Source organism: Cyprinus carpio, chromosome B10 (assembly GCF_018340385.1).
Source record: "Cyprinus carpio isolate SPL01 chromosome B10, ASM1834038v1, whole genome shotgun sequence".
Classification (NCBI taxonomy): domain Eukaryota; kingdom Metazoa; phylum Chordata; class Actinopteri; order Cypriniformes; family Cyprinidae; genus Cyprinus; species Cyprinus carpio.
In genome coordinates, this window is record NC_056606.1 from 18,009,274 (window position 1) to 18,081,362 (window position 72,089).

Below are 72,089 nucleotides of genomic sequence, written 5' to 3' on the forward strand. Positions count from 1 at the left end.
TTTTTCACTTTACTTCTTAAAAGAAAAACTTTTCAAATTTGAATAAATAAATAAATAAATAAATAAATTGTAAAAAGAAAATGAGAAAAAATTATGATAAATTTAGTTTTTATTGATATGGTCTTGGTTTTATATAGATGATTATATCATAAAAATAATTTTAGAATATGTAACAATATTTAATATATTACAAGATATACAGTGTGTAATATTATATTTAGTTTGGGGTCTAAAATGTTATACTTTTTATTTAGCAAGGACACAATAAATTGATCAAAAGGAACAGTAAAAAAAATTATATTTCAAATAAATGCTGCTTTTGAATTTTCTATTTATATATTATTTGTTTATATGTATATGTAAATATTATTATGTTTAAATTAATTGATTTTTTTAATGATTAATAATAACAAATGTTTCTGGAGCATCAAATCAGCATAATAGAATGATTTATAAAGGATCATGTGACACTGAAGACTGGAGTAATGATGCCGAAAATTCAGCTTTGCCATCACAGAAATATATTAGATTTTAAAATATATTAAACAGAAAACAGGTATTGTAAATTGTAATAATATTTCACAATATTACTGTTTGTACTGTATTTAAAATTCAGCCTAGGTGAGCATTAGAGGCTTCTTTCAAAAATATCAAAAATCTCACTGACCCCTTTTTTAAATTAATTGATGATAGATTAATTCTTAATTTATTGATGATATTTATTTTTTCTATTGATGATATTTATTATTTCTGAATATGATTAGTTCTGTAAATTACATCAGAATAGCCTCATGATGATAAGGATGCATTCTTTTCTCTTGAAGACTCACTTTAAAGTCACTGATTAGAGATGTCAGAGTAGACTCTAACACACATCCTGTGTGCGGTTGAGGAAGTGTGTTTAGAGTAGACTGCATGTGTGAGCTGCTTCGGGCCAGTGCGGGTGTCTTCAATAAGAGCTGAGCGGCTTTCTGTCAGGAGAAATTAAGAGAAAATCATTTGACATTGTTGGCAGAATGCTTCAAAGAAAACCATCCAATGTCTCTGACAAATCAAGGAACAAACCCAAGGTAAAAATTATTCTTTTATTCCCAAGAAGAAAAAACAAACAAACACTTTTTGTCCATCTGTTGTGGTGAAATGTTATATTACGCAAGTACTTTGAGTGCTCAGCTAACAGTTATTCTGTTTTAGACTTTTTCTGTTTGCAAACAAGCTATATGAAACCGTCAGTTTTAGTGACCAATTATGTCCAGTCACTTCTGTGACAGCTAAACTATGGTGTGAAACCCAAGATGCAATCAAGACGGTTCACAGCTGAAGACCACATTAACCTATTTTATCTCTTCATTTTGTTTCAGCGATCCACCAGTTTTGGAATTTTTGACAGACAGCAGCCCACCCAGGTCAAGGCAGAAGAGAAGGTAGAAAGTTTGGTGAGTTTAGTTTCTTTTGTCAATAAAGCTCTTATTAAAAAACTGGACTCTAGAATCTCTCATACTGAACTCCATATGTGTCTGTGTAGCCCGTGGAAGCAGCTGAGGTGGATCCCAGTAAATCAGGAGGTCTCGGGAAGAAGATGAAGAACATCTCACTGACCATGCGTAAAAAGATGGGCCGGAAATACACTAAAGCCCTGTCAGAGGAAATGGTGAGTGCTTGTTTGACAGTTCAGCAACTTTAACCTTTAAAACATCAAAAGTTGAAACTCTTGAAAACAAAGGTTCTTTAGGTTTAGCAAGCAACGCTCTTCTTATAAAATAATGATGTTACAGATCAGGTTGTTTAGATCAGCGTGTATTGGCTTCTGGGTTCTAGTCCACCCAAAAAATGAAAATTGTGTTGTCATTTATTCACGCACAAGTTGTTCCAAACCTGTATTCATTTCTTTCTTCTGTGGAACATAAAAGAAGATATTTTCAAGAATGTTGTGACAAGACAGTTTCAGTTCCCATTGACTTCCATTGTATTTTTTGTCCATACAATGGAATTCAATAGGAACTGAAATGAAAATTCTTTCATTATTTACTCACCCTCATGTTATTCCAAACCTTTATTAGTTTCTTTTTTCTGTGGAACACAATTTTTTTTTTTTTTTTACAATGTTGGTAACCAAATATTTAGACTCTCATGGTACTTTTTGTCCACACAATGGAAGTCAGTGGGACCAGAAACAGTTTGGTTACCAACATTCTTCTCAAAATATCTTCCTTTGTGTTGAACAGAAGTCATACAGGTTTGGAACAAAGTGAGGGGGAGTAAATGACACAATTTTAATTTTTGGGTGAACTGTCTCTTTAAAGGGTCCATTTTAAAATCCCAAAATTAATAGTTTATAGTTTTTATAAAGGGGTGATGAGGTCCAAAGGTTGATGATGTCCAAGTAAAGTTAAAGGATTGTTTGAATTGTAAGCTATACTCCAAGTGTTCAGAGTCATACAATAGATTTTGGATGAAGAAAAGACCAACATTTAAGTCTTTGTTCTCTGAAATTCTTCCTCAGCAAGAAGACATTATAGTGAATGTGAGGTGCAAACTATTTTATGGTGCTTTTTGGTCATTTATGGAGCCTTTTGTATTTTTTTTAAAACACCAATAATAAAAAAAGAAAGTAAAAGACAGTAAAAGGAACTAGAAAGGTCTATCATGTTTATCCTGAGTAAACAGTGTGAGATATTAAAGCAAGAAAGCACAACGTCTCTGTAGTTTTCAAGCTTATTTACTGTACAAAGCAGTGAACCTTTATTTTGCCTCTGTACTATAAAGAGCTTGTGTGGGTGGATTACATGCAGCTCCCATGTCTGAGGTAAAAAAGGCAGTGCAGCTCTCGTGGATTAAAGTCTTTGCTCCCTCAAGCGACGCGCGGCCTGGCACGACCCGATTTGCTACCTGAAGACCTGTCACGTATCAGCTTTTGTTTGGGACTCTTGCCTGAGACTTTCTCTGCTCATGAACGCAGCTGATGTTTTTCACAGGGCGAGGATCATGAAACTGTGGCGAACGAAGCTGCGGTGGGTAAGTTGGTGGATGGCTGGTTGGACTAAGGTTGCTACGTATAGAGTTTGTTCGTATTGAGTTTGTTCAGGTTTTAATGTAGTAAGCTGAACTAAATATCCTCTAGAACTAGTAGACCATTTATTATTGGATCACAAGTCTAATCTGCATTTTGGCATAGATGTGCTTTTGACATTTCAGCCATGTGTTTTGTGTGTTTTTTCATTTCCTGTTGTTTTAGGTGGTGTGACCAGCGGCTCTGAGGGTTGTAGTAACAGGGACAGCCTTCGTTTAGAAGATGTGCCCTATACGGGCCAGTTCTGTGGAAGAGCCAAGGTCCACACGGACTTTGTCCCCAGTCCATATGACACAGAGTCTCTCAAACTCAAGGTAAAAAGCAACCTGAGATGTTCAGTTACGTGTAAGTTCTGTTTATGAGGTATGGTGAGTGCGTGGTTGGTTTTCAGAGTTATTAATATGTGTTCTTTTTCATTTGTAGTGGGAGATGTGATTGATATCATCAGCAAACCTGCAATGGGAATCTGGACTGGGATGTTGAATGGTAAAGTGGGCAACTTTAAGTTCATCTACGTTGATATTCTGGTGGAAGAAAGTGTGCCGGAACCGAGGATTCGCTCTCACCGGAGGAGCAGAAGCCTCGACCCAAAACTCTTCAGGAACTTCTGGAAAGACTCAATCTGGAGGTGCTTAAAATGTCCGATTAAATACCATAGCTGATGATCAAGCTTGTTATACCCACAGATTCACATTCAAACATCTCAATAACAGGATGTAAGGTATTATCTGATGTAGTCGGCGCACCTTAAAAGGAAAAAATGTTTCCACAGGAGCACATTTCATCTTTGCTGTTGAATGGGTATCAGACGGTGGAAGATCTGCGGGATTTGAAGGAGCAGCACCTCGTGGAGCTCAATGTGACCGACCCTGAACACCGACACCGGCTGCTATTGGCGGCAGAATACCTGCAGGACCCTGAATGTAAGTGGTTGAACATCAGAAGTCATCAAAATATTAATAGATTCCAGGAAATGACACATTGATGGTGCTGTCTTGGTTTACGAGACCCTTTTTGGCATTTTAGCTTTTATATAAAAGTTTTCACAGTTTAAGCGCTGATGTATTTGATTTTTGTTTTTATTGTAAAGTGTTTTAGAGTTTATGTAGGATGCTCAAAAACAAACATCATCTAAGTGCTGTGGTGTTAATGTGTTTTTTGAGATAAATACTTTTCACACGTTTTCTCTCAGATAAAAATCTAGTTCCTTTCCACTCCAGTGTCTGATTTGAAAACAAAACAAAGATGATATAAAATACATTTAAATGTTGTTTTAAATAAAGTAAAAATACATAAAATAAATTTTATACATTTGAAATAATGTAAAATGTTTAAATAAAATTATTAAACATTTGAACAAAATGTCATGACATAAATGGAACACAAAACAAGGATTGAATTAAAAGGATTAGTAAGATATATTTTTAATTATACAATTAATTTGTGTGAATATGAATAAAAATGGTTGTCATGAAATTTAATAAAACAAAGATGAGATAAAATACATTTTAAATACTGTATATCGTTTTAAATTAGATGTTAAAATTAGATGTTTTATGTACAGCGGGTAAAATAAGTATTGAACACGTCTCCATTTTTCTCAGTAAATATATTTCTAAAGGTCCTGTTGACGTTAAATGTTCACCAGATGTCGGTAACAATCAAAGTAATCCATACATACAAAGAAAAAAAATCAAATAAGTTCAGAAAGTTCTGTGTAATAAAGTAGAATGACACAGGCAAAAAGTACTGAACACATGAAGAAAGACCTGGAATTAGCAGGTACAATTGTTTCAAAGAAAACAATAAGTAATGCACTCAACCGCCGTGGCCTGTATACACGCTCACCATGCAAGGCCCTATTGCTGAAGAAAAAGCATGTTGAAGCTCGTTTAAAGTTTGCTGCACCATGTTTAGACAAGCCTGTGAAATACTGAGAGAATATAGTCTGGTCAGATGAGACAAAAAAAAAAAAAGATCTTTGGATGCCATAATACACACCATGTTTGGAGGTCAAATGGCACTGCACATCACCCCAAAACATCATGGTTTAGCAATGGCAAAATTCATATAATTGAAAGAAGGATGAATGGAAAAATGTATCGAGACATTCTTGATAAAAATCTGCTGCCATCTACCAGGATGATGAAGATGAAGGGAGAGTGGACATTCCAGCGAGACAATGATCCCAAACACAGCCAAGGAAACTCTCATTTGGTTTCAGAGAAAGAAAGTGCAGCTGCTAGAATGGCCCAGCCAACCTCCTGACTTGAAACCAATAGAAAATCAATGGAAAGAACATCAGAGTTCATAGAAGAGGCCCACAGAAACTTCAAGATTTTTTTAGAATGTTTGTGTAGAAGAATGGGCCAAATTCACACCTGAGCAATGTATGCGACTAGTTTCTCCATACAGGAGGCGTCTTGAAGCTGTCATTACCAACAAAGGCTTTTGTACAAAGTTTCAGCAAGCGTGTTCAATACTTTTTCCATGTGTCATTCTATTTTATGACAGAACTTTATTTCTGAACTTATTTGTTTTGTTTACTTGGATTGTTACCAACATCTGGTGAAAATTTCATGTCAACAGCACCATTAGAAATATATTTACTGAGAAAAATGGTGATGTGTTCAATACTTATTTTACCTGTTGTGTGTGTGTAAATATATATATATATATATATATATATATATATATATATATATAATTATTCATATATATATATATACACATACATACATACATACACACACACCACACACACACACACACACACACACACACACACACACACACACACACACATTTAAATGAATTATTATATAAAATCATTTTAGAATTTGAATAGCTTTATGTAAAAAAAACAAAAAAGCAAAACAAACAAACAAAAAACAACAACAACAATGCTAGTGGAAAAAGTGATTGTCATTGAGGACAGTTTTTTGCATATGAAAAACGCCTGCATGTGGTGTGATTGAGCAGTGGGTTTTTTTTTGTGTAGTTGTTTTGTGTTTTGGTAGTTTATTATAATTTCAGAAAGGGCATCAAATGCTGCAATACACAGAAATATACTGCATGTTATGAAAACATACTTCCAAGTACTGCATGAATATTCATACACAATCATCTGATGACATTATCATAATGTCTGTGTCTGTCTTCTTATTTTTTAATACAGATAATAATCAGAGCCACGGAGAGAAAGATGAAGAGCCCAAATCTCCCTCTGAACAAGTCAAAGCCGAACTGAACGACTGTCCCAGAGACTCGGGCTGTTACATCGGATCTGACTGTTCAGACAACAGTAAAGAGGACACAGAGACCCAGCTGGCCCCTCTCAGCCCACCTGCAACCCAAGAATAACCACAGCCCTGCATAATGCTGTTCATCTCGGCCTTGCCTGCCTCTGGTTGGTGCAAAGACTGTTACCTGCCGGCCACAACCTACTGTATATTTGTTCTTCAGTATTTGACTGTAAAGCAGCCTTTGTGTTTCAGAGCTGTTGCATTAAGGTGTCTCTGACGACACTGGATTATCTCACATCATGGACACTGTGAGAAGTAGTTATAGATATTAAAGATGACATGTAAATATACTGTAAATATGGTGAGATTGGTGAAGCTTTGCTCTTGTAAACGGTTTAAACTTTGCCTTGCAGATGCTAGAGAAAACAACAAACTATTGAGATTACAAATGCATTATTTTCATGCAATAAAAAAGATATCTTTATATCGTACTAATTTCATTTGTTACATATCTCAGTCATATTAATATAGAGATATTTACTGGTACAGATGGGGATTATGTCAGTGGTGAGATCGGTAACACTCAGTAATAACGTGCTGCCATCTAGTGAGAGCACTTACTAACTACAGCCATAAACAATAAGCAAACTCCATCTTTTACATGAGTGATGCACATGTAACTCAAAATTGTTGAAAAACGTTTGGCAAAATATAATCTCACAGCTTTTGCTGAAGTCTGTCTTAAAAATGACAGGTAACACTTTATAATAACATTAACAAATATAACAATGGTTTATTAATCATTAGTTAATGCACATTCAAATAGTAAGAATTACTTAAACTTTGATTAATTGATTTGATTTTTGAATATGCATGAACTACGGTCTTTTTAATGATTATACACCACCTTTCAAAGTTTTGGGGTCAGTAGGATTTCTAATGTTCACCAAAGTCACATTTTTTTTTTTTTTTTGTCAAATATTACTGCAATATCTATTTTCTTTTTATATATTGGTATATTATATTTTGTCCATACTATATATATGAAAACGTAACTGTGGTGATAAAAATCTAGTTCCTTTCCACTCAAGTGTCTAATCATTTTAGTGACATTAAAATTGAAAACAAAATTTCAATTAAAATAAAAAATTGAATAGAAAATAGAAATCATAACATTCTAAATGTCTTTTATGTCAAGTTTGATCAATTTAAAGCATCCTTGCTGAATAGAAGTATATATTTCTTTTATTCTTATTTTTTGTATTTATTTTATTGATGAGTGATTTATTTAAAATGTTTTGTTCTTGTTGTTGATTATTGTGGATGTTTTATGTTATAATATAATATACAATATAAAACTGTGCGGTTTTAAATTATCATAAGTATCATTCTGAGAGACTAAAGAGTAGGCCTGTCTACTGCAGCACAGGATGAACTGGACCAGTTTGTGCACAAAAGTGGCTCAATCTACCTGACTTCACCTGATATACTGATTCATTTCCAGTAATAATTACCCATTTGAACGCCTCATAAAAAAGACTCTCAATGCAATTCAGAGATTTCATTATGAAATAAATCACTTAAAAAGACAATTGATACAGCAAGGTAGAAGAAATGTGATCTTAAGCTAGTGCAATGAGATATGAATCACCAGCAAGCAAATCATATGTTACAAAAATAAAATAAATAAAAAATAAATAATCATATCAGCCTACAGTCAAGCTTTACAAGGGCTAGTTTGAGGGCTCAAAAACCATCTCTGAATCTTTGATTTCTGCATGCTTTAACATTAAATCCATTAATCTTCAGTCTGTTCTTCAAAAACATTATTAATAGGACACTTTTATTACCTGCTTTCATCAGATTGGACTCTAAACTTTACAGTGCACAATAAGTCAGCTCCATTTTAAATACAGCTCGATACAGAAAAAATACATCATAATTTATATAAGGATAGATGCAGAAAAAATACATCAATTTTAAATACAGCTCGAAACCAACGAAAACCATTCAAAATAAAGACCCTTTGGAGGTGCGGACTCATTGGAATACAGTGGTATAGTTTATTTGTTTTGATCTTGAGTTGTTTGTTCGGTTTCATTGAGGGCTTCATTAAAGTTTCGTAGCTTGACGTGCGGGTGTCATGATGTCATCGCAGGAGTACGTGTCCAGTCCGTTTCCTGTGAACACGGAGAACTCATCTGTGCTCCCAACACCGTTGTTGATCTCTGAGGGATGAAACAAGCACAAAACTCATTATACAGAGTTTCACATGGCAGATTTCTCCACTAGGGGGCGATGTCGGGGGGAAGGGATACTCCATCCCAAAATGAAAATTTTCATTAATCACTTACCCCCATGTCGTTCCAAACCCAAAAAGCTTAGTTCGTCTTCGGAACACAATTTAAGATATTTTGGATATCTTTGGGCCTGTGACTGTCCCATAGACTGCCAAGTAAATAACAGTGTCAAGGTCCATAAAAGGTATGAAAGTCGTCGTCTGACAGACTAATGAGACAAAGAGAATTGTGTAAATAAAGTCTGTGATTTTTTTTTTTCTTAGCTTCACTAAACAGTGTTCCCGTCGCTTACAACCAGATTGCAATATTCTGATGGCAGATGGAGAATTCTGACGACGACTTTCATATACCTTTTATGGACCTTGACACTGCTATTTACTTGGCAGTCTAAGCCTCCTGGTTTTCATCCATTTTATTTTAAATTTTTTTTTGATTGTGTTCTGAAGACGAACGAAGCTTTTACAGGTTTGGGGTTAGGTGGTTTATGGTGATATTTTCATTTTGGGGTGGAGTATCCCTTTAAATGGATGAACTTTCACAGAGCCCACAAGAACATTTTTGTTTTCGTTTTGGTGTTGAGTATGCATTTATTTGGATGATGTTTGTGATGGCCTATTAAGATTGGACTCAAATGACTGTTGGCCACTGATTTTGTAAGTATACAGACTTTTTGTTGGAGACTGATTTTGTATGAATCAGCTGATTGAGATGATTTCTTAAGGATCATGTGACACTTTATACTGGAGTTTGGTTGTTGGAATTCAGGGTTTGCATGAAGAAATATTTATATATATATATAGGATATAAATATATATATATATATATATATATATGATATATATATTGCAATTAGTGCTGTTTTTGATAGCGATCAATCGGATCCAAAATAAAAAGTGTGTACTGTGTCTTACAATTATACATATATATTTTCAACTGATCCCCCCATGTAACATGCACATAATAATTTATATTACATATATATATATATATCATGATTAATCATTTGACAGCACTAATAAATATATATATACAGTCAAGCCAAAATTTATTCAGACACCTTCAACATTTCACACATTATTACAGTTTAGTCGCAATAGTTTAGAAAATGGCAATAAAATATGGCAAGAACTCAGAGTAAAACTGTGTGAGAACAAATTCATCTTGATAATGTCAGATAACACTTAATCAAAACATGGTCAGGTCAAATTGTCTAAATAATTTTTGGTCCCAAATTTTTTATCAATTTTACTGTTAGTCCATTGTACAAAGAATTTGTATTGTATTTCCTTTATTTTGCTATCCTCACTTACATATATTAACTATAGTGTCCTGCATCCACTAGTAAAAAAAATATAAAAAATTATATCTGGTGTCTGAATCATTTTTTCTTTGACATATATACGGTATATAAAGCATATTATAAAATATATTATAAATTCCATAAAAATGGTTTCTTATTTGTCCATGATACCTCATACATTAACTAATGTTTAACCTTGTTGTAAAGTGTTATCATATGCAGATATGAATACAGATACTGAAGATGCATTATGACTGCCACCAGGGGGTGATGTGCCACAGCCATATGCAGAGGTCACAGAGAGTTAGTTTGCTCTGTGGCTTTATTAACCACACAGCTGTGTGCTCATGAGTCTCACCTGAGAAGATCAGTTTCTCCTTCATGAGGTTGACGTCACGACTCGGCCGACGTACTACAGCGCTGAGCATGACCTGCTCTGGGTTGTAGCTGCGCATGCCACTCATCTTCCACCTGAGGAAAAAGATCAAAACACACCGTCGCCAAAACACACTTCTGAGGGTCTGAAAGTGCCATAAAGGTCTGGTCATTATAGTCGGTCTTGACCGAATCACATCTTGACACTGAAGTAATGGTCATTATAGTGAATCTGAGTATCACATCTTGAGATATTTGATGAGATAAAGATGAAGAAACAGAACAAATAAAGACCAAAACAGTCAAAGAATTCTGTCCCTAATTTAATTGTGCTGAGGAGGACAGGCACATGCAAAGAGCAGAGGACAGAGAGATAATGGAGGGAAAGTAGAGAGTGCCAAGAAGAAAAGAGCAGAGCCATCAGTTGAAAAGCACCTGGCTGCCCAGCAGAGATATAGCAAGCATGCTAACTACAAAACAACCTAACATTAACGCCAAGGACTGCTCTTAAAATCAAATATAACATTAACGCCAAGGACTGCTCTTAAATTAGATTAGGGTTTTTAGCGAATGTGTGAAATTGATTCAATTATTGAAAAGTATTGAGATTACTGTTTTAATGAGTTTTTAAAAGAGATCACTTACTTCTGAAATATGAAGATGCCAATGACAATCGCCACAGAGATTAAATCTGAAGTGATCCATATCAGGCCATATTCATCTGCACTCTACAAACAGGTTAAAGCAGCATTTAGCCATTAGATAGCCATATAAATAGATAAAAAAGCTAATGAGGGGAAAAACAATTTAGGCAGAATCCCAATCAAAGATATTTGATAGAGATATTGAGGGGAAAAACAATTTAGGCAGAATCCCAATCAAATAAAATTGAAATATGTATAGCATGAAACTAATTTTGTCCACAAACTCCTGCACTACAGATTTTTCTGATGCAAATGTATGCAACCATTTGCAACATTATCTCTCAATACTGATCTTGCATCATATATAAAGCAAGACAATTTAAAATCTACAGTATTCTGTGGAATGGATGTTTAGGTGTGTTGAACTGAAATGTGTTTAACTGGGTCATGATTGGATGATTACTCATTGGTAGTTGAATTAGTAATTAAATTAGCATTTGGATGATATGTAGGACTTCATGAATGACAAGCGTTCCAAATCTGTGGAAAACTGGCCTGTGTACTTGAATGTGGCCAGCAGAGTATGTACTTTTCGTACGTAATAGGAGTGTGTGAACTGGGATTCAGCCAGAGAGAGCTCAGTACCATGATCCAGACAGGATTAGGCACTTTCTTCAGGATGTGTGGGGCATCAGAAGAGACGGACTGAACCCCGCTGCACCACATGAGTGAATAGAGCCACGGCTCGTTCACCGGATACACGTTTACACTCACATTACTGCCAGAGAACTGCCTGCTCACAACACACACACATACAGAGAGGATGTTTGCTTGGTAGAAGTATTGCAGAACAAAACCTCATGCCTACTTTCATATAAATGAAACAGTATGTATGCAAACATATGTATGTATGCATGCATGTATAAATTTAAACTTCACACATTAAAATATATATTACATATCATTCTTAATGCATTGTAATATATCACAGTAATAAAAATAACAATAAAATGAGTTCTTAAAACATTACACAGACCCATGAATGATCTAAATACATCTATTAAAATAGATAAAATATTTTAATTTTACATATAAAAATTTGTTCTTTTAATATTTCAAATAACTTTATATTTTTATATTTATATATTATAATTTTTTCGTTATATGTATTGCTTTTTGGTTACTCCATATTAACATTTTAATACACTACTTTCAGTATGATATTTAATACAGACTTGAGAAAGGCAGATGTCTGCTGACGTTCTGAATGTGTGTGTGTGTGTGTGTACCTGATATCCTGAGCTCTGGCCTGGCTGTAGTGCAGGGTCAGAGTACTGATCCCTCTTTCTTTCAGCTCAGCCACAGGAAGTTTCTCATCTGATGTCTGCTGAAGGAGAGGAACCGCTGCACGCACCTTCTTCCTGTACCAGTCGGGCGTCCACATCACCTACACACACACACACACACACACACACACACACACACACACACACACACACACACACACACACACACACACACACACACACACACACACACACACACACAGAGTAGCTAATTAAGCACTTTTAATATTTTTCTGAATATTAATACTGAATATTAAGACTATTAGACAACTTTTCAACTTTCAACTTATTATATTAAACTCTTTTTTTGATACATTTTTAATTTATTACAAATTATTTGGCTCATAAAGTAGCTGATAAAGGCATTTTCTAATATTAGACACTTAAGAATATTTTGCTCAGTATTTAAAATTTAGAATGAATAATACATTAGACGAGATTTCTAATTTCTTCAAGTCATATAAAAATAAATACGTACATTTTTAAATATATATTTTAGATGTCTGAATTTATTGGTTATCTCATAAACTAGCTTAGAAAGACCTTTTTAATATTATACATTTATTAGGAATATTTTATCAATATTTAAGATGGAATTAGAGGATTTAGATAAAATAATAGGACATATTTCAGCAAAATATACATTTTTAAATATTACATATTTTAAAAAGATTTTGAATTTTTGGGCACAAAGCATGAAGCTCATTAAAGTTTTTTTCAACTGTTAGAAGCTTATCAAGAATATTTTTCTCAATATTTCAGATAGGGATGTCAACGATTAATCGATGATCGATTAATTGTCGATAAGAGATGCAATCGATTAAAGCAATCGTGGTTGATAAACACAGACAATACGTTTTCCCGGAGCATTCAATGATGTCACTAAACGGTGACGCCGAGCATTGTTCAAGTTTCTACATGGACCTAACTAGCCTAGGGCACAGGTTCTCAAGCCCTTAGACAAAATGGGATGATTTAAGGAAAATGTATTGCCTATATAAGTAATAGGCCTAACATAAAAATAACAATTTGTTTTCATAAAAAAAAAATAAAAGCGAAATATTAAAATAGAGACTTAATATGATTAGATAGATAATGAATTCAAAACAGAAGTGTGACAGTGCTCCATAAGTTAATGCAAAAAAAGGATGACAACATGTATTCTGTTTGTTTGCTTTATTTTACAAGAGCACAAATTTTCTGTTTTTATTGTGAGTGTGCACAAATGAAAGTTAACAATTTTGTGGATTATATCTTACTCCAAAAAGGTTTTTGTTTTATGTCTCAGCTGTTTCAATCGTCCTGGCGCCTGGCACGCACGTATTCTAGCAATTCAAACTTACATGGCAGTTCATTATCAAAATAAAATACAGAACAGATTTTGAGGTTGTTTGTCCCTCAGGATGACCCGTACTGGACGGTGCAGTACATGTCTGAAAAGGATCGAAACCGCACGGCCAATCAGACGGTGTGTAGCCTCGCAGACCTGCTGCGTCTGGCTGCTAGAACAACCAAGAACAGAACCAACAACCGGAACAGAACCAAGCAGGATCAAATTGAATATTGGTCATAATACTCAGATGAAAATGTTTGATGTGAGCAACAGTGTGTTTTGCTGCAGCAGCGCTGATGGAAGTGGTTCTCTGACTGCGCAGCACAGCCACACGCGCCACAGTTAGGCCTATGATTGCGATTATTTTATTTTAAATGCCTTAATGTCAGTTGAAAACATTGAAATTGTGTTTTAAAACACAACAACGAGTACCACGAAACCATTTAAAGAGGCGCGTTCAGTGGTCTCCGTGCCGGGACAGAAAACAGTCAACAAAGTAAAATGATCTCAAACATACGGTGCGCTCTCTTCATTTTATGAAATGATCTTAATCACATCTATTCATTTTAGAATCCTGCTACAAGCATTTTATTCAGACTAAAACCCCTTTGATCCAAGGGAGAGTTTTTTGTTTGTTTGTTTTTTGGAGTGGCTTTTGCACATCCTGTTGACATCCCTAATTTCAGATTTAGACTGAATAAGGCATGATAGACAACCCTTGAACAAATTTTCACTCTTCAGATGTTGGTTTAAGAGGTCTTTTTTTTTCTTTTTATATAAATCAGAGACTTGCTAAGTGTGTAAATGTATATTGTGTGTGTTTTGTGCTCTCACCTGTTCTGGTAGGATGCTGGATCTCTGAATGACCTTCAGTGCATCACTGACCCAGAGCTGGTGTCTGGGGTGTTGAGGTGGAGGTCGCCGCAGGCTGAAGATCACGGAGCGGTTTGTTCTAGCAGCAAGACGCAGCAGCTCCGCAAGGCTACACACCGTCTGATTGGCCGTACGGTTGCGATCTTTTTCAGACATGTACTGTACTGTCCAGTATGGGTCATCCTGAGGGACAAACAACCTCACAATCTTTAGTAATTGTGAAGGTGGACAAAAGAAATAAGAAAGAAATCAAATGTAATACCCTGAGGAACCAAAGTCCAGCATTGAGACTGCGAATCTCTGTCCAGTTAAAGAACGAGGCGTCGTGGTCCTGACGGGCTGGAAACAGTTTGTCCACATTGGTGGTCCTGCGTAGTGTGCGGTCCCTCATCAAAAAGGGCACTCCATCCAGACTAGAGGCATAGTGGTAATGAAGGGACGGAAACAAAAAAAAAAACAACCAATCACATTAGAGTCAGGTTACTGCGAGCCAATTAGAGCTGCTGCCATTCTTTTCTCATATTCAAAAAGATACGATAAAATAAAATATAATACAAAATATAAAATAAATTACAATTAAATCAAAGAGGTATGTTAAAAAAAACTAGATAAATACAATAAATTAAACAATAAAATAATATCATATAATATATATAATATAATACACACATATGAAACCAGTTATGATTAATTCCGAAAGTATGCTAAAAATAAAAAGAACACATAAATACAATAAAAAAAATTAAAACTAAAATATGAAATACGAAAACACAAAAATTATGATTAATTCGACAAGGTATGATAAAAAAAAACTGATTTAGATAAATTCAAAATGATAAAATAAACTAAGACATTACTATTCAGTCAAAAAGGTATGATAAAAATAAAATAAACCAGATAAATAAATAAATAAATAAATAAATAAAGACAAGACAAGACAAGACAAGACAAGACAGATTATGATTCATTCACGTATGAGAGGTATGTTTCATAAAGTCACAATACCTGATGGTAACATCTGCTTCCAGGGCAGTGACCTTCTGTTGCAGTGCTTTACTGAAGGACATAATGGTGTGTTCTGGAGCGAGCTGAGAGAGAGAGGAAGAGTGTAATGGCAGTTACTTTCTTGACACTCCGAGGAGGAAGTCAAACAAACAGGTTTAAGCTTCATTGTACAATCAACTTAATGTTTAGACTTAATGTTTTAGAGTGTAAGTGTGCCTCTCTACAGCAGGAACACGCAATCCTTCCAGCGCTTTTTAACTGTTGCTAAACTTCAGAGAGAAACCTGGATGCCAAACATCTGGCCTGAAAAAACAGGATTTTGAAACTCACCATTGGAGCTCCACGACGGCCAATGACAGCAGGACGAGGACCGAGCTTGGATAGGTCCATGATGCAGGGAGAAGAGATGAAGAGGGGAACCAGATACAGAACCAGGAGAACGCTCACATAAATCACCAGCATCACAACTTGGAGTCCTGGATACACACACAAACATATGCAAAAAAAGAAAAATAAAAAATTGTCAAAAACCGTTACCACTGTTTAAAAGGTTTGGATCAATAATCTTTTTTTGCACACCTAGGCTGCATTTATTTGTTCAAAAATAAAGTTAATACACTAATATTTTTTATTAATACAAAGTGCAAAATAACAGCATTCATCACTTTAGATAAACTGAATACATCCTCACTGAATAAAAGTATTACTTCCTTTCAAAAACAAACAAACAAGCAAAAACTTACTGAAGGGTAGTGCACAAATATTTTACAATTACACTTTCTTAAAGTGTAGGGGCTGTCTTAGCTTTGACCCAGTCTGCCTTTTCCCCTCACATGACCTTCAACTCACTTGATCTTTCCACGCGCACCACCTGACCGGCGATGACCCACCCTAATGCTGTGACCGCAGCTAAAGCTCCGATGTGTAGGAACGGCCCTGTGAACTACAACAGCAAAAACATGCAATTAATTGAATTACTTGTCAAGAAAGATCTCAAGACACTGGACAGTAATATGCTGATGAGGTTGCTCCAACCTGCAGAGAAATGATGACAATGTCCCATTCGTCCTGCCAGAAATTATCAATGGACACCACTCCTGTTATGGTTGTGAGCAGAATGGCCAGAACTACAATCTGTAGGAAATAAAACTTGTTTTAAGTTACATTCAGAACTTCAGTCTAGTTCTAGGCTCAAACTCATTTAAAAACTCATCTTACCTTATGGATCCAGTACAAATTAAGCTGCTGTCCCAGTGCAATGTGACAAAGTGCAAGAATCTGAAAAAATAAATAAATAAATACAACAGCAAATTATAAATAAAATAATAATTAAAAATAAACATAATACATAAAAATAAATAAAAGTAATAAAAAAAAAATACATTTTGTATATAACAAAAAATATATATTAAAAAAATATTAAAATATGTACGTGTGCACACAATTATTAAGGCTACAATGGTGATGTTTTGAACCAACAAGCAGTCCGTCATGGCTTCACCATGTGAATTCAACAATTATAAAGCCATAAAAAGTTTAAAGGCACTGCTCACTTTCTCTGTGCCACATGTGCACGTGTGAAGAGCGCTCACCATTAAAAATGCAGTGTAAGTGAATCCTGTGAGTGTTGTGGCGAGAATGGGGACTGTGCCATCCTTCCAAACGGCCGAACGATTATATAACAACCTGCCAGAGAAATAAAATCATCAACTTCTCTCACACTAGGAGGGATAAAAAAAAAAAACCCCACAAAGCATGCTGTACATACAGTACATGAGGCTTTAAAACACTTAGGGGCCAGTTTTACTAACAGCTGGCGCCAGCGCAAACCGTCTTTTGGCGTTAAAATAGTATTATCAGGATTTACTAAAGACGCGCAGTAACGAATTAACACTGAAAAGGCGTGGACAGTTGCGCATTACATTACTGAATGTGCATTTGTAAGAGTTTCTCTTTTAGATGCAAAATTTATGAGAGTATTCAAATGAATCTAGCAACGATTTACTCACATTTGCGCCCATCAAATTACTGGTATTTGTGCCATTATTGAACACCTGCAACTATTTTGCACTTGAAATGGCTGCAATTGTTGTTGCTAGGAGGAGGTACCGCAGAGAACAGAGAGTGAGTTATTTGGAAACCCAGAAAAACACATTTAAGCCATGTTATTTTTACTTTAAGATGACTTGGAACCCTCAACTAGTAGTCAAGCAATACCAAGTCTATTAAAACGTCTTGCAACCCTACCCTTTTGCCCTCTGGTTCTTTTCAACATTTTGGTCATTTTAATCTTTATTTGCGATTACGGTAATTTGCGTTGCGCTTGGTATCTTGCAGTGATCGATATGTAAATGAGATGTTGCGTCTGTGTTCTTTAATTTGCACGTTGTCAGTAAATCACCCGCATAAATTTTCACGCCCATCTGAGCTGTTTTGCAATTGCGCTCTCTTGCTAATTTGTCCTGTTTAGTAAAACTGGCTCTTAGTGTGTAAAATTAATTCATAAAGTTGTTAAGCAATCTGTGTAAGGTAAAATAAAATGTTAGCCTGAATGCACTGTAAGTCGCTTTGGATAAAAGCGTCGGCCAAATGCATAAATGTAAATGTTTACGAATATAACTAAGAGTAATTCTTGCAATCAAACTAGAAAACTAATAAAACATGCTCTAGCAATGAAATGTCCAAACATGGCTTGCTGTCAGCTTTGCGGTGAGGACACACAGCAGGGTTCAGAGTTAATGATCAGCTGATGTCACTGCTAAAACAGCAGGTTCCTCCAAACATCAGGCTGAACTCACCAGTTGAACTCGTTGTAGTCATTACGAGCCTCCAACCAGAAGTAGGACCAGACGAGGAGAAGAAGAAAGGAACAGCAGAGGAGGAAGAACCATGAACATTCCCACTGAAAAACAAAAACAGGAAGTGATGTAAACACACATGTCTTCCAGACAGACATTTATTCATTTAGCAGACACTTTTATCCCAATGAGGAATGGTACAAACACACAGATGTGTCAAACCAACAGTCGGTGACGGTCCTGACAAGATTTTATTTTTATGTTCCAAATTTGGATTTTTAATAGCTCTCTTTATATCCTTCACATCTGTAACCCTAGGGCTTTACAATCAGCACTTCATGTCAAGTGTGGCAGGGGATGTAATAAGCTGCTGAGATCAAACACGTAGCTTTTAAGATGCCTTAAAGTTTTAAAGAGCATGATAAATTGTGAGCTTAATTAACTAATAAGTTTAAGAACAAAATTACAGGAATTTAATTAAATTCCTTCACCACAGAAACCACGCAGCGTTCAACAGTGAATTACAGCAGCAATGGAGCATTTTTAGCACAGTGGGATCTTTCAGAAAGAGAGAGAGTGAGAGAGAGACATTGCCTGGCACCAAAGCATGTTTGCTGGGAGACCAGGCAAGGTCGCTGCTGGAGATCGAGAGGGCGGAGCTTTATTGTTAAGGGGTGATGTAATAATCAAACTTGTCTCTGTTCACCTGATGCTGAGAATGAAAAGATTTCACTCAGTGAATGTATTCAGTTGTTTATGATTTTGAAATGTTATTCAGAAACTTTCTGGATATACATGGTAAATGACATGAGCTCACAAGCTTGTTCATAGAAGGAAAAGCAGCAAGTACATGAAACAATGGCTGGAGTTTAAGTACTGAATCTGTCAGACATCACTCAGATTTCATTTGGGCAAGGATCTAACTAATTAGACTTTTTTTTTTAATTAAATAGGCTATTTTTTTTCCCCAAGAAAATTCTGTTGATTCGAATTTTCATGAACTGCAAGTACTCAACACTTCGACTAGGAATATAGTATGTGTAAGACTTTGAAAGACATTTTTTTTTTTTTTTGTGATTATCTTGCAGTACATGAATCTGTTGGGTAACGCAAGGTGCAGAGAGACATCTAAGTTTGGTTTGCAGTTATGATTTGTTTAATACTGGTTGCAGTGTGACTTTTAGTATTCCAAAGAGACCTTTCGTTCCTGTGGAGGTGTGAAATAGATCTAATGATCTAATGACCACGTCCTGAGATTCTGTAAGTAATTCGTTCAAATGCAGGGTGAATTAGGGTAACTTTTAACTTCTCACGCCATCACCTCACATTACAACCCAGTTAGAATATCCTAATGTTTTGATTTGCTAATGATATTTTAATGTATTTGAAGAAAGAAGTCTCTTATGCTCACCGAAAGACTGCATTTATTTGACCAAAAAAATACTGTAAAAATGGTAATATTATGAAATATTACAATTTTGAAGAACTGGTTTCTATTTGAAACTCATTATTGATCAATTTAATGTGTCCTTGTCTAATAAAAGTATTAATTTCCTAAATAAAAAAAGCAAGCATTAAAAATATACACATCACCCAATGTCTCAGATGACCCCAATTCACCCTACTTTGGACCACTGATTGACAATTTAACAAATAAAACTGAAAGATGTTTTATGAATATGAAGACCAATGACTATTATTTCCAACAAAACACAACTCAGCATTTGTACTGATGAAACTTTTCACCAACTCTGAAATTAATTAAAAACTTTTCACCAACTCTGAAATTTCAAAGACCACAACAACAGTCTTCTGACATGCCTTAAATACAATTGCCAACAATAACAGCTCACATACAGTTTTTTAGTGATTCCGCACACCCTGACAGTGAACTGAATAATGCACTGACTCATGTTTTCTTGGTCTGTGGATTGTGGTGGAGTCACTCTACAGTGCAGGACACATTTCACTGTTCTGTTCATTCATTCTGCACAGCTGACAGCTGATAATCTCTCAATCCCATCAGCTCCTCCAGACCTGCTCTTGAGCACATAGGGGAGGACACATTGTCACCCTGCTCTAATAATAGAGTGGGCAGGGCTAGCAGTGATGACACAAAGTTAAGCCAGCCAATGGCAGAGCTTCTGAAGAGTTCGTTGTCAATGCAGAGGTGTTCCTTCAGAGAGCCTGTTCAAATGGAAAGATGAACTAATGGCTGTGGGTGTGCGTGTGCGTGTGTGTGTTCACTTCTGGAGGAGCATTTATAATAACTTGTGGGGAGGTGAAAAGAAAGAACAAAACCCACAAACTGAATCATCACGAGAATAAACTGATCAGAACTGAATACTAGAATACTGCTGACTGCACAGTTAAAAGTATATATGGTTTACAATAATAATAATAATAATCATTATAATTATAATAAATTGCTTTAGCAAATATAAATAAATAACAGTTTTAAGCAATACAGTATGCTACATTTTTAACCTCAAGTTTCATGTTTGTTTAAATCAGTGAGTGACTTATAATCTCAGACTTTAATACACTTTTTTTTTTTTTTTTTTTACTACATTTCATATAAAATGTTAACTTTTGGCAGCCCGGTGAAATAATGAGTCAAGAAAGGGTTTGTTTAAAATTGTTGTTTGTTTAAAAATATAGTACGTCAGCAGGTGAGATAAAAATAATAATAATAATAATAATAGTTTCAAATAATAGTATGCTACAACTTTTACTTCAGGTTGCATGTTTAAATCAATGAGTCAGTATATCATTTCAAACATCGTTTTAATGTTTAGAATTTTTTTTTTTACGTTTTTGAATTAAATTTTGGATAAAAAATCTTAAGCCCCGTTAAATAAGGGGTTAAGACAGAGTTCGTAAAAAAATTAAACCTACAGTAATATTGTCAAGTTTAAACACACTACAGAAATTACATAATGTATGGAATGCTGAGTTTGAAAAAAAAAAAATAGAATTTCTAATTAATTTAATATTATATACAATATATATATATATAAAGTAAAACATGCATACATATATACACACACACACACACACACACACACACACATACACACACACACACACACACACACAATTAAAATAAACTAAACTGAAAATGCAGTTATATTCTATATATTACATTCTGTATAATTTAATGATATAATTTTCAAATATATAGATACACACATCACAATTCATTTAATTATAATGAACTAAATAAAAATAATAAAAACTTATTTGCAACCCTTGAGTGAAACTAAGCTTGATTTTTATCATTAAATCAGCTATTGTTCTATTTATATCAGTGCTATTCTAAACTTCTGAGGATATTGCTACATTTAAGCTTGATACCCTATGAATATTAGAGGACTTTAGGTAAAGATTAGATAAGGGTTGATTTTCATTGTGACTGTGGCTCAAATCAGGTCAGAACATTTGATCGCTGAGCTGGAATGGATGCTCCGTTAAAATAATGGGCATTTCTGCTTGAATAACTTTACTAAATAAATGTCAGTATCCAGTTTGGTGTCACCAGACATTGAACGGACAAGTCAAAGGGAGACAGAGAGACCTGACTAAGCCTCTTGCTGTGTTGTATACAGATTGGAATTGACCTGCAACAAGTCCTCCAGGGAATCTAAAACTCTAGCTTGAGTTTCTCTCTGTCTGACAGAGACATTCAGACAGCAGAGGAGAAAGCATTTTTGCTTTGTTACAGACAGCCAAGTTGTCCTTCGGTTCTGCTGTCTGCCTCAAATGAATACCGAACAAGACATTCATGGACAGACGCTGACAGAAATTACCCGAGAAAGCCATCAGTATCATCAAAGTGGATCCATAACTATGAGCCACAGGTTTGGGAATCACAGATGACAAAAAATGACACTTTTCTAAGCTCAGCCTTCTCAGTTATCATTGGCCAATTATTCAAGCTATACTCAAATTCCTATTAAAATTAATGAGTTTTTTATTAAAATGTGCTTATAAACGGCTAAATATATAAATAGCGATTACAAGTGATACAGTAACATTAGGGTAAATGACCATAACGTTTCAACATGATTGGTCTGTAAACATTTTTAATGTGGAGCTTAGTGAAAGGTCAATGACTCAACAGATCAGTGTCACTTTTGCCTCTATCATCTTCATTCAGTCTTTATGTGGTTAGAATACAATGGCTTCTCCCACAAAGGATGATGCTGTGGTTACCTTGGAGCTGTCGTCATGGGAGCGCTGGTACCGTTTCCAGCGGCAGCCGTAGATCCCGGTCAGACAGGACAAACACAGCTGTCTTTCATACACCTGTAACGGTTGGTGTTTCACCATAGTCAGGCCAAAGCTGATCTGCAGACATCCCACTCACACACTGCAGACCTGCAGGAGTGAGACACATCTGTGAGAAATGACATTATCCATAACAAAACGCTCTGTCTTCAACTAAATTATACTGTCTGTGTTGATATTGCACTGAAAAACCGAGCAGGGGATTTAGCCGTTTAGCTTTGAGTCTGGGAAACTTGCCTCAGGAAAACATACCAGAGAAAATCCTACAGCGCCAGAGAATAAACAATACGTCAGTAATAATTGCAGGAATCTGTAGGTCGACAGTAATGTGACTCAACCACGCCAAGTGAAATACAAGGTAAAAAAATCTTTTCATAATCACACCATCATGAGTAATACAGGAAATAGCATCAAACGACAGCTGAAAACAATGGAAAAACCACTGAAAGCATTTAACAAGACAATGAAATGAAGATTAAATACAATCTATTACATAGGCAATATATTAGGGATATAACGGTACATGTATTTGTACTATGTATTATGTATTATTATAGTTTTAATGTATAATATCATCAGTTTGCATTTACGACCCATCAGCCTTCACCATCTAGAGTTTCACGAAAGAACTTTTACATTTATTGACCATTTATTGGTTATTGACTATAACACAAAAATAATTATAAGCTTGCTGACATCAAGCAAGGTTTAAATAATGGTACATCATTGCTGGAAAAATGATCAGAATTGTATGTAGATTTTATTTTTCTATTAATCCAAAAGTAGTAAGTACTGGTTATTTGGACCTACAAATAACTTCAAAATAAAGAAGAATATGCAGTTATGCCATTATATTGGACATTTAGATAATTCTTTAGATGGATCTGTCAAAGTTGTTGTGATTTTTGTGTTTCAATTTGAATTCTTGCCAGTTTTGTGGGGTAATTTTGAGTTTGATGGTAGGTGATAGGGGACTCTGTGTGACAGCAGCTCTTTGATTATGAGCTGTGAGACGCACATATTACAGAATCAGATATTCAGATGCGGCCCGACAGAGGCAAAGCGGCCCTCTCTGTCAGTCTGCACTGCAGTCACCATATTTCAGTATTTAGGTTAAGATGGTTGTTCTACAGGTCACCATGGTCCCAAATTTGGAGACAAGTTTGAAGTTTCTTTAACTACAACTTAAGTGAATGACATACAGCCAAGTATGGTGACCCATACTCAGAATTTGTGCTCTGCATTTAACCCATCCAAAGTGCACACACACAGCACACCACACACACACACACACACACACACACACACACACACACACACACACACACAGGGAACACACACCCGGAGCAGTGGGCAGCCATTTATGCTGCGGCACCCTGGGAGCAGTTGGAGGTTTGGTGCCTTGCTCAAGGGCACCTCAGTCGAGGTATTGCCGGCCCGAAACTCGAACCCACAACCTTAGGGTTAGGAGTCAAACTCTCTAACCATTAGGCCATGACTTCTCCATGATGCTAAACATGTCAACAAGATTTTGGATGATACATGAGTTCACATACAGTAGAACACTTCAGTTTTAGCAGATAAAGATTGCAAAGGAATATGTAAGTAGCTAAATATTTAATATAACAACTGTTTTAAAATAGAAATGTTGAAAGACTGAAAATGATATCCATAGGCTGTCATTTACATGATTCATGTAATTAACAACCAAATGTGACCAGACAAAAAACATTAACAGAGCCATTTTTGGCTTTTAGGCATACATTAACAGTGAATGTGTAAATTTAAAAGTGTGTAATTTAAAATTTGCAATAAATTCTAATCATTTTAATGTTCTTCATTTCCTTAAATCCCTTTAAATCCTTTAATTGTACTCAATAAATAAAAAGACCATCACTGGTAAAACCTGGGGTTATTCATCTGAAATTCTTTTGGAATGACCTAAAGGCATAACTGATTTCCCTCAAATACATAATAAATAAACCCATAAGTCAGCCACTGACCCAGCATTACCACACCAGATGCTCCAATGAAAAACAACAGATTTCAATGACAGTAATTAAAGAGGGCTATCAAGACACAGCCAGCACAGATTTGATCTTTGTCCACCAGAAGCACCCACTCAGACAGATTAGCATATCATTAGCATCTTCAAAAACCCACCTCTCATACACAAACAAGCTACTACGAGTCCTCATTAGTCATTTCCTCAAAAATCCTGCTTCATATTCCATAATAATTGCATTCTTTTAACTCTTTCGGAACAGACATTAACATATGATCCCTAACAAGCCATCCCATAACCACAGTTCTTCAAGTCACGATGGATGTGTTACAAATCGGTATGAAAATGCTAAAATGAATGCGTGAGAATATGAAAGCATCTGGGTTTTCTCTTTTCCAGACTTCCTGCTGCGTGATCAAGACTGGTTTAACCCCTTTAGTATCGGTGATTAGATTTAGATGTACTGTCCTTTGTTGGGTTTTGCATACAGCACTTGGTCTGCAACACACCGGTTAAATCATTCACATGCATCCTGTGTTCACCTACAAAAAGACAATATTGGTTCAAACAAAAGAAGTCATTATCTCCTCCAGACATGTCTTCCTGTTGAAAATGGCCCTGTCTGAGTGAGTTAACACTCTGGTGTGACTGTTTGACTGAGGCAGAGCGCGCACACACACACACACACACACACACACACACACAGACCTGATGTCAACATCACATCTGTTGCCCTATTATTGAAGTGACAGTTCAAAAGAAAATTCTGTCATCATTTACTCACCCTGAAGATATTGATAATGTATTGATAATGTAGGTGCACCAACAACAAGTGGATCCCACTGATTTACATTGAGACATTTATCATAATTTTTTTGTGAACTATCTCTCTATATACTTCAGATACATTCAGAGGGTCTACAGTGTTATTCTCAGCTGGAAAGTAACTGTGCTAAAGTTCATTCCCAACTTCAATAGGGTATTGAGAGGTTGAGGAAGCTTTACACCTGGGGAGTTCAGTGTAAATATACTGATATACAACAGAGACATTTATAACGTTACAAAATATTTCAAATAAATACTGTTCTTTTGAAGTTTCTTTCATCAAATGTACCATGGTTTCTACAAAATTACGAAGCATCACAAAAGTTTTCAGAATTAACAATGATAATAAATGTTTCTTGAGCAAATTTAGCATTTTAGAATGATTTCTGAAGGATCATGTGACACTGAAGACTGGAGTAATGATGCTGGAAATTCAGCTTTGTCACAGGAAGAAATAATATTTTAAATAGTAATAATAGTTATTAATATTTATGAATATTGCAATTTTTACTTATTTCTGAGCATATGAATGCAACCTTTGTGAGCATGTAAGACCTGAAAAACATTTTTTTTTTTTTAATTTTACCAATCCAAACTGGAACTGTAGTGTATTTGATTTTTTTATTATTACTTTTTTAATACTGTATTGTATATGTTTTTTTTTTTTTCTTGATGCAATTATGTCTTCCCATGACACACTGAGAAGCAGCTACATGACTTATGGAAGAGCAAAACAGATCCTTCCACCTCAATATTAACACACATTCTTCATAAATCCATTTAAACTGTATCTCTCAATGTTCACAGTGGCAGAAGAGAGGTAGTGTATAGTGTAAGTTTGTGTGTACGCAGCTGTGTTGGTGTGGGGCTTCATGCTCCAGCCTGTTTCCATGACACTGAGCTTTAAAGACTTACAAAAGCCTGAATTCTCTGACATCAGGAGAGTAAATTGAGCCTTATTCACACCAGCTCGAACTCCAGACCTTCTACGGCTGTTGGACTTTCCAAACAAGTACTATTGCCAGAAACAGTAAGCTACATATTGTCTGCTTAATTTCCTGCCTCACTCCAGACCGCAATGGACTTTTTCAGCAGCCTTGGGTCTTGAAGGGCTTTCCCCCATTCCTTTTCTATGTGCATCTTTAAATCAGATTTATAAGCAAAGAATCAAACCAACTTGCTCAGAGATGAATTAACCACAAAATTACAAACATTGATTTAAAATAAAAAAGTGTTTGAAATCTGAACAGTGCATGAAGCATGGCAAAATTCATGATTGAATAAAAAAAGACAATATAAAATTATAACTTATAGTCATTGATTGAAGAATAAAATACATTATTTTGTAAGTGTATGAAATACAACATTTCAATACTGTAAAAAAATGCTACAATTCATAATTTTTAAATGTTCTTAAAATGTATTGCTAAATATTCAAATATCAAGTTGTTTAATGCAAGTTGTTAGAGAATATACAGACTGACTTGTTTATGGCATTTGCATTGCTTCATGCAAGTGGGAGGAAGCTGCGGAGCTCTTTTGGCGCAGTTCTTATTTCCATGGTAACAGCGAATTCTCTAATTACTGGATCCAGAAGGAAACACTCCTCAAGATTATGAGTAATGTATTTTTTTTCCCAATGGGAATATTAAACAACTTGAACTAAGGAATAAACCTGTCACTTAAAGATAAACACAATTATTTAACAGTCTCTGAGCTCACGGAAGATTTGTCTTGAAAGGTTTTGACATATTAAAATTCTTTCTCTAGTGAAAAAATGTTTTGATTTTGTAGTTCTGAAACCCTACTGTTGCACTTCACATCCAAGACTTCTAAAATCTAAAATATGCGAAAATTATTCATAATCATCCACGCCACCATTCAAAACTTTGGGGTCATGATTAACTATAAAAAAAATTAATAAATAAATTAATGATTTCATTCATTTTAAATTGATCAAAAGTGTCAGTAAAGACATTTCTATTTCAAATAAATGCTGTTCTTTAAAACTTTCTATTAATCAAAGAATCACAAAAACAATGTTTCACAGTTTGGACAAAAATAAATGTTTTTTGAGCAGGATCAAGTGACACTGAATGCTGAAGTAATGACTGCTGAAATTTCAGCTTTGCATCACAGAAATAAATTTCATATTAAAATATATCAAATTAAAAAACAGTTATTTTAAATTGTAATAATATTTCACTACATTACTATTTTTACTGTATTTTTGATCAAATAAATTCAGCCTTGGTGAACATAAGAGACTTCCTTCAAAACAATGTAAAAATCTTACAGGCCTCACACTTTTGAACAACTGTGTACAAAACTGCAACACTTTCTATTCAGCAGTTTGGATTGCTTAACATCTGACTGAGACATCCAACCTTGAAATAACACTATACTTTCAGACACTTCAGAGCAGCATGTGCACAAATGTACTAATTGTTCACTCCTGATGGGATTTTACAGAAAACTAATGGCTAGTGTCCAGTTCAGAAGCCTCGCCAAACGAGTTGGGGAACAGGGGGTCAGCGTCTACCGGGAAAACAAATTATCACCAACATCTCTACTACTGATCACTTCAGAACATAAGGATTAAATATCTAATATCTAAAATAATTTGGAGCAAAAAAAAGATAATTGATGACACTGCATATCATCGCACATTACAAATCATGAAAAAAAATACAATAAAAGATCAACAGGAACATTCTGCAAAATATCTCCTTTTCTCATGCATGTTTGGACAAAACATAATAAAAGGTGAGTAAAATTATGCTAAAATGACAAAAATGTGACAACACTACTTGGGATGCGACAATACTGTGTGTTTTCCAATTACAAACAGCTAATTTCTTCAACGTTTCTCACTCAGAATTCGGGTCCAGAAACTCTCATTAACTCTAGAATGACATTAATAAAAAAAAATGAAGGCTGTTTCTATTCAAGGATTCATGCATGATTCAAAAGACTTAAAATAGAGGGACATTTAATCATTGTACAGCTTCTGATTAGGCAGTGCAGAACAGCTGTGACATATTGAGGAATGAGTAAAACGACTTTGGGAAGTTTCTGTGGGAAATCATCCGGCAGGTTTGAATGGATCCACCACAGGGAGGAGGGTTTACTTTCCCAGGGATGAAACAAGCCCTTTGTGTTCCCACTCCTCTGGTGGGCCCTCTGTGGAAATAAGTGAGCAAAGACAAGCTCGTTTATCTCTCTTCATATACTGCTTTTGTTTAGGCACCTTCTAAAAGGGTCTTTTGTAGTACAGTTCCTCTGGTTGTCAAGAATCCACTGGTTGTTGTGGAGAGCTCATAATGACGATACCTGACATAGATGTCATAGCATGAGCGAAATATGATACGTAGACCATATTTGTGCCTCAGCATTACTGTTGACACCAGAATAAAAGGTGAATTCGGGCAATAATCTCTAAGGAGATGTGAAATGGCTTGTTTTGAACAAGTCTACAGGCAGAGCTTTGGTCTGGAGAAGTTGAAAGACATCAACATCCAACACCCTCCGTCTGGTAGTTCCCGTCTTTTGCAAAACACTTCCATTTTGCCCTGCTGTTAGTCTTTTCTCTCTCAGACGTTTCCTGAGGAGCGGTCTGCACCACTTCCCTCGACATTCAGCCCAAAACTTTTGAAGCTTAAGAGAAATGCTCAGCTCTCATGAGATTCTGGCAGCACCATAAAACAACTGGAAACCCATAAGCCACTGATGATATGAGGGGTATGAGACCCAAAAGTTTGTGGCAGCACCATATAATTATTTGTATCAAATGAGCCAATTATGATATGTGTGGTGTTTGAGGTGCTGATGGTGGAGACCAGGGCTAGCTGTCACAATGACTATATCTTATAACTATAAAAATATGTTTTCAGCAGTGATTCTTGATTTTAACACCATTGATTTTTGTAAATTTGAATGTTTTTTAGTTAGTTTAGTATTTTTAGTGAATTTTAGTTATTTTTAATTTTTTAATATTACATTTTTTCTATAGCTTCTGGGCAAAAGTTGATCATAAAAGTACACTAGCATACATTCAAACAAGAGTTAACTACAACTAGTCAGCTGTAAAATCAAGGTAGAGGTAATAAACAAACTTAAAAATCAGAAATGTATTTTCTTTCATTTGTTCATTTTATTCTATTTGTTTATTCATTTTGCTTTTTTATTTTCTTCAGATTCCCTGCTTTGTACATGATATTTAAACATGTATTAACAAATAAAACATAAAACGTATATTAAATTAGAAATGTTTAAATGTGTAAATTACAATATTTGGGGATAATTTTCATGCTTTAAAAATGTTTTACTGCTGATATTTTGCTGACAAATTTATAATAGGTATATACTATTGTAGCAACCCCATATAATGTGACAACATGCCCCACTTTAGAATAAAAACTGACAACTTAGCACCTCTGCTACTGTATTCACATCATATACATTGAGTATTTATAACTTAAGGTGAAGAGTAATTGTTAGAACAGACTTACATAATGAAGCTTTTGCCAAAAACATTTGTACATCAGTATGTATGAATATATAATTCAAAAGCATGAAATAGAGCATGGTACTGCCATCTAATATTATACAGTCATACTTTCATAAGGGAACTCAGTTCTATCAAGATTAAAAGAAGTTTTAGATAAACGAAAGGGGCTTCGATCGTTTACTTATTGCATATGTGCCAATAAAAAAAAAAACAAATGAATATGAAAACTCTAAACGTACTACATTTATGCACGTGATAGTAAACAAGCTTAAGTACAGGCTACTTATCCACACTCACCTTCTCGTCGGCAAGGTGATCAGCGCAGGTCCTTGAGTTCTTTTTCTCCAGTTTTCTCCTATTAAACTTGTGTTGTAGTTTGTCTTTCTGTTTCTCTAGATGTTCTAACATACATTCAGAACTCTTGACTTATCAAGGTATATGATACTATTGGAATTTAACTACATTAAAGTTCCGTCAGTGCGCGGCGTTTCAAATTCAGTCTGCCTGTCACGATCACCTGCGAGATGGTTTATATGAATTATTTCAATATAACGTGTTTTCACGTTGTGTTTGGAGGATTATGATTCACCGAGGACATTCAGTGAGTAAATTCATCCGATCCGAAAGCCCGGGGGAGGAGCTGCGCGCCTTCATCTCCTCCTCTTCCTCCTCCTCTTGATCAAGCGTCATCAGCGCGCTCCCAGTAATTAACAACCAGTTAACAACCCACAGTAGCTATTCGTGATAAGTGTAACCTTTAAGTTAATAAACGTGATATATATATTAAGTTTAAACTTCGATTGAGTAAACTACTAGTTTAGAATAAATAAATAAATAAATAAATAAATAAATAAATAAATAAACTTCAACTTCCTCAATGACTGGTATCTTTTGAATTTGTTCACTCAAGTGATTTATTTGTGGTGCTAGGAAGATTTGTTCACTTTAAAGATTCTAAACGAATCGGGTTAGGCCTATTTTTATATGACAAATGATCACAGTTACTTTTCAGTTGATTATTGGTTGGAATGATAATAACCTGGCAATCTTCTAAAAAACATGTAATGGTTGCTGTGTCTTTTGTGAAGTTTTGTGAAGCAGTGTTCGGCGAGGCCACCTCTGTCAGGCACAGAGCTACTTATCCAGACCACAGGCAGAGAGCCAGAGCAGAGCATCCACTGCTTCTATTCCAGGATGCCAGTGAGAGATTAACCTCTGGCCTGAGCCAAGCTTGCATCACATCCTAATCTTTAACAACCTACTGGTGGACTGAGGCTGTCCTTCAGCAAGCATGATTTAGATGCACTAGCTGTGGCACAGCTGTATGGTCACATGTGCATTTATTGTGGTGTTTTCTGATGTCCTGAGATGTCAGGATGATTGTTCTGCTCATATCAGCTCTAGCCTGCTAGATTCCTGGAGGACCCCCAGCACTGCACATTTTGCATGTCTCCTTTGTCTGACACACCCATTTCAAGTCTGTGAATCTCTACTAATGAGCAGGTGACCTGAATCAGGTGTTTGATGTTGACATGCAAAATGTGCAGTGATGGGGGTCCTCCAGGAATGTGATTGAGAACCACTGTGCTAGAATATATGCAACTCCACATTGAAGGGCTTGAATGGATAGGAACATTCATTCAGGAACAATGATTGCTGTCTTAAGAAAAATAAAATAAATTATTATTAATAATAAAAAAATTATGAAATAATGTATTAATGATATATGATGGTATATTATATATAATTATATATAGGCGTAATTATTTTACATGAAAAGTATTCTGTCATTTCCCCGGTGCTTATTGTGTATACTACTGTGTTAGGATAGGACAATATTTCTATAATAATAATTATAGATAATCTGAGGGTGCAATGAATCAAAATGTTGAGAAAATCACAGGGCCGGCGCTCCGCACACGCACATCACGCACTGCGCGTAGGGCACCAAGTGCTTGGGGGGGCACCAAAAAATCTGGGTCGTGAAAAAAATCATCACAATGGGCTACTAGTATAAATAACAAATAAAATATTTCTAAAAGCATGTTAATATACAAAAGCAATACAAAAGTAATATAGGCCTAGACCAAATTAGTCGAGAAAAAGGTGAATCTCTGTGCCAGTCTCCCTCTGGTGCGCCCCACCTTCCCCACCTCCCAGTGGTCTGTTCGATTATGCCTCAATCAATGTCAAATTTGGCAGACACCGACCTCAGACATGGCCTCGAAAAGGCACCAAGAGTCGGGGGCGGAAAAAAGAAGAGACAGCAGGATGATGCTCGCGCGTCGCTTGCAGGTAAGACAATGTTTTAAATAAAAATGTTAGTTTTGTAGCCCTTGCGTGTAGTATGCATGTCCAGGGGCGTCGGCGCGTCCGCGTCGCTAGTAGTGCAAAAGATCCGGGGCTTTTAGCCCTGCATGTTGAGTCTTTTATTTTAACGGGGTCCGGGGAAATTTTGAAACTTGGGCTGTTAAAGATGCAGTTTGTTTGAGAAGGAAAGGAAGGCCAATCGTTGGGGTCCTCATCGTCATATTTGAATGACAAATAAAGCTAATTTTCCCCGTACGTTACAGATGTGTCACGTGTGCATATAGCTATTAGTGCAGAATGTTCCCTATTGTAATTTCTTCGCTTCAATACAATGTCTATCTGCCTCAGTCTGAACTTAAGAAAACCCTGCAACTGAACGTGATGTGATTTTTGCCAAATTAGACCGCTTAGATAAAGATTTTTCGTTGTTGTACTATGGCATGCGGTCATTTTCAAGAGGTTCGGCCAAGGGCGACATCTGTTGGTGAAACTGCAATTAGAAAAAAAAAAAAACCACAATCTCAGTGTTTGTATATTTTCATATTCACAGAGTTGTCAAATTATTAGGGCTGGGAAAAGATTAATCTCGATTAATCGCATCCAAAATAAAAGTTTGTGTCTACATGATATATGTGTGTGTACTGTGTATAATTGCATGGTTATTTGCAGTTTAAAATGTGCACTTTAAAATTCATACTTCATAAAATTCATACACTTATACTGTTATTTGCACTAAACTTTTTTTTGCACTTTTAACTTTCTGTGTTTACATTGTTCAGTTCCAATTATTCATTTGCAGCAGTTATTTTGGAAGTAAAGAGAACCTAACTAAGAAATTCTGAATGGTAGTTATTTCTTTGGTTGGGGAGGGGGGGGGGCACCGTCAAGCATTTGTGCTTAGGGCACCCAAATGGCTAGCGCCGGCCCTGGAAAATCACATTTAAAGTTGTCCAAATGAAGTTCTTAGCAATGCATATTACTAATCAAAAATTAAGTTTTGATATATTTACAGTAGGAAATATCTTCATCGAACATGATCTTTACTAAATATCCTAATGATTTTTGGCATAAAAGAAAAATCGATCATTTTGACCCATACAATGTATTGTTGGATATTGCTACAAATATACCCATGCGACTTAAAATAGAATAGAATTTCATGTATTTTAATAATTATACATGTTACATTTATTTATCATAAATAAATAATAATTTGTTAATTTCAATGCTTTTATTATGAAATATCTCTGTAGGGAAGAAACCAGTTCCAAACCTCCAAGGCAGAGTTTGAGTTTTTAGACGTGTGAGTCTAGCAGCACCTAGTGGACACATGTGTAGTTGCAGGAACATGCAGTCAAACACACACACACACACGCACACACACTGCAAAAAATCTGACCTGCCATTTTCATACTTGTCCACAAGAAGACGCCCTCATATGTATCTGATGCTTTTAAATCTACCACATTATTATTATTTTTTATTTTTTTATTTTATTTTTTATCTCTCTCCCACATCTAGTAAAAGATTGTGGTGTTCTCACAAAATAAGCATTTTTCTTGATGGGGACTTCAGGAAAGAGATTAATGTGATATAGAAAATGTTTATTTTAGCTACTTATTTAAACTTATAGTGTTTACCATGATCACAAGATTAGCTTCCAGTGATTTCTTACAAAAATGTTAAATAGTTGTAGACCTATACTGCTGTCAACATTAAGGTATAGAAGAGTACAAGACACTGTTTTAGTTTACAGTTAAGACACACACCAGACACCACCACCATAGCATAGAGATAATATCTGCTCTGCCTCCAAAGCACAAAGAAGAGCAGACAGCATTTAAAACACGTTCAGAGCTAAATTCCTTTGCCTTCTATGTCACGGAAGAGCTCACAATAGCTGGGCAGGTTTCCACCGATCTGAATCTCTGATAAGCCTATTAGTGATGGGGAGGTTTAGACATTTATGAATTTATGTTTCATTAGCAACAGACATATTTAAGTTACAACCAACAGAAACCCAACCGCAATGTCAGATCAGATTCAAATTTGGTCAAAATAAAGGCTGGTTTTGATTAAAATATAGAATATAGGACTTTGGCAGGCTGGCCGCTGCAATGGGTTATTTATAGATATGATAATGTAAACAGGACGACAGGAAGAGCATCCTGTAATTTCCCCAGTGCTCATTGTGTATTTATAGGCTACATATGAATTTTACATTATTGTTATACAGACATACACTATACCGTTCAAACATTTGAAGTTAGTAAGTTTTTTTCCTTAAGAAATTAATATTAAAACTCGTAATTTTCAGCAGGGACTCATTAAACTGGTAATTTATGTAAAATTGTTCAAAATATTTCATAAATAATATAAAACAATATAATATAATGATTGCCCATTAAGCTTTAGTTTCTAATAAATTATTTTAAAGGGGTGATATGATGTTGCTAAAAAAATATTTTGTGTATTTAATGTAATGAAATGTCTTTATGCGGTTTAAGGTTCAAAAAACTTTATTTCCCACATATTGTACATTATTGATGCTCCTCTATGCCCCGCCTTCTGAAACGCGTCTCGATTTTTACAAAGCTCATCGCTGTTTTTATAAAACATTCTAGTGCTCATTGGTCTGAAAAGCCAGGTGTGCTCTGATTGGCCAGCTATCCAGTGCGTTGTGATTGGCCGAATAGAGTGGGGGAACTATGACGTCACTTTGTAGGCGGATCAGCTGTAAGCATGACACTGGTTCCTTAGGCTTTTGCAATAAGCTCTGTGTTCAACCATCATGAAACTTACACATTTTGTCCATCAAGATAATCTTAACAAAATAATATAACTTTGAAGCCTAAACAAAAGCACCAGAAATTAAAAGCTAAACTTAGGCTATAAACAATCTACTTAACCAGGGTCGCTCGCCTTCAACGCCACCACCACCACCACCAGGCTTTCCACAATTTTTTCAAATTTATTTTCAATGTGTTCAGTGAAAATGATTTACTTTGTATATGAATTTTAATCCACACTACATGAACGTTTTCATATAAACTGGAGAAATACAAAACCAGAGCCAAACTAAAACTGAAATGAGACATTAATAATAAATAGTATAGTGAATAAATGAAATAATAATATCTAAAGGACATATGCATTAAAAGTCAATAAATCCTTGATTAATATGAATATTTTAATTAAAAACGTGTCTACACGAACTATTCAATAAAATAGCTACTAGTGCGTTTAATCTATTAAATAACAGCAGAGGGAGCAAGTTTTAGTGAATAAAGTACCACATTTCAGCTTTGTTAGGGTGGGTAAATTACACAAAATGTTAATTTATCCTTGCTTCTAGAAAATCCTCAGTCTATACGCTCCGTAACAGCTTCATGTGGCCGTAAACATTTAAATGTAATGTGGCTTTAAGCACTAGGCCTATGTCTCGTTAAAGTTTCAGTTTTACCGTGTCTAAGCCATTAAATTTGATGTTTGCATGGAATAATCGTAATATGAGTTTACCTTTCGAACTCAGAATCTCTGCATCAGTAGGAAAGCGATAAGATCTTCCGTCTGAAGACTTGTGTTGCATTTCAGGGCGAAACTAAAAACATTGTCAACTAACAATATAAAATGCGGTAAACTATTAATTGGTTATTTTACAATTAATTGTTTTACAAATTCTACGACTGGAAAATACTGTAAATTGATCAACTGTTCAAAAAAAAAAAAAAAAAAAAAAAAAAAATTCACAATTGGGGTGTAACTGGTGTGTTTTATGTCTTAGAATAAAACATCTTGAGCCTGTGTGGACCATGTTCCTTATTTTAGGGATTTAACCAAAATCCCATTTTAAAAAAACCCATCGACATGGAACCGGAAGTGCTAAAATGCTAACTGCTTCCGGGTTTTTGCCTACAAAGTGACATCATAGTTCCACCACTCTATACCTCAAGCTTGTGACGGAAATGTTAAGGCCCTTACCATACTGTCATGCCTGGTGCAAGGAGACAAAAACATTAAAACCCACTATAAACAAGGCATTTGTTGCATCCAGTGGGGACATAATTACGGATTATAATGACTTATACTATCTTTTTATGCGCCTTGTAAAAATAAAACTATGTCTGCAATTGTGATCGAGAAATGACAAACAACAAGCGCTACTCTACACTGCTCAAAACTCGCGTTTGAATCATCAGTGGCAAATATTTAAACATACTTACAGACTGTGAGTCAGAACAGCCAGCATTGTAGTTTACTCTCTCAGGATCAGGAAACAGTCCTCCATAAAATGTGCTGCACAGATCTGAATATTTGGGTTGAACTGTTCTGGAACAGTGTTGTAAATACAATTTAATCACTGATTTCTAGTCGTGTCCTCTTTTAGAAGGCCAAACAAAGTATTTTCACTTTCGCAACGAAACACACAGCATCTCCCCAACATGGCGGTGGTGACAGCAACAATAAAGTTGTTAACAATAACAATAGAGTGCCGAAGTTATGACGTCACTTTGTAGGCCAAAACGCGGAAGTGAGTTAGCATTTTAGCACCTCCGGTTCCCTCGCCCTAAAGTCTATGGGTTCCCTTTCATAGGTCACTTCGATGCTGCGGTGACGTCACCGTATGGGAACACCTTCGGTGTGACGAATGTCTGAAGCCCTATACCATCTCGCCAATCCTATTGGCCAAATAGCGCTTGGCACCGCCCTACGCATGCGTACGCATCGTATACCCGGGCGCCGCGCGCTATTTCGCTCAGATTTCATTTCCTTCAGGAAAGAGAATCATCTGTGCCCTGGAATCATCTCGCGTTCATAGCGGTTTTCTCGAGCAGTGTTAACTCCTCTTCGCGGACGCGATGAGCTTTCGAAAGTGCAAGGAACCGTGTACCAGGTTCATCACTAAGGGAGACACTCACGAAAGGTGCGTAGTCTGTTTGGGATTACATCACGCGCAGTCTGCGCTTAGTGGCCTTTCCTCTTGTCCCCACTGTGATGGCCTGCGACTTAAAGTACTGCGCTCGAGGGTAGAAGTGTTTTCCAAGGTCGCCCCCGCGTCTAACCCCCGCCGTGTCGCTTCTGCGGCTGCCGAGGCACCGCACGAGGCGATGGCTTGGGGAGACATGTGCGACCTCACTTACGACGACAGCGCGGCGCTGGAGTTTTCTCCACATCGCTCGCTCTCCCCTACCCGAGTGCAGGATGCCACCTTCGTCGAACCCGTTGTGTTCTCGGACGGGGGTTTACAGCCCACCCCGGAGGCATACGATGCTATCTCCTTCGGTTGTGGGCAGTTTGACGACGACGTCTTATCCACCGCGGCTTCGGAGTCTGAGGACTTCGTGGCAGATACGGACAGCCCTCTCCCTCCTAGCGGACAGGAGAAGCGCGTCTCTCCCTCCTACAGCGAGCTGTTGGATGTGGTCTCTCGTGCGGTGGGTAAGCTGGGACTGGACTGGGAGGTTGAGAAGGCCGAGGCCCAACCTTCATCTAAGCTGGACGACCGTTTTTTTGACTAGTCGTGCTCCTGCGCAGCCCCGTAGGCCCCTGCCTTTTTTCCCGGACCTCCACCAGGAGGTTTCGAGGTCCTGGAAGCAGCCCTACTCGGCGCGCATCACGAACGCTGCGGCTGCGGATTTCGCCACCATTTCAGATATGGCGAACCGTGGCTATACAGCGATGCCTCCGGTTGAGGAGACTCTCGCCGAACATCTGGCGCCTAATTCGGCCACGGCATGGAAGTCTCGCCCCCTCCTTCCTTCGAAGGCGTGTCGAGTCACGTCTAGCCTCGTCGGGAAATCTTACATGGCTGCTGGCCAGGCGGCCGCATCGCTCCACTCTATGGCGGTCCTCCAGGCCTACCAAGCGGAGCTTTTAAAGGATCTCGACGAGGGGGAGGGCATCACACCCGAGGCTGTGAAAGAGCTGAGTCGAGCAACGGATTTGGCGCTACGCGCTACCAAACATACTGCTCGGGCAGTGGGCCGTTCCATGGCTGGTTTGATTACGGTCGAGCGCCACCTTTGGCTGAATCTCACCGATATCAAAGAAAAGGATAAATCTTTTCTCATGGACGCGCCCATTTCTAAGGACGGTTTGTTCGGAGAGGCAGTTACGTCGGTGGTGGATAAATTTTGGGGGCAGCGAAACAGCAATCAGCCGCTTTCCGCCAGCTGATTCCACGCAGACCCAGAGAGACTGAACGGCGGCAGGCGCGCCCGCGCGGTCTCGTTCAACCTCTTCAAACCGCCAACGGGCTGCCTCACGGGAAGAGCCTTCGCCTATGGCGCCCCCTCGTAAGGACTGGGGTCCTAAGGTTTTTCCACCAGCTCGCCAGCGACAGCGGAAAAGATTAGACCTGAGTTCGACGGCTAATGCCTCTCGCTCTCGGGCTCCTAATAGCAGCTCCTGATATTCTCGCTGCTTGCCAGGGACTGTGCCCTCCGCTAGAGAGCGCTATTGGACCGATTTTCGCGCATCCAACCCTCTCACTGCAGTCCCCACGCTCTAACATTGACTGTCTCGCCGCAAAAGGCGCTTCGAGCAGCATTGGATCGAGCAACCATGTCAGGCGTTTCCTCAGACACTCTGCGCGATTCGGCCTTCAGAATCCGAGGAACGCTACAAGGGTCTGGCAAAGACGGCCCGTTTATGACGGCTCATACAGCCGCCGCTTTTTCGCTAGCGGCAGAGCCCGATGTTCATCTTGTTGGATTAATTCCTGCCGTGGACACGCTTCAGGATTATACACAACGAGATGCAACGGATTTGACGCACGCGCTTCCCCGGCTTACGGACGCCGCGAGCTTTCCGTATTCGGGCATGTTAACGCGTATGAAAACGCTGAAAAAGGCGGAAACCTTGAAACCACTGACGCTATTTCGGGCCGCGTGGGAACGCTTGCCCGGCATTTCGCAATGGGTGTTACGCACGATTCGTCTCGGATACACCATTCAGTTTCGAAAAGGAAACCTTTCCGCGGAATTCTTCCCACGGTTGTGAAACCGGAGGAAGTCGCGGTGCTGCGGCAAGAAATGACAGCTCTGCTGAAGAAAGGGGCTATAGAAGAAGTACACCCCTCAGGTTTTTACAGCCGCTATTTTGTTGTACCAAAAAAAGGGGGCGGTTTGCTACCCATATTGGATCTACGCCGTTTGAATCTTGCACTCAGGACGAGCAAATTCAAGATGTTAACGGTAAAGTCCATTTTGTCTCAGATTCAACCAAACACTTGGTTTGTCACGATCGATCTGAAGGATGCATATTTTCATATTCAGATCATCAAGAGACACAGGAAGTTCCTCAGATTCGCTTTAGAGGGCAAAGCGTATCAATACCGTGTTCTTCCGTTCGGCTTAGCCCTGGCTCCCCGAACTTTTTCAAAATGCATGGACGCAGCTCTGGCCCCGTTGCGGCTCCAGGGTGTTCGTGTGTGTTGAATTACTTGGACGATTGGCTGGTGCTAGCTCAATCACAGACTCAAGCACTCTCTCACCGAGATTTAGTGCTGAATCATTTAAGCAGCCTGGGCTTATGCACGAATTTCCAGAAGAGTGTTTTTAATCCCCTCTCAACGGATAACCTTTCTGGGAATAGATTTGGACTCTCGCGCGATGACAGCCAGACTATATCTCTCCCGCGCGTTCAGTCTCTCACGTCATGCGTGCGTCACTTCAAAGTAGGCCGCACAGTGACGGTGAGTTTGTGTCTCAGGCTGTTAGGTCTGATGGCAGCGGCATCCCCTGTAATTCGTCTGGGCTTACTTCATATGCGCCCTTTTCAGTGGTGGACGAAAAGTCAGAACATTTCACCCCGTTGTTTTCCGCATCGTACGATTTCGGTGACACGGAGGTGTGTTATGTCAATAAAACAGTGGATGTCAACCGAGTTCCTTCTAGCCGGAGTTCGGCTGGGGATTTGTGCTTCCCGAGAGACTGTCACGACGGACGCGTCTTTGACCGGTTGGGGAGCTGTTTGTCAAGGGCGCCCAGCTCATGGAGTGTGGACAGCGACACAGCGCGGTTGGCACATAAACAGGTTGGAACTACTGGCAGTTTTTCTAGCTCTCCAGTATTTCTCAAATCTGCTGACCGGCCGTCATGTACTACTCAGGTCAGACAACATGGCGGTTGTGTCATACCTGAATCATCAAGGAGGGTTACGCGCTCTCGCCCCCTGTGCAGGCTGGCGAGGAGTATTCTTCTTTGGTCTCGGAACAGATTTCTATCGATCCGAGCAGTTCATGTCCCCGGACGTTTGAACGTCGGAGCGGATCTGCTATCCAGACAGACTCTGGAGCAGGGGGAATGGAGATTACACCCACAGACGGTGAGCCTTTTATGGCAGATATTCGGAGAGGCGAGAGTGGACTTATTCGCGTCGAGCACGACTACGCATTGCCCGCTGTGGTTCTCCCTATGCCCTCCATCGCCCCTAGGCTTGGATGCGTTAGCTCACGATTGGCCCAGGACCAGCTTGTATGCTTTTCCTCCAATTCGTTTAATTCCAGCGGTGTTGTCCAGGATACGGCTGGACAGAGTGGAGCAGCTGCTGCTGGTGGCTCCGTGGTGGCCCACACAGCCGTGGTTTGCGGAACTGGTCAGTCTAATAGTGGGCTCTCCATGGGAGATTCCCCTCAGACAGGACTTACTATCGCAAGCACGAGGGATGATTTGGCACCCGAGGCCAGATCTGTGGAAACTGTGGGCGTGGCCTCTGAGCGGAGTGAGTTAATATGTCCCGGTCTTTCTGCGGAAACCTCCGAGACTATTATGAATTCCAGAGCAGCATCTACGAGACGCTTATATGCTTTTCAAATGGAAGCTGTTTACGACCTGGTGTGGTTTTCGTAGTATAGACCCAGTTTACTGCCCAGTGGCTTCAGTACTGGAGTTCCTTCAAGACCGTTTCTCTGATGGAGTAACGCCAGCAACTTTGAAAGTTTATGTGGCAGCCATTTCAGCTAACCACGTATATATGGATGGTGCTTCAGTGGGCCGTCATCCGCTGGTCTCTCGCTTTTTACAAGGTGCGCGACGGCTGAGGCCTTTCCGCCCTGTGCGAGTTCCCTCATGGGATTTATCTATTGTACTGCAAGGTCTATCAGGACATCCGTTTGAGCCCTTGGGAAGCCGTACCGGATAAAATCCTGACCTTGAAGACAGTTCTTCTTATGGCCTTATCCTCCCTCAAGAGAGTTGGGGATTTACAGGCTCTTTCTGTTTCGCCGTCGTGCATGGATTTTGCACCAGGCTTTGTGAAGGTATTGCTGCGACCGAGGCCTAATTATGTCCCTAAAGTCGCTTCGAACCCCTTTCATTTTCAGCAGACGGTCCTGGAGGCTTTACCCCCTGCTGGGACAGGATCAGAAGATCTAAGTCTTTGCCCTGTCAGAGCGCTTAAGACTTATGTCGATCGATCAGCCTCATGGCGTGAGTCCGACCAGCTGTTTGTCTGTTTTGGACACAAGAATAGAGGCCATGCTGTCACAAAGCAACGCATGTCCCATTGGTTGGTGGAGGCAATATCTTTAGCCTATGAGGCGCGCGGTCTCGCCTCGCCTCTAGGAGTCAAAGCTCATTCCACTAGAGCAGTCGCTTCCTCTCAGGCGGCCCTCAGTGGGTCTTCTATGGCTGATATCTGTGCTGCGGCAGGATGGTCCTCACCGAGCACTTTTATCAAGTTTTACAGTCTGGATGTAAGGACGGCTCCTGGCTCCCGGGTTCTCTCCGCTTGAGCAGATGCTTCCTTGGATCCCAGCTATCAGGTACGTCAGGCGTTATGGTATAGGGTTCCCATACGGTGACGTCACCGCAGCATCGAAGTGACCTATGAAAGGGAACATCTCGGTTACGTATGTAACCACAGTTCCCTGAATAGGGAACGAGATGCTGCGGTCCCCGGCCGTTCCATACCTGATAGCGTTCTTCTCTTCAGTTCATGAAATCTGAGCGAAATAGCGCGCGGGGCGCCGGGGTATACGATGCGTACGCATGCGTAGGGCGGTGCCAAGCGCTATTTGGCCAATAGGATTGGCGAGATGGTATAGGGCTTCAGACATTCGTCACACCGAAGGTGTTCCCATACGGTGACGTCACCGCAGCATCTCGTTCCCTATTCAGGGAACTGTGGTTACATACGTAACCGAGATGTTTTTTGAATGGGTTTTTGCTAAATCGCCTGAAATAAGGTCTGTGGTTAAGAAAGCCTCTAAATATTTTCACGTTTTGATCTATGACATAAAACAAACCAGTTATAACCTGTTTGTGATTTTGTTAAACTTTATTGTGTCTTAAAAACGGTGGTTGCTAACAAGTTGCTAAAAGGGACTACATCCTTTGGCGGGGACTTTAGACGTCATCATGACAAACATGAAATCTCTCACTATCCTGCGTTTCAGCCTCACGTTCTTAGAAGTCTACCTTTCAGTTAATATACATAACGTTATATATTATTATTATTATTATTATTATTATTATTATTATTATTAAATAAATTATATATTATATATTTAGTCTAACTGTAGTTTTTCCAAATATTGCTGTACACAGAATTCTGTGATATTAAGGTAACTGATTACCAGTTCTTTATTTCTGTGGAGAGACTGTAGGTCGACAATGGTGTTCAAGTCGTCGAATGAAAGATGCTCGTTTTACCGTTTTCCGTCCGATGTTACCCAGTGGAGACTCTGGGTTCGTGCGGTAAAGTAAGCTCACACATCGATGATTTCCATGTGAACACCGTATTTACTGCCTTAATGTGGCCACGACGAAACTTTAATGGTGCATGTTTCTTAACACGCTAATGTTACTTTGACGGTCAGATGGAGTTAAAAAGGCTAGAAAAGAATAAATGTTTTTCATAACCAAATCAACAGATTAAATACCTTTGTCTCTTCTTAAAATATCTAAAAGCTTGTTTACTTTGCCACTGTTTAATTAGATTAGATCCGCTGCAGTTTTATTAAAGGCTAACGTTACATCGAGAAATGTGTTTAATTAATATATTCAAAATAATACCTTGTTTATTGACTCTTATTGTAACTTGAATGTGAGATAAAATTTACTACACTGGCTCTCACATTGGGGTTTGTGGATTACCAGGTAAAAATATATAGAAAATGTGAACAAAATGTGTATATATGGTTTATTTAGGGAACATATATGGTTTAATTATAATATATTATAATAAGCATTTGTTGATGCCTATTGGACAATTCTCTTTAAATTCAACATATATAATTATATACAACTATTATATTAAATGTTTGGAATTAAACTGTGTTATGCTTGTTCAGAGATTGTTTGTATAGTTATCTTTATACATAGAACACTAGCGCGGTTTTTTTTCTGGCGAATTAGCAAATGGTATGCACACATACAATCAAACATAATACAGTGAAAGATGATCTTAAAACTTTATTTGGGGCACAATGATCAGGCATAATGATCTTTATCACAAAGAAAGTAATATTAAGGTTTATATAAACTAACAAAATAAACAAATTAATAAAACATTAACACAAGATCAAAAATATCAGAGAGGCACGCATAAACAAAATTAGTTTCTAACATTTTTTGAAAAAATTTTTTGGAATGGGCAATATTTCTCATGAAAAAGTGGATAAGTGTTAATACACAGCGCAGATCATAATGAGCGAGCGTGTTTTTTAAATAAAGTTTGATGATGACGTTGATCCGCGACCATGGTGTGCTGTAGTCCGTTTATAGCCTACCGTTAGCATTTTATATCTGATGGCTTTATTTAGGCTTCAAAATGTATACATTTTGGATTAACTTGTAAAGATTATCTTGATAGACAAAACGTGTAAGGGTCATAACTCTTTGTTGAACACAGATCTTATTTTTTGCGATTTTCAAAAAGTCTATGGGGAAAATGCATAGGCTTTTCGACGAGGGAACCCATGCGCCGCTAACTTCCGGGTTGTCCTACAAAGTGACGTCATAACTTCGGCACTCATTTGAGCGGCGTTATGCAAATCTTCCCGTGACTTAGACATGTGGGGGCGTGTTTAAATGAGGCATTTTAAGGGGGCGTGGACGAGTCTTAAAGGGGTCATATGCAGTGATTTCAAATTTTCCTTTCTCTTTGGAGTGTTACAAGCTTTTGGTGCATAAAGAAGATCTGTAAAGTTGCAAAGACTAAAGTCTCACATCCAAAGAGATATTCTTTATAGAAGTTAAGACTTGTCCACGCCCCCCTGAAACGGCTCGTTCTAACACTCCCCCACATCTCTACGTCACTATGTGGGAAGATTTGCATAACGCCACCCAGATGTTCACGCAAAGAAAGAAGGCGTACCTTTCATTCTCATTGTAGTATTGTTGTTGCCGCCGCCATGTCGTATAGATGCTGTGTGTTTCACTGTGAAAGTGAAACTACTTTGTTTGGCCTTTCAAAAGAGGACACGACTAGAAATCATGTTTATATCACGTTTATAATGGTTTTTATGTTTATGTCTCGATGCTCTGGCCGGATAGGGCATCACAATATGTTAAGGGGCGTAACATCCGTAACACGCTTGAAGTACTCGGTCAATCACAACGCACTGGATAGCTGGCCAATCAGAGCACACCTCGCTTTTCAGACCGATGAGCTATGTAAAATTCGATGCGTTTCAGAAGGCGGGGCATAGAGGGAAAACAATAATGTACAGTATGTGGAAAATAATGTTTTTTGAACCTTAAACCACATAAACACATTTCATTACACCAAATACACAAAATAATGTTCTTTTTAGCAGCGTCATATGACCCCTTTAACTTTTATAAAGAATATCTTTTTGGGTTTAAGACTTTAGTCTTTGCAACTTTAGGGATCGCATCACATGACCCCTTTAAACTTTTTATCAGAAAAGAATCCTAAAAAAAGTATTGATACCTTAAGCAATACTTCGTGCAGGTGTGAAGAGAAGATATGTAAATAAAAGGGCAGAAATGTGGTTGTTTCAGGATCTACAGTGATTAAATAACTCTCTAGCTTTTTTTTTTGTTGGTGGAAGTTGATTTGTTGGTGTCAGTCTGGGTTAAACTTAATTTTATGTTTATCTTTTGTTATGAGGAGTCACGTTGAGCAGCAAATGAGGATAAGGAAAGAATGACTGATGAATGGAGCGGGATTCTTTCTTTATTCTTTTTGATGAGTGATGGATGTGAGATCAGTAGGATTTTTTTTAATTTTTATTTACTGACCTGGAGGTGTATACTTTGAAATCTGTGCTGTTAATGGTTTGTATCTGTGAAGAGTGTCATGATAGATGTTAAAAAGGAACGGCCTATTCAGCCTATATGCAGCTAATGAGACCTGTTTCATCACATCTTAATGTCAGAAACTAGATATGCAAACAAATGTCAAAATATTATTTCAATATACAAAACTTGAACATATTTTATAAAATTCTTCCAAACCAAATTACCTGAGATCTGCCATCTGCTATATTACAACTCCATACTATACTCTTACTACATGCTAACAGTGATCAAATTTGTCATTTTCATAAAAATAAATAAATATATTTTGTAATATCTTGCTAAATTTGGTAAGATTTAATCTTAAAAAGGGGGGGGGGGGTAGTGTTGTAAGAAAAATATACTTTTATCCTACTTGTAATTAGCTGAAGCAATGGTTTAACAATGAATTTAAAAACATCTTAATAATGGACTTGTTTCTTACAAATATGTAGCTTTTCACTTCTCAAAACATTGATTTAAGGACTGGAGTCATGTAGATTATTGTGATGTTTTTAGCAACTGTTTGAACTCTCATTCTGATGGCACCCATTCACTGCAGAGGATCCAATGGTGACCAAGTCATGTAATGCATTAAGACATGTTTTTGTAGCACTGAGAGAAGGACACTTATATAAAACATTACTGAGACTTTTCCAAGTCTCCTGAGCTTTAAAAGAACAACTTCTAAGCAATAAAATGTTCCTCTGGGATTCTTCATGCATTCCAGTGCTTCATGTTTGTACAACAGGATTCCTAGTGCTATATAAAGAAAAGGAAGATAAATAGCATATTAGTGCATGAGGTGTTATGAGGACATATAGAAACCATTATGCATGCTTTATACCTAACTAGACCGATAAAATCTCTGTTTTGTCTGCTGTCCGCTTGCAGGCCAAGACACGACCCTCTAAAACTTTGCACACAGAAGAGAGAGGGTGGAGAGAAGGATGGATGGGATGGGGGTGGAAGCAGAAAAACCTCTGTTGAGTTTTTTCTTCTTTCTGTTACTTTTGTTTTAAACTTTCCATTTTCTGAACAAATTATGAAAATAATAATAATAATAAAAATTATAAATAAAATCTAATTTAAAATATCAAGTATTAACACCAGGTTTTAGACTAATTGGTTTACTTCTTACTAGGATGTTTTTAAATTTGATTTGATGTTAATCAGTAAATCTGGTGTCCACATTTCTGAATTACATCCACTTTTTTTATACTCACTAATTTACTTGAAAAAGCACTTAAGTTTAGCCATTGTGTGAGTGAGTGAGCAGGAAATGGGTCAGTTTGTTGCTGCCTTCTGTATTTTGTTGAGTGAGGAGAGTTTCCAGTTTAAATGGTTATTGGGTTTGGGGGAGGGTTATAAAAGAAAAGCATTAATTATTATAATACTCCTTTCCCAACTTCCAGAAGTTTCTTTTCCAGACTATAAAGTCTGCATGAAGGATTTGGTGTCAGGGGAAGCGGACAGATCCGAGAGGCTGCAGAAGGTGAGCTCTGAGAGGTGAGTAACAGATACCGTTACAGCTGTGAAAACAAATTTTGCATTCAGGCTTCACTTCAGAGGAGTGGAATGTGTAGTGTATGTGGTGTGTTTTATTTCATAATAGTTTATTTCATTAAATTTGAAATGTAAAATAAATGCTTGTATGAGACTTTTGAACTTTTATAGCTTTACTCAAAGGTGAAAAGATGCTCATAAGCAGCTAAGTGCTTTGATGAACTGTGTTTTTGTGATGATTCGACAGGGTTTGTTTTTGCACACGTCACAGTTCCAAATGTTCTCCACTGTTTCATCAGGCTCTGACATGTAGGCATAATAAAAGGTCATTCATTGAGAGGGTGTATCTGCACAGCCGAAGACAACATTTTGGGCTGTTCACTGGTAGAGGGGAGGGGCAAAGCTGCACAAACTGTCTGAAGTCTGATGTTCCCACAATAGTGTCAGAACTTCCTGCCATCCTGGCAGTGCTGATTGGATAACAGTTATCTAGTGTAAGAAGACTCCGGGAGCCGTGAAATCTGTATATGTGGCTGCACAGCTTTTTTTCCCCCATGAAAAGTTATATGCATCTTGGGTAATGTGATATTATATGCTACTGTTTAAAAGTTTGGTGTTCAGCAAGATTTGTATTATTTTTTTGAAAGAAAAGATGACAAGAAAAGTGACAGTAAAGACATTTATTAATGCTACAAAAGATTTCCATATCAAATAAACACTCTTCTATTCAACATTCTATTCATCAAAGAATCCTGAAACAAATATTGAAAATAATAAATGGTTCTTGAGTATCAAATCAGCATATTAGAATGATTTCTGAAGGATCATGCAACACTGAAGACTGGAGTAATGATGCTGAAAATACAATCAGAAAATCAGAAAAATACAATTAATTTTAAAATTAAGTAAAGAGTATTTTAATATTTTTTATATATTTTACTCGTTTTTAATGTTTTTTTTGTATTTTTGATGTAGTATTTGTGGGCTTGGTGAGCATATGAGACTTTCAAAACATGAAAAAGAAAAAAAAAAAACCTACCGACCCCAAACATTTGAATGGCAGTGTAAACATTTGAAACATTCTTAAATATATATACAGTATATTTATGTTCAGCAAGGAATAAGCAAGAACATGTTATGGTAAAGGATCTCTGCTCTTCCGAGAGCTTAGTGAAGTTACAACTGTGCACGTGGCAGTTATGTAACATTACAGCCTTAAATGTCTGCTGGACTTCCTTTAGCATAGCAGGCCTGTCATTAAAGTCTATGGGAATTTAAAATTACAGCTCTAATATATCTTGGCGTTACTTTCAGTTATGTGGTCAGGAACACAGTATACAGCTCTACAGATAAAGAAAACCATCTCATATTTATGTAAAATAACTTTGCACCACATTGACTAATCTTTTCTACATTTATAGGCAGTAAACTTACCACCTGTAAAATCATGTTGGTGTCAAACGTGGTTCTCCTGTGCTTACTGGCTACTGTGAGTGGGGACAAGACCCTCAGCAGCCATGCCTCCATTCTGGCTGACAACAGCGCCAATTTGGCTTTCAACCTGTACCAAAACCTTGCAAAAGAGAAGGACATTGAGAACATCCTGATTTCTCCTGTGGTTGTGGCCTCCTCGTTGGGTTTGGTGGCTCTTGGAGGGAAATCCAACACTGCTTCTCAGGTCAAAACTGTCCTGAGTGCCACTACGGTGAAGGATGAGCAGCTGCACTCTGGGCTGTCGGAGCTTCTCACCGAGGTCAGTAACTCAACAGCACGAAATGTCACCTGGAAGATCAGCAACCGTTTGTACGGGCCCAGCTCTGTGAGCTTTGTCGACAACTTTCTGAAGAGCAGCAGGAAGCATTATAATTACGAGCACTCCAAAATAAATTTCCGTGACAAGCGCAGTGCCGTGAAAGCAATCAATGAATGGGCATCGAAGTCCACCGATGGCAAGCTGCCCGAGGTGACCAAAGATGTGGAGAAGACAGATGGAGCCATGATCATCAATGCCATGTTTTATAAACGTAAGTCTTGGACACCTTTAGAATTAGGAGCAATTTGTAGATTCATTAACTAATAAGGCACTCTGTTTTCTCTCCAGCACACTGGGATGAGCAGTTTCATCATAAGATGGTGGATAATCGTGGTTTCTTAGTGCATCGCTCCTACACCGTCTCTGTACCCATGATGCATCGCACAGGTGAGGCCATTAGATGAGCATTTTCATTCTCTGTACCCATGATGCATCGCACAGGTGAGGCCATTAAAGCAGATGTGATTCCTGAAATTGAAAATTAAGTGTTTGTGAGTTAATTGTTGTTGATTTTTAATTAATTTTTTATTTATTGGTTAATTATTGGTGCAATACTAGTGTTGATGTTTAAACCATTTTTGTTTTCATATAGTTCATATTGTTTCATATTTGCCATTTAGTCAGTGTATTAAATTTATTTAATTAAACAAAAATATTTTAGTTCACAAAATTATGCAAAGGTGTAAAATTGTGTTAACAATTTTAATATTTTATTTATGAAATTTTTTTTTTGTATTTTAATTTTGTATATAAATATATTAAATTTTTTTTTTTTTTGTTTTATTCTTTAATTTTTTTTAATTTTACTTTTTTTTATTTTTCATTTTAAAGAATATTTTGTTTATCTTAAAGAATGTTAAATTAACTTCTAGTTTTACTCAATGTAATTTCAGTCAATAAAAAAGACAGTAGATTATAAAAGATACATATTTTTAAAAAGTATAAATATTTGGTTATATATTTATATGACATATAAAATGTGTATACAATTAATATATTAAATATTTAGTTCAAAAAAATACATTTTTACATTTAAAATTAACACTGGCCAGTACATTAAAAAAAAAATGTGTTCAAAACTATCATTTATATCTAATACAGTGTTCCTGTGGCTCAGTGGTAGAGCATTGCGTTAGCAGTGCAAAAGGTTGTGGGTTTGATTCCCAGGGGACACATACTGGTAAAAAAAAAAATATAGCCTGAATGCATTGTAAGCTGCTTTGGATAAAAGCGTCTACTAAATGTAAAAGTAAAACTGCTGTTTGATTTGGAAAGAAATTTCAGACTTCCTTCATTTGCCTTCACATGTTTACGTCATATAGTCATGCTGTCTTTCAGGCATTTATGGCTTCTTTGACGACACAACCAACAACCTTTTAGTTCTGGACATGGCACTGGCTCATAAGATGTCGTCTGTGGTGTTCATCATGCCGTACCACGTAGAATCCCTGGAGAGAGTGGAGAAACTATTGACACGCCAACAACTGAACACCTGGATCAGTAAAATGGAACAGAAAGCGGTTGCGGTGTCACTTCCTAAGGTCAGCGTGGAGGTCAGCCACAACCTGCAGGTAGTAAGGGTGGAGGTTGGGGTGTAACTGCAGTTTTGTAATTTTTTCTATTTATACTAGCTTTTGTTGTCATTTATTATATAATGTGTGATTTTAGTTACTAATGTAATGGCTTGCTCTGTGGACAAGGCCAAAGCTGATCTGTCCAACATCTCAGGGAAGAAAGACCTCTATTTGTCCAACGTGTTTCATGCCTCCGCCATGGAGTGGGACACGGAGGGAAATCCACCCGATACTAGCATCTTTGGTACCGACAAGCTCAAGAACCCCAAACTCTTCTACGCTGACCATCCCTTCATCTTCCTGGTGAAGGACAAGAAGACAAACTCAATCCTTTTCATGGGCAGGCTTGTCCGACCGAAGGGTGATAAAATGAGGGATGAATTGTAATTTGTTCATTTAAATGTGTGTGTGTGGAGACTTATGAATGTGTGCAAATTAGTTCGTCCATTAGATCTGCGGACCACCGTTACGTTTACTTCGAAAATTGATATTTAGGTGCCTCATAATTTTTTTTTTGTTATATGAAAATTGACATTTAATTGACTAATTTTTTTTGTTTTAAAAAATGCAAATTTTCTTGGAAGTGTATCGTGATTTTATTAATTATTATGTCCATGAAATTTGTTATAAATCCACACGAACAGCATTTTTGCTCAGGTGTTTATCTTTTTTCTTTGCGTTTTGATTGCTGGAGCGCATAACTCAATATTTTCGATTTTGATTTATTTTGATTTCTGTGTGAGTCTGTGGATTTTGTTACACACAGTGCCTGCGAGTTCACCACGCCATGCTGAAACGTTGCTCTCAGAAGTGCACACTTGTGTCTGCACTAAATACTGTGTCTGCACTAGACAGCATGTTATATGAGCCCACGTCTAAGCTTGTCAAATAGTTTTTGTCTATTGTACCAAAAACACTTAGTTGTCTAAAACGTTGTATTTGTCACAGAAAAACTCCTGTCAGGGTGAAGATTTTCAAAAACAAGATTTTGGCTTGCTGTGACTTCGGAGCATGCGCTGTTATCTCCGGCTACTGGAAACTTTTTCAGGCTTCTGATTGGCCAACATGGCTTTACAGTTGAGATTATATCGCCACCTGTTGGTTTGGCATGCTCTTGACAGTGCTTCATAGCATGCTTTTGTGTTTTCAAGTGGTCAAAGATTTTTTAAGAAACAGAATAAGGAAAAATTCAGTTTTATAAAAATACCTGTGTATGTGTGGACATGGCCTAAAGTCAGGTTAGATGCCATACTGAATTTAACGTGGATGAAAACGAGGCTCTGAAGGATAAACAATCAGTCTTTTTTTATGTTATTTTTATTTATTTATTTATTTTACAGCTCACAAACTTCAAACTGTTTTTGGAGATTTTGTCTACTGATCCCCCCCCAACCCCCTTTTCTTTCCCCAGAAAGAGGTTTGGTTAGCTGAACAATCGATATTTGTTAAACAACAGTACAACCCATTGAACGTACTTAACTAAAGTCTCTCACAGCCACTTTTTCATTTCTGTCAAACCTTAAATTTGGTGTGACCCTTACTGGTCTATTCCAGATATTGTTTTTTTTTTTTAAGATCTATCAAAAGAAAGATTTATTATTTATATGAATTATGCCACGTTGATTGTTTTGGCATTCAAACTTTAGACTTGTGGTCTGCAACTGTTTTCATACAGTCTATGGTCTGCACAAAGCTCTGGCGACATCTAGCGTGATTCGCTGCAACGACATACTGATAAGCGAATGTGAAGCCACAACAATCACTATGATCTGGATTTATCTGCTTAGAAAGAGAATCGGTTCCGCCGTTCACAGAAAGCATAAAGTCATTTATCGTTTCTTCATCAAATTTTTGACGAGACTTTCTACTCAAAAGAGACAGGTTTGTCTGTACTATCTCACATGTGAACTCTGTTATCTGATTGTGTACAACTGCACACCTATGTTTTACCTTCAACCCATAAAAAATTGATGTCGTGATAAAACACCTGCATTGTTGGTAAAAGCTGAAAAATACAGAAATCTAGTCTAATATTCAATGCAAATAGCTAAACAATCATATTATAATATCAACTTTCAAGGAAAACAGCTAATATTTCCCATGTGATATTGGCCATATATTTATATTTATATTATTTTTGTTTGGGGGGAGATTAATATTATTTAATTGTAATTGTGTATTTTTTTTTTCTCAGTTATGGTAAAAATGCTAATTTTGCATGTTGTATGATAGGTCAACAGTTTATGGACTTTGTCTTTCGATGTTCACGAACTATTCTTCAATATATGTATACATTTATATGTGTTTATATAATAGTACGCTGTTCTTTCAAAGTGCACCAGACTAGGGCAACGATTACTTCATTAAATTGAGTTACAGAAGGCTATTGTTTGCGGTGCAACTGTTATCGCACGTAGGCCCGTTCAGATTGGACGGAGCACTGAATCCGTTACCGTACAGGCAACTCCTCCCTCCGCCTGTCAATGTTGTATGTACCTTGATTTTTTTATCTTCATGTCTTCGTGGGTGGGCGGGGGGGGCTACTGGGGAACACCGACCTCAACTCTCGACTGGTGCGAGGAGAATTATGTGGTTTCGTATTACATCGCAGAATTCTGTAAGTACGTTCGAACGTCGGGCTTGTGTTCGGTACACGCGGTCCATTGTCGTGTAGGACGGTAAACACGGATGTTAAAACGGGAGAGTGGAGCGTTGTCGGAGCCTACTATGAGAAAACGTAACACGTAATATTCATGAGGCAATCATTCGCTATTGGACGATTATGAGGTATCGTCAGCATAGCCTAATTAATATTGAAAAGGCAGGTCTTCTCCATTGGAAGTGTTCGAAGCAACGTCAAAGTGACCTAATTAATATTAAAAAGCCACGCCTTGTTCATAGCAAAGTTACGAAGCGACGTCAGCGTAACCTAATTAAAATTCATAAGTATTTGTCATAGTAGGATTCGTAACTTGGCAGCCGAAGCCAGCGACCCTCTGTCCGCGTTGAATTTGTATCATAAAGCTCAATAACGAATAAGCAATTATTATAACAAATTACCTGAAAGAGAATGAATTAAACCCAATGTGTGGCAATATTTAGGGAGGAGCTTGCGCCGCCGATACTGATTTTCAGGGCCGGCGCTAGCCATTTGGGTGCCCTAAGCACAAATGCTTGACGGTGCCCCCCCCCCCTCCCCAACCAAAGAAATAACTACCATTCAGAATTTCTTAGTTAGGTTTCTCTTTACTTCCCAAATAACTGCTGCAAATGAATAATTGGAACTGAACAATGTAAACACAGAAAGATTTTAAAAGTGCAAAAAAAAGTTTTAGTGCAAATAACAGTATAAGTGTATGAATTTTACGAAGTATGAATTTTAAAGTGCACATTTTAAACGCAAATTAACCATGCAATTTATACACAGTACACACACATATATCATGTAAGACACACAACTTTGTATTTTGTGATGGCGATTAATCGAGATTAATCGTCTTTTTCCCAGGTTCCCCAGACTATTTTGACAACTCTGTGAATATGAAAATATACAAACACTGAGATTGTGGTTTTTTTTTTTTCTAATTGCAGTTTCGACTCACGCAACAGATGTCGCCCTTGGCCGAACCTCTTTGAAAATGACTGCATGCCATAGTACAACAACGAAAAATCTTTATCTAAGCAGGTCTAATTTGGCAAAAATCACATCACGTTCAGTGTGCAGGGTTTTCTAAGTTTCAGCACTGAGGCGAGATAGACATTGTATTGAAGCGAAGAAATTACAATAGGGAACGTTCTGCACTAATAGCTATATTGCAAAACACACGATGTGACACATCTGTAAACGTACGGGGAAAATTAGCTTTATTGTTGTTCATTCAAATATGACGATGAGGACCACCCAACGATTGGCCTTCCTTTCCTTTCTCAAACAAACGCATCTTTAACAGCCCAATTCAAAATTTCAAGTTTCACCCCCCCCACACAAGTTCCCCGGACCCCGTTAAAATAAAAGACTCAACATGCAGGGCTAAAAGCCCCGGATCTTTTGCACTACTAGCGCCGCGGCGACGCGCCGACGCCCCTGGACATGCATACTACACGCAAGGGATACAAAACTAACATTTTTATTTAAAACATTGTCTTACCTGCAAGGACGCTGAGCAAGCATCCCCTTCCTGCTGTCTCTTCTTTTTTCCGCCCCCGACTCTTGGTGCCTTTTCGAGGCGGCATGTCTGAGGTCGGTGTCCCTGCCAAATTTGACATTGATTGAGGCATAAATCGAACAGACCACTGGAGGTGGGGAAGGGGGGCACCAGAGGGAGACTGGCACAGAGATTCACCTTTTTCTCGACTAATTTGGTCTAGGCCTATATTACTTTTGTATTGCTTTGTATATTAACATGGCTTTTAGAAATATTTTATTTGTTATTTATACTATAGCCTATTGTGATGATGATTTTTTCACGACCCAGATTTTTTGGTGCCCCCCCAAGCACTTGGTGCCCTACGCGCAGTGCGTGATGTGCGTGTGCGGAGCGCCGGCCCTGCTGATTTTCAGTGAAATCAAATAGTGTGAACAGAAAACATCATTTCTTTCCCTCACCACGTAGATGTTTCCTTATGTTAATCGTTCTTTCATTTGCTTTAATTATAAACTGACTATGAGTATATGGTCTGAAAATGTGAGCAGTGACTCGAAGCAGCTAGAATGAAGCTAAGTCAGTTGAACGTGGTTATAAAGAACTAACAGTGTAACCGGCAGCAACATAACTTGTACTGTAAATATCCATGCCAGATTTAGTGAAGTTGTATATTTGATAATTCTACTCATACTTACTACAGTAATTGCGTGAAGTGTCGTTGGTCCCTGCTGACAGAAAAACATTACCAGCTGAAGATGGTTTGCAGGTCTTAGCTTAGAACTGTACTTAGAAAAGTACAGTAGATGATGAATAATAATAATGTAAAGCTACATTCTAAGTAAAAACTGAAAAATGCAACAATTGTCTAAAATTCAGCTAATTCATTCAATTACAGTCCTAATATTCAAGAAAAAACTGCAATATGTATGGAAGGACACAGTGTATGTAGCCATTACATCTCCATATCGTTTGCTGAAGTAGATTTCAGGTCACTGATAAGTTGGTCAAAGGGCACAAAGTGATTGTTAACATATGCAAACATTAATACTAATAGAGCTTGAATTCCAGCTGTATTTTCCTATAGGGTTTTAGGATAGCAGTGTTTAATTTAAGAATGAAACAGTCTGATTTTTTAAGCTTTATTTTAAAACATAAATTACACCCAGTCATATTTCAAACATAAGTTTGATCGCTGCTAGAACCAACAGGAATTTCAATGCCATCAAGATCAGAGGGGCCTGTTGCCTTGTGAAGGAATGTGCCATGTTCAGTATGACAAGCCGTATATATATCAATGAGGTTAAGTTGGTAGGGGCTTTTGTGCGTAAGTTGTTGTGTTTCTTAAGTAGTCTAATTGTGGTTGGTGAGCAAGTGATGTAGTGCGAAAGTTCTCCAAATCTGAAGAAACCAACTTGTGATTGTTTGGTTGTTTGATGTTTGTTTTATTTTTTAGGAATTGCTGGTACGTATCTTTCAAGAAATAAAATGTACTGTTTTTTATATTGTCTCTCTTTTCGGTACAGCCGTAGGGATTGGTTCATGGAGCTTCCACATGACACTACAGTATGAAATGCAGGTAAGCTTGGCTTTTCTTCAGCCTTTCAAAATGTACGCCTTTGTTGCTGTGCGCCTTGTTGGCTTGTTTTTGATTTGATTATTTTAGCTTTAATTCTGATTTTCTAAAAGCTGCTTTTCTAACGGTACAGCCCCAAAGCAATAGCAGTAATTCACAAGTGTCACACAAATGCTGTCAGTTTCTGGATTGTCTTTTGTTTTTAGTTACTGGATGAGCTGCCGATGATCTACAGCTGCTGCGTCTTTGTCTACTGTCTGTAAGTGGACATTTCTCACACCTGCAAAGTCTGCCTTCAACTTTGACCTCTGAACACTCATCATAAGCTTAATGAGGATCAGATGCTGTGTTTGATGACAGAAAATGCTTTTTTTATCATTAAGATTTCGAATTTCTTTTGCCATTCAAAAGTTTGGGGTCTCTGGGGTCTTTTATGTTTACCAAGGCTGCATTTATTTAATTATAAATACAGTAAAAAGTAATATTTTTAAATATTTTTAGTTACAATTATTATTTTATTTGACAGATATTTTGTTCGTAACTTATAAATGTCTTTACTGTCACTTTTGATCAATTTAATGCATCCTTGTTGAATAAAATATTAATTTCTTGCTTTCAAAAAATAAAGTAAGTAATTTACTCTGGATGCTTTTTCCTCTGACCTTTTTTTAATTTTTTGTGACTGATCTGAATGCATATCTCACATATTACAGATATGAATGCTTCAAGCAAGAGCGTGTTGTTAACCATTTGTCAGTTACATTTTTGCTGACCTTCAGTATTATTGTTAGCGTGGTAAGTTTTTTCTTTGCTGTTCTAAATTTTCCCAAAAATATACAGTGGGACACAAATGTCAGAAATGTCTACTATGTTTTATTTTTCTAATTTAGTACAAACCATTTTATTTCAAATACAATTATCAACATAATTTGAATTTAAATAAAAAAAATTAAACAATTTAAAAATAAAATATGAATATTTCTTAATATGGCGTCCATATGATCCATAATATCAAGAATGATTTAAGAATGTTATTTATTCTTCATTTAGATACCCATTATATTCCATAAAGTGGCAAAGACACTTTGCATTGCTTATCTCCTTGTTTTAAATGAATAAAATTCCAGATTTTCAATGCAGTCTCAGACCCCACTGTTTATGTACTGTATATATTATTGATATATTTTTTCCTCCATGCTCAGAAAGTGCATTTCTTTTGTCTTTTGTAGGTTTACCTGATATGGAAGGAGCCTGTGTTTCATCAGGTGAGGCCTGACTGAACATTATGAATATTTAATGTTGCATTAAGAGCTTCTCTAGTTTGGTTTTTTTAGTAGGTTGTGTTTTGTCTTTTGAGGCATGTCTATGTTTTGTATGTTCAGCTTCGGCAGTCAGTATTTGTTGTCTGTCTCTATTGTTTATGGGCATGACAGTAGGGTGTGTCTCTATTCACGCTCAGGGTGTTGAATTGTACACGAGTGTCTGTAAACACACTGCTGTGATCTCTTTGTTTAATACCGTAGGCACAACACTGTCATGTAAAGCTCATTGAAAAAAATCACCATTCAAACAGTCATATGGTTTTTGTATTGTTTGTTTGTCAGTTGGTGCTAAGTTTAAAGGTTTATAATTTTTTAATCATTTCCCCCAGCGTACTTGTGGCTTTCTTGGTGATTCGCTCTGTTTTCATAGTCACATGGTGAGTGAACGAATCCATATCACTTCCCAAATCTGTATTCACTGCATTTAAAGCACATTCTACTTTCTGTAATGTGATATATTTCCAAGTGAAACAGTTTATTCAGCAAGAAAAAAAATGTATCCTTTGGGAATAGACTGCAACAGTAGCCTTGGTTGCAGAAGTATTTTTCCATAGTAATTTAGAAAAAGTCTTTGTTGAAGAGTTACCAGCTAAAAGGTATATCACGAATTAAAAAAATGGATAAAAAATTACAAGACTGTGTACTGAACGGCTTTAATGAAAGAAAGAAATACAATCCCATTAAACACTGCAAAGGATTGGTGGAGATTTGTGTGCAGAATTATGTGTAATAAAGTTTTTCTAGCTGTTAAACACAATTATTTCAAAAATAATTTGAAATAACATGGGCTGATGGCTTCAACAAATACAGATGGCATTCATTAACAAGCTGTCTGTCTATCGTTCAAAATCAATTCCCCTATGAAGAAAATGAAAGGGATTTTTAAGTCCAGAACCCAACTGTCGCACTTTATTAACTGTATCAAGTAAAGTGGGAGTCCTGTACCCGAATGTTGCCAGATCTGAATATGAGTTTGCTAAACAATGTCTGTATTAATATATATTATGAATAATGTTTTAATCTGTGTAAATTTGTGTATTATGAAGTTAAATAAGTGCATTAACATCATGTGTGTGCTTTGCAGGGTGTATCCGTGGCTCAGAGCCCTCGGCTTTACATCATTAAGTGTCTTCCTGTTGGGATTCGTATTATGGAACATCGATAATATCTTTTGTGACTCTCTAAGGTAGATTTACATTACATTACATTACGTTTATGCATTTAGATTATTTTTTTTTTGACTATATTAGGTTTTTATTGATTTGATTTTAATTGCGTTTTTGAATTAAATTTTTTTTACAAAACCCCCTGTAAATATTAGAAGATTTTGTATATTAATATTACTTAGAACATTATTTAGATCTGTTGTGTTCTTGAGTTGTATTCTGTGGTTGACCAAGCAAAATGAGAGCAGATGAAATAAGATGAAAACCTGACGAGGTCATTGTTTGTGACTGTGTTTGGTTCAGAGCAACACGGCAGCGGCTGCCCCCTGTGGTCGGAGCAGTTACGCAGCTTCATGCCTGGTGGCACATCCTAACAGGCCTGGGTTCATATTTACACATACTCCTCAGGTACATTACTATGAAAAATTAAGTTGCTTGAATGGATGATGCATGTAAATATGCTTATTATTGTTATTTTTTTCTGTTGCCATAGCCTTCAGATTCGTTCGACCTACCTCAAGCACAGACCAAAAGTGAAGTTTTTATGTGGCGTTTGGCCGATGCTGCACATTGAATCTCAGAAGGCAAGTTGAAAAGGACCTGAGAAGAGGAAGATGGACCAATCACAGACCTCAGACAGACAGAGGTCCAGCCAATGAGCTTCAACGGCAGCAGGAAGTGACCAGCAGCTGTCGGTTTTGTTCCCCCGTTCCCTTGTTCCCTTTCCACTCCGTTTGCCAAGTGCATTACTGAGAAAGCTGCCAAACGAAGGAAAGCTTTTGTTATTATTATAGGTTAGATGAGCGGTTTGTGGTTTTGTGATTTTGCACATTATAATATGTATAAAAATTGTCCTGTTTATTTGATGGTATGGTTTGATTGGAGGGCAGGAAGAGGCAAAGGTTTTGATTTTGTTCGGTATTTTTTTTTTTGTTTCATTAGTGAGGGTAATTTATATTTGATGGATCATATCTAGTCAGACTGGCATCTCATATTTTGTACTTGAATTTAATGTACCTAACCTGAGATTATGCTACATTTTTTTTTATTTATTGTTTTTTATGCAAGATTTTGTTCAAATTAAGTTGTTTATAAATTTTTATGGGTGTTAATAAGTTGGGAGTAAAGTATGATCTTTTTCATCCTGAAGATGGGGATGACATATTACTGTAAAACATTTTACTGTTATAATGGTCATTGTTCATCTTGATTATGGGTATGAGTTCTTGAACGAATTGTTCAATTAATGATTCAGTGACTCACTCCTAATGAATCACTTGTGAGTGTCCTTGTGAAAACAATCGATTCAAGGACAGGACGGAACCAACAGTTGTATAAAAATAAATAGTTAAGCATGATTTTTGCCGTTCAAACATTTTAAGCCCCCCATGCCACCAATATGTAATTGAATTGATTTAATTTATTCTCATTTTAGGTAAACTAATTATGAATATAGTGTTGACATGAACATTTTATGAAGGAATTATTATGACTGCTAATTATATTGAGCTGAGATAAGATATTAAAATGCTGTTACTCAGTCTGATTAAAATGTAATAAAACCTTACTATCATTAGTAAATGAATGTCACATAAGCTAGATAGGCCTCCTCTCTATTATTAATTAATATTGACTTCTTGAACTGTCACAGGCCGTGCTTGCGGTCAGAAAAACAACAGTAAAGTGTGGTTATGTATGAAGACGTGTTGGCTGTTAATATCGATTCATCATTTGGTTTATGTTTTGTGCCAAGTTAATGGTTCACAATCATCTCTATGTGAAGCACAGTTGATTAAAATAAAATCTTACGTAATCCGATGAGGCGTGAGGCACAGTGTTCCCGTTAAAGTCGTGTTCGTATCACTGAGGGTGCCTTAGATTAAACTGTAGTTTATTCCTTGTTGCCTTGTTGTGCATTATATTAAATATATTCTGTCACATATCTAATGATTCAAATAAAAGTAAGAGGTCAGCATTTTCTCTTAGAGTAGAAACGTACTAACAACAGGAAAATTACTGCCATTGTCACTGCAGTATATTGCCTAAATCCACTGACTCACTTCTGTAGATATTAGGCAATGCATTTTTGGACCTCTAATTATGCTTAATGACTGAAATTATGTGTTATAATAATGAAATATTGTGGTGATTCATGACTGTATATATTTGTTATTGTATTTTTGTATTTTTGGTTATGCTTCCAGCATTGTCCTGTAAAAGCCATTTAATGATGGATGTGTGTTTTTGTATACAGTGCTATTATTTTTAATTCTAGGCTATTAGGCTATAGACGTTGTTTTAATAATTCAACAAATTAAATGAATGTACTTGGTTAAACACAATAAAACCATCCTGTTAATTTCACAAATTCTTTTTTAACACCTGTACAAGTTGTTAATATGAAAATGTAAGTGTGCTAGAACTACATTTTAAATAGGCTATGAGTTTCTATGATTAATGAGTTCAGATTGGAATGGTAAAACACACCTTGCCACCGTAAAAACAATGGCTGTATCAGTGTTGTAACAGTCGAGGGCGCCACCATAGTGAACTCTATACAGCTGTGCACACAGACATGTAAGACAGAGATTCTGTGAGTCATTTCCCGCCTTGGAAAATAAGCATGTATGAACCTCTGGAGCTCATACGCTCAGGTAAACTGGGGAATTCTTCACGACGTCAGAGATTTAAGGTGAACACTCGTTTTCGGTTGCTTACATGGCTTCTGACTGTATAAAACTGGGAAATCCCTTTTATATCATCATGATACCTATTTGACATTAGATGAGATAGTGGTATATGTTATGACATTTATTTAGAATAACATTTAATTCACAATTCATTACATATAGTTTTTGTCACACCAACTATTTAAGTGATTGCAAAAAAGGTTTAAAAGGTGATTAAAGGCGATTAAAAGGTGATTAAAAGTAGCCTATAGTGAAAACTACATCAATGACAAGTTAAAATATACATTTTCCACACAGTAAATTCACATTTATTGTGTTTTTTGTCATGTTATTTGTCAGAGCAGGGTAAACTGGGTACATCTGTGTTTAATTTAGGCTACTCTTAATAAATATTTTTCTCAGCTGTCCTGTGACTGATCAATGAATCATTTAAGCCTGAATGAACTCTGGTCATAACCTAATGTGGTCTTAAAGCTCGTACAGTCAATGTCAAATTAAATGACATAAAGCTATGAAACATAATGAACTATTGTCTCAGTCAAAGATTGTATTCGTAAATGTGTGGGGGGGCATAATGAGTAACAGTCAGTCTATAAATTGATACAGAAACATGCACACATTTTATAGTACATCTTTATATGTTAAAAACTATACTCAGAATGCCTGAGCAGCATTTCATAAAGTGTAACTTATGATTAAAAATAATTAAATTAAAAAATAACCCATATTGTGAATTCTAATAAATCTGAACCAGCCAGTCTTTTAGTTGAGACAGAAGTATTTTATTTTAACAAGAGTGATCCCTATTGGGAAAAAAACATGTTGTAAATAAAAAAATCCCCTGACTCTATTGTGAACCAACAGCTTCATGTGTTACTAACACTACCGATAATACTGTTAACAGCAGATGTAGAGGGGGTGCCAGATTCTAAGGAAGCAGTGACAACATCATTTAGACGAGCTGATTGCAATATTTTTGCTTAGAGTAGACAATCAGTTACAGCTGAGAAAATCTGTGTTTGATACAGTGGGTACGGAAAGTATTCAGACCCCCTTAAATTTTTATTGCAGCCATTTGCTAAAATCATTTAAGTTCATTTTTTCCCCCTCATTAACGTACACACAGCACCCCATATTGACAGAAAAACACAGAATTGTTGACATTTTTGCAGATTTATTAAAAAGAAAAACTGAAATATCACATGGTCCTAAGTATTCAGACCCTTTGCTCAGTATTTGTAGAAGCACCCTTTTGATCTAATACAGCCATGAGTCTTTTTGGGAAAGATGCAACAAGTTTTTCACACCTGGATTTGGGGATCCTCTGCTATTCCTCCTTGCAGATCCTCTCCAGTTCTGTCAGGTTGGATGGTAAACGTTGGTGGACAGCCATTTTCAGGTTTCTAGAGATGCTCAATTGGGTTTAAGTCAGGGCTCTGGCTGGGCCATTCAAGAACAGTCACGGAGTTGTTGTGAAGCCACTCCTTCGTTATTTTAGCTGTGTGCTCAGGGTCATTGTCTTGTTGGAAGGTGAATCTTCGGCCCAGTCTCAGGTCCTGAGCACTCTGGAGAAGGTTTTCGTCCAGGATATCCCTGTACTTGGCCGCATTCATCTTTCCCTCGATTGCAACCAGTCGTCCTGTCCCTGCAGCTGAAAAACACCCCCATAGCATGATGCTGCCACCACCATGCTTCACTGTTGGGACTGTTATTGGACAGGTGCTGAGCAGTGCCTGGTTTTCTCCACACATACTGCTTAGAATTAAGGCCAAAAAGTTCTATCATGGTCTCATCAGACCAGAGAATCTTATTTCTCTGTTTTTTTTTAGCAAACTCCATGCGGGCTTTCATGTGTCTTGCACTGAGGAGAGGCTTCCATCGGGCCACTCTGCCATAAAGCCCCGACTGGTGGAGGGCTGCAGTGATGGTTGACTTTCTACAACTTTCTACCATCTCCCGACTGCATCTCTGGAGCTCAGCCACAGTAATCTTTGGGTTCTACTTTACCTCTCTCACCAAGGCTCTTCTCCCCCGATTGCTCAGTTTGGCCACACGGCCAGCTCTAGGAAGGGTTCTGGTCGTCCCAAATGTCTTCCATTTAAGGATTATGGAGGCCACTGTGCTCTAAGGAACCTTAAGTGAAGCAGAATTTTTTTTGTAACCTTGGCCAGATCTGTACCTTGCCACAATTCTGTCTCTGAGCTCTTCAGGCAGTTCCTTTGACCTCATGATTCTCATTTGCTCTGACATGTACTTCTTCTTCTTCTTCTTCTTCTTTCGGGTTTAATGGCGGTTGGCAACTAATCTCAAAGGTGCATTATCTGACATGTACTGTGAGCTGTAAGGTCTTATATAGACAGGTGTGTGGCTTTCCTAATCAAGTAAAATCAGTATAATCAAACACATCTGGACTCAAATGAAGGTGTAGAACCATCTCAAGGATGAGCAGAAGAAATGGACAGCACCTGAGTTAAATATATGAGTGTCACAGCAAAGGGTCTGAATACTTAGGACCATGTGATATTTCAGTTTTTCTTTTTTAATAAATCTGCAAAAATGTCAACAATTCTGTGTTTTTCTGTCAATATGGGGTGTTGTGTGTACATTAATGAGGGAAAAAAATGAACTTAAATGATTTTAGCAAATGGCTGCAATATAACAAAGAGTGAAAAATTTAAGGGGGTCTGAATACTTTCCGTACCCCATGTATATTTTCTAGAATCCATGAAACACTTCTGATGAACAGCCGTGACAATCAGCTCACTATGGCTGCACTGATGTTTGGGGGGAAAACTGCAGAATTCTGCATAACACATTGTGGTGAAATGTCTTAATTGGAGCTGAGAGTACATGATAAGCATGCATTGGCGACATACAGAACTTTGTGGCTTACAGGAGTGGAGCTGTAGATACCATGTGGGCTTGGCTATGACTCCATTCACATTACCAGGTTTTTATGACAGTTAACTAAGACACAGGATAACGTATGCAAACAAAAAAAATGTATTCAGAAATCCACTTACAATGGAAATCTGGCAAGGAAGCAAATGTAAACGTGTTTTGTTTGGTTTTACAAACTGTCAAGTCAGACAAGTCAGAATTATTTTATTTCTGTTTTAACAAAATACATTTTTTTTTATTTATAAACCAAAACATGCACAGAGGTGGCATTTTTAGATGTATTTAATCAGGAATCACTGTATATGGATCAAAGCAGAAAAGCATATTGAGTGTCTGAGAGTCTGAGACAGGCTTTCGGTCAAAAGTCCATTTAGAGACCACTGGGAAGTAGATGCGGACTGAATTAAAACAATATCTATGTTGGGAGCTAAAGTATTTTAAGGAGTTAAAGTAGGATTTTTACTCTAAAAATTTAAACAAATTATCCAAAATAATATGCAACCTTACACCCCTGCCCTATTTACAGACATAATATCTGCTTTTATGGCACTGATTTAAGGTATTATAAACTTGAATGCTTTCATATTTCATTCTGATAGTGTGTTTGATGAAACAGTTACACTAATTATAGTGAAAAAGCCAAATGCTTTTCAAATGGCAAAGCTTTTTTATGATGACACAGTCATGTTCCTGCAGATTGTGTGTTGAGAGATTTCCCACTGTGTGCTTCTAGCAACTATATTAAAGGAAAAGAAAAAAATGAAAACTCCCCCTGTACCCCACAACACCGCAGGGCTGACTTTTTACGTGCACGTTTTGGCTTAAACTTTTGGATCACTAGTTCACGCTTACGTATTATTAGCTGAGGTATGGAATGCATATTTGGCGTGCTGTCCGGGGAAGGGCTCCGAGCTCGGGAATGGCCCGAACCTAGAGTACACCCCCTTCCCCATCTAGATGTAAAATGAACTTGAAGTGAGGAGTTGGGGTGGAGGAGGGATGCTGATAAACTGTCAGTGGATAGAGGTAAGACAGCGGTATTTATGCTGTGGTATTGATTACTTGATTGTGGTCCACCGGTGTTGATTAGGCTAATTATCTAACGCGCTCCTCCCGAACCTTGTTAATAAACCATCATTTCACTAGTTCACGCTTACATATTATTAGCTGAGGTATGGAATGCATATTTGGCGTGCTGTCCGGGGAAGGGCTCTGAGCTCGGGAATGGCCCGAACCTAGAGTACCCCCCCAAAAAGCAATTGAACAAAGGACAGCCACCAGATTAAGAACGCCCCCCAAAAATAGCTTGTAAGTACTGGCGGGGGCTAATTTTTATTTTCCTGAGAAGTCAGCTGGTTGGCAGGCCGGAAGAGCCTATGTACTCCGGTGGGAGCGACTTAAGCGTTGGAAGGGTAGGCCCTACAAGCTGCTGGTACCGGACTGCGTGGTTTGGGGCGCCCGGTCGGTAGGGCTCGAGCCGATGCTCAACGGGAACTCACCGTGTTGGAACGGGTGAGCCCTACCGGCCGATGAGGAGGATGAGGGTGATTGTAGTGATTGTATAGCCCGACCGGGAGGACCCGAGTTGCCTCGACTGGAATAGGTCACGGTGTCAGCGTATGGGCCCTCAGGCTGATGAGCCCCTGCTATTCAGTGGGCGAAGGGCAAATGGCTGACCGAGAGGGCCCATGAAGCCTCTGACTGGAGATTAAGACTCAGGACAACGGACGTATAGAAGTATAGAAACCTGACCGGGAGAACTCTCGCCAGACGTCTAAAGGGAGCGCACGCATCACACGGGTAAGCCTCGCCGGACGGGGAGAGTGAAAAGGAAAACCCGACTGGGAGGTCTATCGCGGCATCCGATGGGGTATCATACTCAGAACATCGAACGGGTAAGCCTCGCCAGGCGGGGTTAAAAGATGTGAGGATAGCAGAGAGGGTTTTAGGCAGGGTTTGGCGGGAGGTCGAGACTCAGTGTCGGACGGTTAAGCCTCGCCTACCGTCAAATGGAAAGGTAGGTTTCGTGGCTGGGAGACTCTTACCGACGTCCGAAGGGAGCACATGCATCGAACGGGTAAGCCTCTCCGGATGTAAGATGGAAGAGGTAAAATTAAGTGGCCAGGAGGCTCTCGCCAGCATCCAACAGGGACTTCCTGCTCACTGTATCGGCTGGGTAAGCCTCGCAGGCCATAGAATGGAAAAAGTTTGTGTGGCCGTGAGACTCTTGTCGACATCTTATGGGAGTTCACTACTCACTGCATAGGACGGGTAAGCCTTGACGACCGTAGGATTGAAAAGGTGGGTTTGTGTGGCCGTGGGGCTCTTGCCGATGTCCGATGGGGGGCTTGATACTCACGGCATCAGATGGCTTGCATGTTTTGTAGTTTTGGGTAGATCAGTTTGACGACCGAAAAACATGGAAAGTTACGGTTGTCTGGCCAGGAGGCTCTCGCCAGCGTCCGATGGGAGCACACGCATCAAACGGGTAAGCCTCGCTGGCCGAAGGATGGAAAAGGTAAGGTTGTCTAGCCAGGAGGCTCTCACCGACGTCCGATAGTAGCTCAAGCTCCCGGCATCAAACTGGTAAGCCTCTCTGGCTGAAGGACGGAAAAGGTTGTCTAGCCGGGAGGCTCTCACTTACATCCGATGGGCGCTCCAACTCCATGCATCGAACGGGTAAGCCTCGCTGGCTGAAAGACGGAAAAGGTAAGGTTGTCTAACCGGGAGGCTCTCACCAACATCCGATGGGAGCTCCACTCCAGGCATCGAATGGGTAAACCTCTCCGGGCGTAAGACGGAACAGCAATGTAGAGTAGCCGGGTGGCTCTCACCTACATCCGATTGGAGGTCCAACTCCATGCATCGAACGGGAAAGCCTTGCTGGCCGCAGAATAGAAAAAGCAAGGTTGTCTAGCCGGGAGGCTCTCGCCGGCATCCGGTGGGAGTTTAATACTTGCGACACCAGATGGGTAAGTCTCTCCAACCATGACAGGGGAAAGTTAAGGTTGTTTAGTTGCGAAGCTCTCGCCGGTGTTCGGCGGGAGCTTAATGCTTGCGGTATCGGATGGGTACGTCTCGCTGATCATAGAATGGAAACGGAGGCTCTCGCTGGCCTCCCACGGGGCCTCGATACTCTAATTTTGGATAGGTCAGCTTGGCGACCATAGTTTGGAAAAAGTAAGGTTGTCTAGTCTGGAGGCTCTCACCGATGTCCAGTTGGAGCTCAATGCTCACTGCACAGAGGGGTAAGCAACACTGTTAGTTGAAAGAAAACATTCCCTCGACCTGGAAAGCTATTGCAGCATCTGATGGGAGTTTAATACTTGCGGCATCAGATGGGTAAACCTCGCCAGTAGTTGGACAGAAATGGCAAGGTTTGCTTGACCAGGAGGCTCTTGCAGGATCTGATGGGAATTCAATACTCGCTGCATCAGATGGGTGAGCCTTGCCGGTATTTGAAAGATAAAAATTTGTTCCGTCCGGAAACACTCTTGCAGCACCTGACCGGGAGTTCAATACTCAGACATCACTTCTGGCACTTGCGCAGACTAAGCCAGAACGTGTGCACACGTAACACCAGGAAGCGCGCGTGCCCTCAGATCACTTGGACGTGGTTGTGTACAAGAGGTAAAAACGATATAAATACTGTTCGTTTTCTCACACAAACGGAGCGTTGGAATTAATCGCTGTTTGCCTCAGGATTAAATGCGGTCAACTTCCCGATTGGAGGATTTGTAGGCACAGCTGAAAGATAAAAGGATGCCGGGGAAAAAATTGGAAGTGACGCCGGTAGTGGCGAGGTTAAGCCTCAGCGTCATGGGGAGCGTGTGGCTGGTCGAGCAGAGCAGCGGCCGCAATGAAGCACGGAGCTCGGCGGCGTTATCTGGCGGAGGAGGAGCGATCCTGGGCCCGGCAGATTGGCCGGAGAACTGAAAAATCCCCATCATAGACCTAGACTTCTAAATGGGATAAGCTGGGTCTGCTATATGATGGCACAGGTGCGAGCTGAATGCTGATAAACCGTCAATGGATAGAGGTAAGACAGCAGTATTTATGCTGTGGTATTGATTACTTGATTGTGGTCCACAGGTGTTGATTAGGCTAATTATCTGACGCGCTCCTCCCGAACCTTGTTAATAAAACATCATATACTAGTTCACGTACTGTAACATATAATCAATGTTTAAATACCACAGTGTGCTGCTTGTTTTGACTTGAACGTGCATTTAAATCAGGTACTCCGTTTCATGTGTGGATGTTAGGATAGTTATACCTGTATATAAACCCTTCTGTGAGAGAGCTGAGTTCACAGCAGACATGGGGAACCTCTGGCTGGGCCTGTTCACACTGCTGCAGCCTGCTGTTCTGTGTGCCTCCCCGCTGCCGCCTCTAGGACTGTCCGCTCATGGCGGCCTGGAGTTTGCAGAGGTAATTAAAGATCCTCAAGATATTCAAATTTACAAACCTGATTCCAAAAAAGTTGGGACACTGTTCAAATTGTGAATAAAAACAGAATGCAATGATGTGGAAGTTTCAAATTTCAATATTTTATTCAGAATATAACATAGATGACATATCAAATATTTAAACTGAGAAAATGTATCATTTTAAGGGAAAAATAAGTTGATTTTAAATTTCATGGCATCAACACATCTCAAAAAAGTTGGGACAATGCCATGTTTACCACTGTGTGGCATCCCCTCTCATTTTTATAACAGTGTGCAAATGTCTGGGGACTGAGGAGACAAGTTGCTCAAGTTTAGGAATAGGAATGCTGTCCCATTCTTGTCTAATACAGGCTTCTAGTTGCTCAACTGTCTTACGTCTTCTTTGTCGCATGTTCCTCTTTATGATGCGCCAAATGTTTTCTATGGGTGAAAGATCTGGACTGCAGGCTGGCCATTTCAGTACCCGGATCCTTCTTCTACGCAGCCATAATGTTGTAATTGATGCAGTATATTGATGCAGTATGTGGTCTGGCATTGTCATGTTGGAAAATGCAAGGTCTTCCCTGAAAGATATGACGTCTGGATGGGACCATATGTTGTTCTAGAACTTGAATGTACCTTTCTGCATTGATGGTGCATTTCCAGATGTGTAAGCTGCCCATGCCACATGCGCTCATGCAACCCCATACCATCAGAGATGCAGGCTTCTGAACTGAGCGCTGATAACAACTTGAGTTGTCCTTGTCCTCTTTGCAATTTTTCTCTGAGAAACTCCTTTCTGATATTGCTCCACTATTTTTCACCACAGCATTGGGGGAATTGGTGATCCTCTGCCCATCTTGACTTCTGAGAGACACTGCCACTCTGAGAGGCTCTTTTTAGGCTCTTTTTATACCCAATCATGTTGCCAATTGGTCCTCCAGCTGTTCCTTATATGTACATTTTACTTTTCCGGCCTCTTATTGCTACCTGTCCTGTATTTTTTGGAATGTGTAGCTCTCATGAAATCCAAAATGAGCCAATATTTGGCATGACATTTCAAAATGTCTCACTTTCAACATTTGATATGTTATCTATATTCTATTGTGAATAAAATATAAGTTTATGAGATTTGTAAGTTCCATTCCTTTTTTTACTCACAATTTGTATAGTGTCCCAACTTTTTTGGAATCGGGTTTGTAGTTTTAAAAACTACAAAACATCTGAATGTGCTTGTCTGTGCAAAACTCACCACCACAATGGTAGGGTCTTGTGAAGGGTTGGCAGCATTTATATGCAGATACTAGGGTTTTTGGGTGGTTGCAGGTCTCTCCTAAAAATCAAAATGACTTTTGGATTATTATTATTGTTTTCTTATTTTTGAATACATGAAGTAATGAATTAAAAATGTTGATATATATTTAGTATGTGTTGCATTGATCAGAAAGAAAATGTGTGTGTGTGTGTGTGTGTGTGTGTGTGTGTACTGTATATGCAGCTGTATATGATGTCACATAATGTTTCAAAATATCTTAGGGAAGCTGTTTTTGTTTTGACATTGTGTTTTTAAACTATTTATTTGTGGGTTATTAGTTATTAAAGATGTTTTACTTTTTGTGAAAATTCTGAAGTGGTGATTTGCGTAAAAGCATTGAGCTGGTGATGATGGTATGGGTTTTTGTGCAATTGCACAAAGGGCATGATGATACACTGTAATACAGTGCACACATTAGCATGGGCAGACTACCAAAGGTTTCTGTGCTTGTCTTAAAAAATAGTTTTCAAGTATATATATATATATATATATAGTTTCGCTGAAGAGTAAGTTTTCTCAGCATAAAATAAAAGCAGCAGCAGTATATGTGGTGTTTTCGCTTCCCGCTGTGGAATTCTTGAAACGATTACAGTAAACAGCCCTATATGGGCAATATATTTGTGTCTATTGTGAGTGAGATTACATCATTAAAACATCTTTAAAGATGGTATGAAATGGAAGTAGTGATTGTCATTCAGGCTGCGCGATGTTAGGGATGTTTTGTGCCATTAATCATCCTCGTCGTCATCATCCTCTAAAAATAAAAAAATCTTCATGCTAGGATGTCGGCGGTAAATCCTGTGGAGAGAAATCCTCCCACAACTAACTGCAAACTGTCATTCAGATCTGCCTCCATTTTGTTAGCAACGCCCCAAATTCCAATGAACCTGTAAATTATAGAGGATAGAAATAAATTCAAGTGCTCTCATTTCAGATGCCGTTTCACTCGGATAGACGTCACAGTAGAAAAAAAAAAGACAATCGCTACTTCCGTTTCATGCCGACTTTAAAAATTGAAAGGATATTAGGATATTACCACAACATTAATCTTAGGACATAACAAACTTTTTTTTTTTATTAATATAACTCAACTTCAAACTATCGCTTCTAACCAAAAAACCATCCTATTCTTTTAAGACTGCAGTATACATTAACAAAGTCCAGTAAATCAAACAAAATATTAAATGAAAATGTACTCCAGCTTACTAAGTATTCTACAGTATTTTTCATGTGGGACACCCCATTTTACAAAACAGAGTAGAAATACTTAGTAGCCTACAGACTAGAGTTTTGAATCAGTGAGTTTTCCTTATTGGTTCAATACGATTCATTAGAATGAATAGGGTTTTTCAACTCTACATTTGTGGTGGGAAGTGACTCATATCTTTTGAAGTTCGTTCAGATTTTTTCTCAGATTCCTTCAGTTCTTCATGCATATTACAGCATTACGCCAGTAGGTAAGTGTGATGTGGCTGACTTTTAGGCTTATAGTTATATAAGCACATAAACATAGGCCCATTGTATCACTGAATCACAAACAATAAAAAAAAGCAACTTGGCCATCAACTTGGCCATCATATTGCCCTTCATTGAAATATGAAATTTTCCAGAAGCATCATACGCAACAAATCAGATCTACAGTGTTGTTCAGTGCATGGAAGTGAACAAAAATGATTCATTTACTTAAAATATTAATTTGCTCACTTAGAATGTATTGGATTTTATGCAGTGACTGCTGTGTTGTGTGTCTGTCCACTGAAATTGATTTGGATGAAACAGGTTTACCTGGAAAAATTCTACAACTTTAAGACTGTAACTGGCCGACGGAAGCATGCAGCAGAGCCTGACTCAGGGAGATGCAGTACTTCTTTGGCCTGGAAGAGAGTGGAGATGTGGATCCACAGACCGTAGTGGCTATGAGAAGAGCTCGCTGCGGTCTCTCTGACGTTGAGCCGTTCAGAAGGACTATGCGATGGACGAACAGAACTCTAACATACAGGTGAGGCTCACATACTCTCGTGAGCAGAATCCACAGCATTATGCCTCACATTTTCATGACTCTGTGCTCAGAATCTCCAGACTCAGCTCAAAGCTGACAGCTGCACAGGTCAGGACAGCATTCAGACAGGCATGGAAACTTTGGGCTCAAGCAGTGCCCTTGAAATTCCACAGACAGAG

General features: G+C 38.0%; 5 protein-coding genes across 5 annotated transcripts in view; 4 read left to right on the plus strand and 1 right to left on the minus strand.

Annotated features, from left to right (window-relative positions):
- Positions 1 to 877: 877 nt before the first annotated feature.
- On the plus strand, positions 878 to 6,806 carry samsn1b (SAM domain, SH3 domain and nuclear localisation signals 1b). The gene is given in 9 exon segments (XM_042732027.1): positions 878 to 1,070; positions 1,362 to 1,436; positions 1,526 to 1,651; positions 2,976 to 3,015; positions 3,122 to 3,384; positions 3,493 to 3,649; positions 3,652 to 3,698; positions 3,843 to 3,993; positions 6,249 to 6,806. Coding segments are annotated over 9 exon segments (1,098 nt in total). The 5' UTR covers positions 878 to 1,016; the 3' UTR covers positions 6,434 to 6,806.
- Positions 6,807 to 8,412: 1,606 nt separating this feature from the next.
- Positions 8,413 to 30,578, minus strand: gdpd5a (glycerophosphodiester phosphodiesterase domain containing 5a). Its single transcript, XM_042733000.1, has 16 exons — positions 30,217 to 30,578; positions 22,505 to 22,669; positions 18,290 to 18,393; positions 17,084 to 17,177; positions 16,710 to 16,769; positions 16,527 to 16,625; positions 16,341 to 16,434; positions 15,822 to 15,967; positions 15,492 to 15,574; positions 14,749 to 14,899; positions 14,448 to 14,669; positions 12,224 to 12,381; positions 11,580 to 11,727; positions 10,936 to 11,018; positions 10,274 to 10,386; positions 8,413 to 8,543 (listed from the first exon to the last, which is right to left on the minus strand). Exons 2-16 carry the CDS (start codon positions 22,619 to 22,621, stop codon positions 8,428 to 8,430), a joined length of 1,788 nt encoding a protein of 595 aa, XP_042588934.1. The 5' UTR covers positions 22,622 to 22,669; positions 30,217 to 30,578; the 3' UTR covers positions 8,413 to 8,427.
- Positions 30,579 to 48,384: 17,806 nt separating this feature from the next.
- On the plus strand, positions 48,385 to 50,891 carry serpinh1a (serpin peptidase inhibitor, clade H (heat shock protein 47), member 1a). Its single transcript, XM_042733001.1, is given in 4 exon segments — positions 48,385 to 49,006; positions 49,084 to 49,182; positions 50,134 to 50,403; positions 50,464 to 50,891. Coding segments are annotated over 4 exon segments (1,239 nt in total). The 5' UTR covers positions 48,385 to 48,429; the 3' UTR covers positions 50,757 to 50,891.
- A 1,992-nt stretch (positions 50,892 to 52,883) lies between these two features.
- On the plus strand, positions 52,884 to 59,445 carry acer3 (alkaline ceramidase 3). Its single transcript, XM_042732028.1, has 10 exons — positions 52,884 to 53,047; positions 55,963 to 55,976; positions 56,038 to 56,090; positions 56,294 to 56,346; positions 56,801 to 56,882; positions 57,317 to 57,352; positions 57,692 to 57,786; positions 58,494 to 58,595; positions 58,879 to 58,983; positions 59,069 to 59,445. The coding sequence occupies exons 1-10, from the start codon at positions 52,884 to 52,886 to the stop codon at positions 59,166 to 59,168; spliced, it is 804 nt and encodes a 267-aa protein (XP_042587962.1). The 3' UTR covers positions 59,169 to 59,445.
- Positions 59,446 to 68,486: 9,041 nt separating this feature from the next.
- The window catches only part of LOC122138622 (collagenase 3), a 7,532-nt gene continuing 3,929 nt past the window's right edge, over positions 68,487 to 72,089 (plus strand). The window contains 4 exon segments of the mRNA XM_042732029.1: positions 68,487 to 68,597; positions 71,691 to 71,748; positions 71,751 to 71,910; positions 71,982 to 72,089. The exon segment at positions 71,982 to 72,089 is cut by the window's right edge and continues 41 nt beyond it. Of these exon segments, the coding sequence (XP_042587963.1) occupies positions 68,487 to 68,597; positions 71,691 to 71,748; positions 71,751 to 71,910; positions 71,982 to 72,089 (437 nt within the window).

Coding starts and splice junctions, on each gene's coding strand:
- acer3 (XM_042732028.1), top strand. CDS start 52,884: ATGTCTTCGTGGGTGGGCGGGGGGGGCTACTGGGGAACACCGACCTCA. Junction 56,347..56,800: donor TGCGTCTTTGTCTACTGTCT/GTAAGTGGACAT, acceptor CACATATTACAG/ATATGAATGCTTCAAGCAAG. Junction 57,787..58,493: donor TCTGTTTTCATAGTCACATG/GTGAGTGAACGA, acceptor TGTGCTTTGCAG/GGTGTATCCGTGGCTCAGAG.
- gdpd5a (XM_042733000.1), bottom strand. CDS start 22,621: ATGGTGAAACACCAACCGTTACAGGTGTATGAAAGACAGCTGTGTTTG. Junction 16,626..16,709: donor ATTTGTACTGGATCCATAAG/GTAAGATGAGTT, acceptor TATTTCCTACAG/ATTGTAGTTCTGGCCATTCT. Junction 14,900..15,491: donor GAAGCAGATGTTACCATCAG/GTATTGTGACTT, acceptor CTATGCCTCTAG/TCTGGATGGAGTGCCCTTTT.